The following is a 72,089-nucleotide window of genomic DNA, read 5'->3' as shown; positions in this document are numbered from 1 at the left end:
TCATTTTTCAGAGTTGAAACCATGAGTCAATTGAAGCTAGACCACCATGGAAAACCTGGAGGCACTGGATGGCCGTTTCGTCCTATTATGGGACTCCTCAGCAGTGCGCATCCACGATCTCGAACCCAGGGCCTACCAGTCTCGAGCCCGAGCCCTTAACTGCACTGCTGAGGTGTCCCACAATTGGGCGGAACGGCTGCCCAGTGCTTCCAGGTTTTCCATGGTGGTCTAGCTACAATTGACTCATGATCTCAACTATATAAAATTACTAAAATCTCCGCAAAACGCCTTTCTTTTTTATTTGTTAACCTTCTTTTTTCTTTATGATTGCCCAGTATCATGTTTGCCTAAGCCTTAGTAATATTTTAATCTTATCGACCAGATTGCAATATAATAACTAGTCTAAGTGAATTGACATCTCATAGATTGTACTTTCATAAGGTTCACGATTGGATACAATCTCTATTGTGTCATTAACCTAGTTACTACTTGTCTACAAGATATATTTGTAATTTATAGAAAACTAACACTTCTATTTCTGTCCATTTATCAAAATAATAACACATCATTTTATAGTTTTCATCTTTATAAGAATGATAATAGACAAAATTGTTCAACTAATAAGAAACAAACTAAGCAATAATTGAAGTTTTTTTCTCATTCAATTATTCAATAATTGAGATCATGAATCAATTGAAGCTACAACGCCATGGGAAACCCGGAATCATTGAACTGGCTTCAAAAGGTATTTCCTGCGGTTCTGGTGAGAAGCAGTGACCAGTGGAGTTCAACCACGTCTGTTGTGAGATAGTAACTCATTGATGAAATTGGTGAATGGTTGCTCAATTTCGTGGATTGGTTGATCTAGAGATTGAGCGTTCACGCACGAAACTGATAGGTTCTGGGTTCGAATCTTGCCAGGCGGGATTATGGATGTGCACTACTGATGGGCCACACAATAGGACGAAACGGCCATCCAGTGCTTTCATGTTTTCCTTGGTGGTCTAGCTTCAATTAACTCATGATATCAACTCTATAAAATTACTAAAATCTCCACAAAATCCCCCTTCTGATATTCATCAATAATTAATCAATAAAAAAAAACTTTCACAAATTAGTCACTAACATATTTTGCTTAATCTGTTCAATAGAAAAATAAATAGTATAACTTTATATTTAATGCCTCTTTAATGATGAATAAAAGTCAATATAAATTTATTTAGTTAAACTTGTAATTAGGGTACCATCTTTTCTAAATTACCTTCCCCCCTTTTTTTTTCTTTTTCATTAAGTATAATTAGACGGTTTTTTTTAGAATCAATATTGATGATGATGATGATGACAAATAATAGTTACCTTCTCGGAAGTGTTTCTCCCTTTTTTTTATCCCCTAAATTTCTTTTGAATTCATTTTATCAAATAAAGAGAAATAAAAAAACATATTACATCAACCTTATCTAATTAACCTTCAGGAATAAATGATGGGTGGGTGGGTGAGTTAGATAGAGAGGGAGGGAATAGAGGGTGATAGATAGGGAGAACTATAATACTAATGATAACAGAAATCATCAGTGGAATGTTGCTATTCACTTTTTTTTTTCTTTTTTTTTTTAAGAAAGATGATTTAATTTTTGTACAAATAATTGATTTATTAATTTACCATTTCTGTTTTAATCAATATGTAATAAGTAATTATCATAGGTTACTTAAATTGAAGATTCGTTTTATTCAATGTTCTATAATGTTGTTAGTTACGTAATAATGAGTAATGGTTAAAAATGGTTATAAAATAGTCATATTGTTTAAATTTAAATGGTTTGAATAATTTTTTTTCCGTTTAGCATGGATCTGATACAGATGTGAAGACGTGAATTAGCAAAGCAAGAGTAGCATATTTACAACTCAAGAACATCTGGAACTTAAAACAAATGTCTGTTAAACAACACTAAGATCAGAAGTTTCAATAAAATGGGACGGAAACCTTGAGAACTATGAAAGCCATCATCAAGAAGATACAAGTGTTTATTAACAGTTATCTACGCAAAATACTTTGGATCCGTTGACCAGACAATATCAGCAACATTCTACTGTGGGAGAGAATAAACCAGATTCCAGAGGAGGAAGTGCTGGAAGTGAATAGGATACATATTGAGGAAATCATCAAACTGCGTCACAAGTCAAGTCAAAAGCCCCCTTCTGAACGCCAAAGAAGAAGAGAAAAACTTAAGAACAGATTACGCTGAGAAATGGAGACAGATATGAGAAGAATGAACAGCAACTGGATAGAATTAGAAAGGAAGACCCAGGACAGAGTGGGCTGTAGAATGCTGTTCGGAGGCCTATGCTCCATTGAGAGTATATCCTTCCATAGTCCCTGATTATAATTGTTCATGCACTTTCGTACCAATTGCGTGCCGTTCCTGTACTCTCCTTATCGATCTTCTACTGAAATACATTCAATGCCCGACCATCGTTATACACTACTTATGTCAATACCAGTAACCCACACCACACTAGTATAATAATAATTCATGTTTTAATCCATACAATCATAAATGTACACAGCTAAGAGCAACCTTAATCCAAAGAGGGAATAGCCGCACAGTACTTCTTAAAGTTCATAGTGTCAAATCCTTAAGTTATTACATTTTAAGCTTAAGTTCGATCGTTTCTTTTTTCAAAATATTACCAATCAAACCAATAAAGTATTATAAGTATCATTAACAACGTTTGATTTGATAATTTCGAATAAATTCAGCATTGAGTAGATTGTTATAAGTAAATTGATATATTTGTAATGTCCCAATGAGTAAAAAAATTAGATTGTCTGACGTCTCGTAACTCATTGTAAGCCACTTCTGTCTTACGCGCGAGCGCTTAACCTCTAGACCACTGAGCTGGCCGGGATCCAACGGTGTTAATGTCTAACTTCAACTGATCCACGAAATTGAGCAACCGTCCACGCGAGACTGATAGGTCCTGGGTTGAAATCTCATGAGGCGGGATCGTGGATGCGTACTGCTAAGGAGTCCCACAATAGGACGAAACTGCCATCCAATGCTTCCATGTTTTCCATGGTGGTCTAACTTCAATTGACTCATTATTTCAACTATAAAATTACTACAATCTCCACAAAATCTCTTTCTGAAAATATATAAATGATTTTTTTCAATTTTTGCATAACTACTATCAGTCTATGGTTAAAACTGAGATCATATTTACTAGACATTGTCAATTTATAAATTTTTCAAAGAAATCATACTTTTTCACTCAATCACTAAGTGATTAACATGTATGGAAGATCATAACGTTATTTATTGTGTAACAAGGTTCATTTATCTGAAGGTAATACTCATCATTGAACAACAGTAAAAACTAGGGTGTAGCTTAACGATTGTTTTATGTCGTTTTGAAGCTCATTGTCAATGTGCCCATAACTGTATAAATAAGAAAATATCGAAAATATAACCTTCCGTTCTCATGGTGAAACATGACTTCTTCAAATCATTCAATCGGAGTACACTGTCACATGTTTTCAAATTTAATCAATTTGTGGTATAACGGAATGATCATTCGGTATAATCGACGATCTCCATTTCACTTTCATTACAATTGAATTATGCCACTCACAACTCCTGACTAGAGTATCGGAAGCTTACTTTAAATTTAATCATATTGTTACTATTTATCTAAGTAATTTGAGGAGATCATTTAAATATTCAGATAATACTTCTTTGTGATTGAATACTGACTAAAGAACTAGTGAAAATTACTGGAGAAGTACTGGACAGTTGTTTCGTTCTAACTTGAAACCACTCAGTTTGTTATTACTGACTCATTAGCACACCCCTAGAATTTCCTAAGACATTATCGAAACACATAGATTCATGAAACATTCTTCATTTCCTGTGGCTGATGTTAGTTCGTGATAAAATCCCAACACCAAGTTATTTAAAACTATCAAGTTCAACCTTTGCATTGATACCTTAACCTTTTTATATTATAACTGATGTCAATTGGTGATAAAAACTCCATCAGGTGATAACCTGAACTCACAATACTAGCCCGACTTTTGATAAGTAAACTTGACGTTTTTCCTTTATTAAGAGAAAAAAATTTGACGTGAAAGGTAGTGAGGCGATCCTGAAAATTTCACGTAATAGACAAGAAAGGTTCAGGAAACGTTGAGAAGCATTTTATCCAATCAGCGTTTGACTAGAAAGTATCCTAGACACATCACGAAAGTGAAAAGTCACATGTAGGGTTTCTGATTGGTTGATTACTATACTGCTACCATGTTTAGTAACATTTCAGAATTTTCGGGTAAACCAAAGGACTTTTAAAATACTATAAAAACCCTATATTTTCTGTAATATAAATGAACCTTTGGAGTAAAGTGCTTCTCGCACATATTGCGCCTTTTCTTTCGTGTTCAAGTCGCTGTGTAGATTTAGCCTGGGGGTTATGAGACTAGCTTAGGATCCAAGTATAGCGTTCAATTAGCTAGACTTATCAAAAGGTTTAGTTATTCAGATCAAAGCTATTAATTCATTGTTATTTTATTGCATTTTACCATTAATTATTTGATAACAAGGTAGCGTTTCATGACCAACTGATTAGTCGCCCGGTTATCAGTATTTTATAGTTTGACTATTTACAGTAGTTTCCATTTGTTGTTTAAATGTTCTATACTAATACTAGAATAATAATTAATCAGTAGTTTATCAGTTGTACAACTATATAGTTTAGAACCTCTTACTTACTTACGCCTGTTACCCCCAATGGAGCATAGGACGCCGACCAGCATTCTCAAATCCACTCTGTCTTCAGCCTTCCTTTCTAGTTCTATCCAACTTTTGTTCATTCTTCTCATATCTGTCTCCATTTCTCAGCGTAATGTGTCCTTTGTCTTCCTCTTCTCCTTTGACTTTCAGGACTCCATGTGAGGGCTTGTCTTGTGACGCAGTTTGATGATTTCCATAAAGTGTGCCCAATCCACTTCCAGCGCTTCTTCTTGATTTCTTCCTCCACTCGAATCTGGTTTGTTCTCTCTCACAGTCGAATGTTGCTGATAGTGTCAGGTCAACGGATCCGAAGTATTTTGCGTAGACAACTGTTAATAAACACTTGTATCTTCTGGATAATGGCCTTTGTAGTTCACCAGGTCCTGGATTCCACTGCTAACCACTATCTATCTTTGCTTATAATATCTTTATGTTCCTATTTTGTCATGTCAAAATGAAATAAAATTAAGCTCCGACTTATTTTTATTGATATTACTAATTACCGATATTGTTTTATGATTAATCTATCATTATGTATAAGGTTTATCTCCAGTATAATAAGTTGACCTCATCTAATCAATGACAAGGTTAATCTCATCATTACTCTACTCTTGCATGAACATCACATATATATATACAGGGAGAGAGAGAGAGAGAAAAAGGGAACGAGAGACAGAGGATGAGAATTACAATAATAATAAAGCATACAATACAAATTACTGAAATCATTGATGATAAACTACACCCTTTATACACTTGATTCAATTCAGTATAAGTTGAAACACAAAGAAACATTCAATGTTGTGTCAGAATGAAATTCCATTTCTTTCTTTTCCAGTTTAATGACTAAAAATAATATAGAAATCATTTCTAATTTATGTTTTAGAATTCTCTTTCTACTTAACGGAACCCAACTATAGAAGTTGGTTAGTTGTCCATTCCATGTTTGCTTCTATAGTTGAGTTCCGTTAAGTAGAACGAGAAACTTGGTTTATTCTTTATGTTATCGTATATATTGGATATGTAGTACGAAATGCCTTAACGAAGAACTTATGTTAGAATTGTTATTAAGTGTGTATCATTTGAAGTTGAAGAGAATGAATAGTTTCAAGATATGTGATATGCTAAGGGTTACAACTATCGAACTCGATATCTATTGGTAGTTGGTAAAGAAGATATGTTAGAAAAAAGAATGAAGGCAGTAATAACATTTCAAAGTATGGAAACTGATCAGAGATCCTTGAAAAGTTATTCAAATTGAATTACATTCAACGTCTGATTCAATAATAACAAAATATTTATTCTATGGACAGTTAAATAATAATTGTTTGCTCCTAGAGCTGAACATTTGATGCTTGTTTATCAATGTGACTGCCTGCCAAATGCCCTGGTACGATCGAGGGTGAGGAGAGTCTGTAGTATCGGTTGTTATGTTAAGCCCATATACTTTATTCTAGTTGCTGGCCAAGCCAATTCACCTGTACATTGAGTCATCTTTTGATCTTGTTAATCATTTGCTTATTAACCTTGAGTACTTTTTATATGAGCGTATATGTGTGCACACTTCGTATCTTATTCATCATATGTCTGTCACTCATTTTTGCCTGACTATAAATGTTGACTAACGCTTGCTTAAATCGAGTTGGCTTCCCAGCCATCTCCAATGCGCATTATCTTTCGCTTCGCTCTCGAGTTGGCTTCCCAGCCATCTCCAATACGCATCATCTTTCGCCTCGCTCTCGAGTTGGCTTCCCAGCCATCTCCACTGCATGTCATTTCCGCCTCGCTCACTTCCTTCGCTTATTCGCCTGTTCACTCGCTCGTTATTATTCGCTCAGGTGTTGCTAACTTTCTGACCTGAGTTATTCGACAATAGACTGTAGTTGCTGCTATCCTTTGTCTTCTGATTTTACGCGCCGTTAAGATTAGAATTATATCGATTATCGAAACGAACGATTAACGAATCGCGGCACTACAAGTCCACTCTCTCTCTCTCTCAAAATGCTTTCACATGGCCACGCGTATGCAGACACTACCATGGAAGTCCTACTCGCAGCGAGGGTGTTGTTAACGAAATTGAGAGAACAAAAAACGAATGTCCGATGCTTTACCCGCGTTGATGGATACGGAGAATTCACCTAGGGGAGTCGGAAAATCCTGATTCCAAACTAATGGTGCACATAGGTTCTAGGATGTTGAAGGAACAAATGGCGTATGAACCTATTCTTGGCCACCGACTTCTATGGGACTACATCTCCTTACGTTGCTTCACTGCCTTGTGGATCAGACCTTTAATTCGAAGGATCTGGATGTGCCACCCCCCCAAAAAAAAATACCACCTGTTCCGATCTCGGCACCCGTGCAGTATCATAGCCCACACACAAATCAAGTGACTTATGTGGCGCATATGTATTCAGTGCCCCTTTGTACCAATATTTATGTGTTCAAATAAACAGATAAATAATATCAATGTGAAGGGTTTTTTTTGTGGAGATTTCAGTATTTTTCAGATTTGAAACCGTGAGTCAATTAAAGCTACACCACCATGGAAAACCTGGAAGCACTGGACGGTCGTTTCTTCCTATTATGGGACTCCTCAGCAGTGCGCATCCACGATTCCGCACTCGCAAGGTTCGAACCCAGGACCTACCAGTCTCGAGCCAGAGCCCTTAACCGACAGACCACTGAGCCAATGTGTCTGTTGATTTGTTGCATCAACCTTTCAAATAATAAGATATATTAATGAGGATTTTCTTAATCATCAATATAGATAAATATCACCAGGATATTCATGAGCATAATTTAAAAATTTATAGCGACCATCCTACAATCAATTTCGATCATAGCCAATTTCGGTCAAGCCCTTTTTATTAACTTACTTAACAGATATTGTCATTTGGATAGTAACAATTTGCATATTCTTTGCACTGTTATACCACTAGAGCACATGACGCTCTATCCAAAATGTTGACTACTTAAATATCACTCGATGACTCATACTCCTCCCCATATATGTACGCACGCAAATATTATTATCAGCCTTTGTTTTGGTTTGCTGTGCCCTTATTAAATTTGACTATAAACTGCCTATGTAATTGCTTGCTATTTGTTCGCTTGCTCCTCGTTCGTTTCCTTCGCTTGTTCGCCTGTTCACTCACTCTCTCGCTTGCCGCTCACTCGCTCGTTTATATTCACTCGGGTGTTGTTAGCTTCCTAACCTGAGTTATTCGACAATAAACTGTAATTGCTGCTATCCTTTGTCTTCTGATTTTACGCACCGTTAAGATTAGAATTATAACGGTTATCGAAGTAAACGATTAACGAATCGCGGCACTACAAATTCACCTAAATAGGTATTTTACTACTAACGATTATGTAATCATTTACTCTAGTCAGACACCTACTCGTTAATTTAATTTTACTGTAAGCATTACGACTACAAATATTGTGAAATGTCATGGAGTACATGTTGATGAAATGTCCTTCGGGCTATAAAATAAATGTCATGTAACAATAGTATAATCTGGCAAAGCTAAATACTGAGTAAATTAGTAAGAGTTGGAAATCAAATATACCTATTCAGATGGAGGTCAGGATTGTCCCAACAGAAAGTTCATTGAAGTGTTTTTATAGTTAAAGTAAACTTACTTACAGAATATTCTCGAAGTTTTTTTTACCAACTTGAAGTCTATATCTGATATCCTCAAGATACATGATTATTGTTTGATCTTAGAAAGCTTCTATATTTTCTCACTTTTTACATTAATATCTATTAGCAGTAGCTTAGTAAAAAGCGCACTGGAGTTCGAAGTAATAGACACTAGGCACGAGCCTCACAATTAGCATGAACACTGTTCTCTAGGTACATTTAGATGTCAATTTCAGATAAAATGGAACTTTTATCTCAGATTGTACTGCTGATGGGCGGCCTATGCTCCACCACGATGGTTAACAGGCGTAAGTAGGTACTGCTAACCAATCTTAAAGTGAACTCTAACCGTTTATATTTCTTCAAAACTTGTGTTAGCTGAATATAATACCTCAAATAAAGAGTTACTCATAATTCTTTGGTTAATTAGTCATTTTGTTTCACAAACAGCGTAAGACCATAAACACTTGAGTACTAGTGATAAAAGGAATGACTTTATTTATTTTAAGATAGTCAACATAAAGCTTCCAAGTTTATGTTTTATGATTGTTTACATTCATTGACATATGTGTCTGTTATCTGAAATGATCTGTAGTTACGTTTATTACGTTATCCATGCCATATAACATCACAGTTAGTGATATTTCTACCGTATCAGGCAAACAATATCGACGCGAAGTACATGGATTTTAAGTTACTTAGTGTTATATCTAGAGCTTTGATTCTTACTATGCCGCGTACTACTAGACTATTTGAACGATCTAACCTGCAACTTCACATGAGAAAAGACTAGTAAGTAGGAATTTTATTACCCAAAACAATGTCAAAATATAGTACAGAAATCTCATATATTTATAGTTTTTTTTGGCTGAAAGTAAATCATCATTTCGGACAGCCAATAGGCGTATAGGGGGTCATTCTTATCCATTCAATAGGGAAGCTACACGTCGACATTCTAGAATATTCCCCTAGCAGTGATTGGGTGGAATGTCTTCGTCTCTTTCTGGACTTCCTGAGGTTTCCTAGAGTTTGCCAACGAGCCATCCTTACACTTGGAATAGTGATCATATTGATATATAGCTAATCATATTCGGCCACTACTGAAAGGTAGATTGTATTACATTGATTACTAGTTAGTTATCGACTAGCATAAAGGATTAGTGTTTGCGGTTCATCGTTAAAGTATTTATTATAAATAATACTACTACTTTTAAGGCTTTAGTTATGACTTTATGATCCACTTATAATCGACCCTTCTTCCTATTGGTTAATTCAACCTCATATAAGTACTACTTATGTGCTGGTTTTTAGTTATTTCATTAATTACACCTCAGATATAAGAACCTACCATGAAACTTTAGTCACCTATCTTTCTACTAACAAAAGGTTTTCATCATTCTAACGCAATCATGTACCAATCATTTAATCTACTCCGTTGAGGTAGATCTTACCTAGTGTTAGTATCACCTTCATAGAGATATTAGTAAGCTTTAAACAGGAATTATAACGTATAGTAACTTAATTATGCTTCATCAAACATTCTATAAATTTTACATCATGAAAAAAGTAACTTCTGATAATACAATAAAACAAAGTGATTATTATGGATCATTGAATTCAATCCCACAATGATTTATATCATTATCTACTTCATTGTAAGCAAAGATGGATAGTGGCTAGCAGTGGAATCAAGGACGCGCGTTTCGTCCTATTTGAGACTCGTCAGCTGAATGTACCTGTATCTCAGAGTTGATGTTCACTCTGGGACTCAAAAATCAGCACATTTCGCTTGAAATGCCATCGCGTTATCCATCTTTGTTTACAATGCTTATGAAATAAGGCTATATCGAGGCAATACGCACAGTAGGCACATATGCCAATAAGAGGCTGGTCAATTGCAGTCCTAAACATCAATGGGAAGATTCAAACAAACAATACTAAGTGAATTATCTACTTCATCATACAAGAATCTTGAAGAAATCAAAACTGATGTATTCAATTATTCGTTTAAGAAAAAGCGAAAAATGAAGAAAACGTTTAATATACCCATTTCAATAACTGTAGGGATGGCTCGTTGACAAACTCAAGAAGCCCAGAAAGTGCCGAAGACATTCCATCCAATCACCACTAGGGTAACATTCTACAATGTCCACGTGTAGATTCCCTATTGGACGAATAAGAATGACCCCCTATGTGCTCATTGGCTGCCCAAAATGATGGTATACTTTCAGCCAAAAAAAACTTTAATACATGAGATTTTTGTACTATATTTTGACACTGTTTGGGTAATAAAATTCCTACTTACTAGTCTTCTGTCGTCTCTCTTGCGAAGTTACAGGTTCTATCGTTCAAGTAGTCTGGTAGAACGCGGCATAGTAAGAATCAAAGCTCTAGATATAACAATACCAAAAAAAAATAATCAGAGTTCCTTTCAGAAACAAAAACAATTTTAACAAATTAACTCCGTTTTTTTCCTTACTCTACTACTTATTTATTATTATTAGTAGTGGTTTCATGTTCATGAGAAACTTATAATTTTCATTAGAAAAAAATAAAAAAAATTTTTTCTCATTTCAAGAACACTTGAAAAATAATTATTTTATTTTCTGAAAAAAGAAAAAAATATTTTTTTCTTTTTTTGCTCTTGAATGTTGTACAACTTCTTTTTTTTCTTGTATTTTATTTTAATCAATGTGGCGACCTTGAGTGAAGAGGGAATTGAAATTCAAAAAAAAGACAAAATGAATTATTTCATTTTTTTATTACTTATATTAGTTAATCATTATTAATCACCATTATATCTACTTATATAACTCATGGAAATAAGTAGTATAGTATAAAAATGGTCAAATTTTTTTCAAGACAAGATAGGAATTAAAGTAATTTTTATTATTTGCTTGCGTAATTTCCATAAATTATTATTATGTTTATTATTATTTATTCATTCATCCATTAAAGTATTCAATCATTGGGGATATCATCATTCAATTATACACACTCACAATTTTGACACACACACACACTTATATATCCATGTTACTGACAAATTGGTAAGTAGTATTGACAAAACAGACACAGAGAGAGAGGGGGGGAAAAGGGGGAATGATGGAGTTAATTATTTATCTTATCAAAACACGTTTTTAGGCCAAAAGGTGATTTTGTTATTCAACAGTTAGTTAATTAATTATATAACTAAATTATCCGAATGTTTATTATTATTATCATCATCATCATTTTGTTTTTGTTTTATCGTTGAGTGGTATATACTACTATTAAACTACTTATCAAGTTTATGTATATATACAGATGTACATACATCATCAATTAATCAGTAATTTCCTTTGAAATAGATTAATTCTAAGAGTAAATGGTCTGTAAAATAATCTGAGGACAGATAGTAAATGTATATAATAAGACATTTAAGCTTTTTATATCCTTATACACACCAAAATGTATATACATAACTAGGTAACCACAAGAGTACTTATGAGATAACAGCATGAACAACGCATACTTTCTTGATAAACCGTAAAACAACAACCAAAAAGAAGAAACAATTTTTTGTTTTAATCACTATAAACCTTGTTTATAATTAATCTTTTTTTTTGGGGGGGGTAGGGTTGGGGGTGTTAAATTGCTTATCGTCACTTTCAAGATGATGAATTCAAATAATCATGATGGTATTTGTAATTATTCATAAAAAAAAATATCTCAGTCATTTAGAAAACTGACATTAATAACCAGAATGATGATAATAATAAATCGTTTTACTTGTTTTTATCTATCTTGGTTTTTTGGGGGTGGGTTGGAAGAAGGGGGTTTCGTTCTTTCATTTATCTCAATTCACTTGAAGAGAAGCCATTTCAGTTTGTTTACTTACTTTCTATGGAGGAAAATCGAGATAAAGATGTTTATCTCATTGTATCATTTAGATCGTTTATGTTTTGATGAACATGTTTAAAATTTATCGAAAATTAAACTATTTTGTGTAAGCTAATAGAATACGAGCTAAATGTTATTATTAGAACTGTTAATACATATATATGAACAAATATTGAATTCATATCAGAAGGGGGTTTTGTGGAGAATTTAGTAATTTCAATAGTTGAGATTATGAGTCAATTGAAGTTAGATCACCATGGAAAACCTGGGAGTACTGAACGGCGGTTTTGGGATCTTGGATGCGCACTGCTGATGAGTCCCACAATGGAATGAAACGGCCGTCTAGTTCTTCCAGGATTTTCATGGTGGTTCAGCTTCAATTGACTTAAGATCTCAACTATTAAAAGTATGATAATTGTTCAGTAGTAACATTCGATAGCATTTTGACAATTTCTATCAAGTACTCATACAGTATGATATTAATTAAGTACGATCTTTGTATAGTTAATGATTATTGAAATGTAACTACTAACTACTACAAACAAAATCTGTATCTTATAGTATTTTGTCCAGAAATGTATTGTTTGCAATCACATGCCAAGCTTTACCTTCTAACTCAGTGGAGTATAAGATTCTACAGAGATTACGAAATATTTTTGTCGTCGATTCGACTACTGTCACATCAAATTTACTTCTGGTTATCATGCAAAGTACGCTTGGTCATATCAAGATCGGAATTATCACCATCACCATTACGGTAAAACTAATAATCACTTTTATTTCATTAAAGTGTATGGATGTCAGTTCAGTGGTCTATAGGTTACGCCTTTTCGCGCGAGACCGAAGGTCTTGGATTTACCTCTCCGTTGAGTAGTCATGAGTACGCAATTCCGAGGAGTTTCATGTTAGGAGGTAACGGCCATCCAGTGCTTCCAAGTTTTCAGTGATGATCTAGCTCGGATCGGTTCACGATTTCAATGGAGATAAATACAGCCCATAAAGAGACCGAACTCATCACTAAAAAAGTACTTTTAAAGATTAACTACAGCAGGGTATTCATTAGTTGTATAATTTTGACTGATTTTGAGAACAATTCTTCAAGTTCTGGTGTGAATCGATGATCGTTGAAGTTCAGCTAAGCTATAAGTGTAACAGTCAATACCTGTAACAATGAATGGTGGTCACATTATTTCATGAGATGAATTACGTTGGAAATGTGAATTTTTACTTTACAACTCAGTGGTCTAAAAGCAATTCTTCGTGATCTTAATTCCCTGAGTTCAATCTCTGACACGATCGTGGGTGAACACTGACGATGACTCCCATAATAATGTGAAACAGTTATCAAGTTCTTGATGTTTGTTTAGCTTAAATCAGAACTTATACAAATTATCTTCAAAATGAACGACTTCCATGAAATTTTTTATCTTAATATAATGAACTGATAATAAGCTTAGGTATTCGGAAATATTGTTGACGATTTCAGAATATCGGCTATTACAGTCGGATATGATCTATGCTGTTTATAAGACAATATTGTCTACATTTTGTTGAATGTTATTTAAAAGATTAGCGGCTGTATCTTTCGACCACTGATCTAGGTCACAGACTTGTTGATTAGCTTTTTAACCATAATAGATAATTACAGTGTATTTTAGTTTTAAATTTTGTCATTTCATTTCAATATTCAGTATCCTGTATCTCAGGGTTAATGTTCACTGTGGGACTCGAACCCAGTACAGTTCGCTTCAAACGCCGTCGCGTTATCCACTCAGGTACTGAATCCTCATAGCCAATTGCTTGTGCAATGGGGTGAAGTTTGAATTCACTTGATATTGTTTGTTTGAATCTTCCCATTGACGTTTAGGACTGCAATTGATCAGTCTCTTATTGACCATATGTGCATACTGTGTATATTGCCTCGATATAGCCTAAATTCATAAGCGTTATAAGCAAAGCTGGATATTGGCTAGCCGTTGGAAGATTTAACCAAACAATACCAACTGAATTTATTTACTGTATGATTCTCAGATTTGACCAAGCTATTCTGTATTGTCTTATCACACATACATTTGGTTGTCCCCGCCTGTATTCTCGTTTACTACAATATATAGTTGCTATGTATTGTGTTTATACAAGTAAAAACTGTTCAAAATGGCTGGTATATATGATGAAACAAATACACCGTTTGTCATTTCATTTTTACTACACACATATAGTTTATAAGTAAGTTCATAAAAAAGGAGTGTATTAGAGACATACTTTCCCCCCCTTTGTCACTTTTTCTCTCCTATTCACAATTCCATTCCCTTACTTATAATTCAATACGGCTACTCATATTGATACCTTAAGTTTAGAAATAAGCTTAAAGCGTGTTGATGTATGATGTAAGCAGATGGACAGACATATAGAATGAGAATTCAAGTAACAACCAGAAAAACCGGAGAACAGGTAATCAGATGAAGAAATCATCCTTTCCCTAACTCTTCTCTCTCTCTCTCTCTCTCTCTGGTTTCATTTTAACCAATAAGATAAATTTTTAAAGAAGTTAAAGAACCATATCTGTAGAAAACTGTTAAACCGTCTGCTTATATTACTTAACAGCTTGCATACAACTTGCATAAATCTGATGACAATAAGAGTACAGTAATAATGTTCAGTATACCACCCCTTACATTAACATTAATAAAAGGTCATATGTTACAACTATTTGTTAGAGAAGAAGGATAAATACATGGGTTGTTTTGGATTTACTATAATAGTAGTAACTTGATTTATCCCATTTTTGCACTTCATACACTAAGGATATTCATACATTTGATTAACATACATTCGGACCCAAATTACAATCGAACTCATATTAGTAAGTTAACCTAAATATTTCGTCATGAATGCTTGTTTTTTATAGTCTATAGTTTTTGAAAAAGGGTGTTGATTTGAAGACACCTTCTACATGGTGTTTTATTTCATTTTATTTATACACATAAATATTGGTATAAGGAAGCACCAGATAAATATGCGCCGCACAAATCAAATGAGATTTGTGTGAGGGCTGTGATACTGCTGACGTGCCCAAACTGAAGCAGGTGATTTTCTTAGGGGGCCACACCCGGAGCCTTCAACCTAAAGGTCTGATCCACAAGGCAGTGGAGCATCATGAGGCGATGCATTCCTACGGTAGCCGGTGACCAACAACTGGTTCATACGCCATTCGTTCCTTCAGGATACTGGAGCTAGGCCATGTGCACGATTGGTTTGGAATCAGGGTTTTCCAACTCCCCTAGGTGGACTCTCCCTGTCCACCAACCCGGTAAAAGCGCTGGACATTCGCTTTCCGTCCTCTCAATTTCGTAAACAACACCCGTGGTGTGAGAAAGTAGTGAGTAGGACTTCCCTGGCAGAGGCTATATTACGCATGGCCATGTGAGAGTATTTCGAGAGGGAGAGCGGACTCTCCCCACTCTCGGCCATACCAGGGCATTTGGGGGCTCTACATGGTGCAGTAACTAATATACTTTGTTTGTTTAGAAGGAGGTTTTTTTGTGGAGATTTCAGTATTTTCATAGTTGAAAGCATAAGTCAATTGAAGATAGACCACCAAGGAAAACCTTGAAGCACTGGACGGTTGTTTCGTCCTATTGTGGAACTCCTCAGTGGCAGTGCGCATCCACGATCCCGCCTCGCGAGATTCGAACCCAGAACCTACCAGTCTCGCGCCAGAGCATTTAACCTATAGACCACTGAGCCGGCATCCGATGGTGTTAGTTTTTAATAATGATTGATTTCTGTCGATAAAATTGCATTGTAGCCATTCATCTAAAATAACTTAACTTGATCAATAAAATGTGATCTGTAACAAGGTCTAGACATATATATGATGCAAGTTAATATTCAATAATCAATAATCTGTAAATATCGTAATGTTACAAATCATTCATATCTACAAGTACTCAGTGATAACCTTTCAAATTATGACGCTGAGAAGCTAAAGTCTAAATCTTACAAGAAGTATTATTCCCTAAGTTTGTGCTGATGATGTTGTTCAGAAGGACGATGAAAGCTCCACGACTAAACCAACCAGCTCAGAGAACAAACTCACATCAAAATCACCCACCTGAGCTACAAATCTCCACCATCTCGAAGTATTAGTTTACTATTTAGTTAATAAATGGAATTTTTAAATTCTTTAAAATTGTTGAGCTACAATTAGTCAGTCCCAGGATAGAGTGGGTCGGAGAATGCTGGTCGGCGGCCTATGCTTCATCGGGAGTAACAGGCGTAAGTAAGTAATTAAGTAACAATTAAACAGTACAGTAAAAACACAAATTAAACAAAACAAACATGAAACAAGTAGAGAGTTAATTTGTAAGTGGATGTGTGTGAATGTAGGACCAGAATACTGAGGCATTTCTAAATGATGAATAGACAAAGAATGAAATCTGTTTGAAGATAAGTCACTTTTACTGTTTTATCAAAAATCTGTTACTTCAAAGATTCTCGTCAGCTTAGAATAATTGATTGCGTTATGATTTAACATTCAAATAGAGAATTGACCGTTCAGAAGTTTTTCCACTCGAATATTGGATGATCATCAATTCAATGTTAACAGTTCAGAAATCAACATCTGAATCATGTTCATACTGTTGGCCATCACGATGTCTCTGATGATTTTACTGTTTTGTAACTTGTACCAAGAAATGTCGTGAAGTTTTCACAAACGCACCTGAATAGGTTATGCAATCAGTAGACATAATGATCTATTAAAACAAACAAGAAAACAGATAACTTATTGAAATATCTAGATGGCAGAAACAAGGTAGCCTTGATATTCAAGCAGGCCACTCGAGCATATTTGTCCAAATTAAGAAGTGTATAGTGAAAGTGTTAAGCGAGAAATATTATTATCCAATTAGTTTGTTTGACATTGACTGTAAAACGTTGAAAAAAAATTAATGTGGATATTTTAGGAAGTGTAGTGAACTAGAACACGACTGGGAACAATCGAATGTATTTAGGCACTATCTAACTAAAATCTGAGAACCATACAGTAAACATGGTAAGCAGAGATGGATAGTGGCTAGCAGTTGCAGTCCTAACACATCGATGGGAAGATTCAAACAAACAATACTAGATGAATTCATACAGTAAACAGTTAATTTGCAAAATCTTGATTGTACCTTCTGTAAATATCAAGCCATCTCTGATCTCATTGTTCATGCATTTTCATACCGATTGCGCTTCATTCTTATTCTTTCTTTATTGATCTTCTACCAAAATACATTCTATGCCTAACCCTCACCATATACTACTTGTGTGGATATAAGTAACCCACACCACATTAGGATACTTATTTGTTTTCAATGGAGCATGTATTTGACTGTGTTAGTCAGCATGGAGATTACAATTTTTATTTTCCATCTTATAAACTTTTCTTTATGATGAGTATCATGATCATAGAAATTAGACAAAGCAAGAATTTATATTATTTTGTTGAAAGCAAATTATACTTTTGTATTCAGATGAAATTTACACTGGATCTTTAAAAGTATGAATAAATCAAGTTAAATGACAATTGAATTCCTGAGTCAATTGAAGCTAGACCACCATGGAAAACCTGGAAGTACTGGACATTAACACCTTTGGATGCCGGCTCAGTGGTCTACAGTTTAAGCGTTCGCGAACGAGACCGATAGATCCTGGGTTCGAATCTCGTGAGGTGGAATCGTCGATGCGCACTGTTGAGGAGTTCCACAATAGGACGAAACGGCCGTCCAGTGCTTCCATGTTTTCCATGGTGTTCTACCTTCGATTTACTCATGATTTCACTCTTCTCTCAATACCAGGAAAAGTCTTCAACAGAGTGTTGTTAAACAGAATGAAGGACTCCGTAGACACCCAACTTAGAGATCAACAGACTGGATTCCGTAAGGATCGACCGTATAAAGACCAGATGGCAACTCTGCGTATCATTGTGGAACAATCAATTGAATGGAATTCACCACTCTACATCAACTTCATTGACTACGAGAAAGCATTTGTTAGCGTGGACAGGATAACACTATGGAAGCTTCTTCAACGCTACGGCATGCCTGAGAAGATAGTCAATATTATACGGAATTCCCATGATGGATTAAACTGCCAAATAATGCATCGAGGACAACTCATTGACTCATTCGAGGTAAAGACAGGTGTTGCGCAAGGTTCCTCACTCTCACCCTTTCTCTTTCTCCCGGTGATTGACTGGATTATGAAGACGTCAACATTTGGAGGGAAGCACGGGATACAGTGGACAGCTAGAATGCAGCTGGGCAATTTATATTGCGCAGATGATCTAGTTATTTTATCACACACGCAACAATAAATGCAGGAAAAGACGACCAGTGTAGCACTAGCCTTAGCAGCAGTAGGTCCCAACATACACAAAGAGAAAAGAAAGACTTTCCGACACAACACAACATGCACCAATCAAATCAAACTTGACGGAGAAGCTTTGAAGGATGTAAAAACTCATATATCTGGGCAGAATCATTGATGAACACGGTCGATCTGATGCAGATGTGAGGGCGCGGATCGGCAAAGCAAGAGTAGCATATTTACAACTGAAGAACATTTGGAACTCAAAACAATTGTCAACCAACACCAAGATCAAAATTTTCAATACAATACTATCAGCCACAACCTACTATGGAACAGAACAAACCAGATTCGAGTGGAGGAAGAAATCAGGAAGAAGCCTTGGAAGTGAATAGTACACATATTGAGGAAATCACCCAACTGCGTCACAAGGCAATCCCTCACGTGAAGTCCTGAGAAAAGGAAGATCAATGGATACATTACACCGAGAAATAGAGACAGACATGAGAAGAATGAACAACAATTGGATAGAACTAGAAAGGAAGGCCCATTGTACAATGTGTTGGAGAATGCTGGTCGGCGTCCTATGCTCCATTGGGGGTAATAGGAGTAAGTAAGTAGTAAGTAATATATATTCCCCTTTAATTTTAATAATCAAAATTATTTCCCACCACTCTTATATTCTCTCATCATAAAAATCAATATTTAAAAAAAGTATTCATGTTTTAAATTTCATTTTTACCCTTAAGCAAAAAAAATTTTTTTTTCTTTTTTTCAATCTTTTACCCCTTTTTGTAAAAAGAAAAGAAAAAAATTTTTTCTCTTTTTTTGACCAAATATTTATTTTTCATAATAATAGACGATCATAATAGAGGACCGATTTTCTTTTTTTTTTCATCTGTTTGTTCAATAATTTTTTTTCTTTTTATTGAACATTGATATGTGAAAATTTTTTTTGCTTTTTCTTTTGTTTTTTCTCCGATTTTTTTTATTTTTGTTTTATCCCATCTGTTACAAATTTTAATGAATAAAAAAAAGAAGAAAAGAAAACCCGTCGGAAATATGAGTAAAAAATGTGATTTAGATCAAAGAGAATGATGATTATTACTCAATAAAGTTTGATCAGTTATGTAATATATTTTAATAGTTGAGGTCATAAGTTAGTTGAAGCTAGACCACCATGGAAAACCTGGAAGCACTGGATGGCCGTTTCGCCCTAGTATGGGACTACTCCCCTATCCCGTTCGTGGGAAGTCAACCCATTTCACGAACACCTAACCTTTATACCACTGAGCCGGCATCCAATGGTGTTAATTGTCTTACTTCAACTAATCCATGAAATTGAGTAACCGTCCACCATTGTCTTTGGTGAGTTATTATCTCACAACAGACTTGAACTCAAATGGTCACTGCTTCTCACTAGAAGTCCAGGAAATACAACTTGAAACTAGTCACTAGTGAGCATATGTTGATTAATATCTTTTAGATAAACTTATTTCTAGATTATATACAAACTATATTGTTATATACAACATAATAGAAAGTTAAATTCACTTAGTGTTGTTTATTTGAATCTTTTCATTGATGTTAAGGGCTGCAATCGAAAGGTACTGGATTCAAATCACAGAGTGAACATCAACTCTGAGATGCAGTTACATCCAGCTGACGAGTCCAAAAAATAGGACGAAACAAGCATCCTGGATTCCATTATTAGCCACTATCCATCTTTGCTTATAATAGAAAGTTTTTAGTTCATCAAATTCAATCAAGTGAAATAATGAAGAAGGAATAAAAAAAGAAAAGAAAAGAAAAAAATTAAAGAGACTAGATGACATATGTGAAGGGGACAATGAATTAACAACTCCCGTTTTTAGTTTCTTATGATTAAGACAATTCTATGAAAAAGAATAGAATGAAAAGAGCAAATTAATCATGAGTAGTAGATGTATATGAATTTTTTTAATTTTGATCGAGATCATGAATCGAGCAATGTTAGATTACTATTGAAAACCTAGAAGCACTGGATGACTATCTGATCCTAGTGTGGAACTCTTTGACAGTGTGTACAAATGATCTCACACACAGGAATCGAACTTTTGACTTTCGGTCCCTCACGAACTATGAAACTTCTAGACCTCTGAGCGGACATCTAAAGATATTATTGTCTAACTTCAATCAATCCATTCTTTTTTATTTAAATCTTGTTAAGTGGAATGAGATCATTTAACTTTGAAGAGAAACAGTTTTAAAAGTAATTTTTTATGAGTAATCAATGTAACGTCGGAGGTCGATGAAGATAGAAAAGTTTCGAACAAGTATTTCACTGTAAATTACAGCTGTTGATCTAGATTTGATGTATTTGAATCGATTGATTGGTTAATTACCTTAATTGTTCCACGCCAGATCGAGAAGGTAATCAAGAGTACTCACAAGTGAGAATTTTTAAGCATATAGTGAAACATCAGAAAGTTTTAAAGATGCTATAAACTAACAATAACCTACACTGAGAGTCTGTAATTTCCAGTTGTTGATTTTCAAGACCAAAAGTTGATTAGTTTCTGTTCTTGTATATGCATCCTGAGTAAATTAGTTCTGAGTACCCTTTTAGCCGAATATATCAGAAGCTTGCGATTAAAAGTTGTTTCTAGATAAGCCTCCAAGGATGAACAAACAAAAATCGACAATAATCAAATGTAGTCCTGGAGTTCAAAAGCATGAAATTACCAACCCTAACAAATACCTTCACACTCGTTAAAAACGTTAATGACTATCTGAAATCAGTAAGTCAGTGGATAATTCTCTGACTTTTAGGATAAAGGGTATTGAGTTCCAATCTCATTGTGAACATAAACACTGGGGTCCACATGTACATATAGTTTATGAGTTCCATATAGATGGGATACTAGAGTTACATATTTTAAATTCATTCATTCGAATATATCATCTCTCAATTACTAAGCTGGTTGACTGTCATATTCAGAAACGTTATCTGGTCAAATTAAATTAACAATAATATCTCTGACTAGAGGACTTGAGTTTACACTCTAAAGGGAGTTTAAGTTCTCGAAATATTATAGATATACCTTGTTAGCAAGTGTTAACTGGCACGAAACAATGGTTCATGGCTTTCAGTTGATTGTCTCCAACTGTCTAGTCATTTCATCTAGTTTCCAACATGTATCTTAATGTATAGAGTTTGATTAGAACTATGGATGATACAAACATGATCTTAGTTACTTTTTGACAGTCAACCAGTGTTTAGACTTTTTTATTTTTAATAATTTTATATTTTTATATTTAACTATAGACTACTTAATTACTTACTTACGTCTGTTACCCCTCGTCGAGGAGCATAGGCCGCTCGCCAGCATATAGACTACTTAATAGAGTGTATATAAATTGTGGTCAATTCTGATCCATATTAACTATGGGCATGATAACAACTAATGTATTGGAAGAATCTTTAAGTTTTGGACCATTACCAACAAGTTTAATGATAGCTGAACCAGCATATTTAATTGCACAAACAACAACAGATCGATTATCTGAATTACCAACAATCTATGTAAGTTAATTTGTATAAATTTATTTCACTGAACTTATCCCATTAATTTTTTATTTATATTCAGAGAGGGGTTTTGTGGATATCATAGTTGAATTCATTAGTCAATTGAAGCTGGACTACCATGGAAAACTTGGAACCATTGGAAGGCCGTTTTGTCGTAGTATGGGACTCCTCGTCAGTGCGCACTCACGATCTCGAATGTGGAACTCAAACCCAGGACTTTCTGTGTCGCTCATGAATGTTCGACCTCCAGACTACTGAACCGGCATCCAACAGACCCAAACTAAAACGAAACGGTCTTCCAGTGCTTCCAGGTTTTCCATGGAAGTCTAGCGTTAACTGACTCATAAATTCAACTTTTGCTTGTATCGTTAACTGGATTACAGGAATTATAATGACACTTTGTAATTAATAGAGTTATGAGGTGATTATTTGATATATTCAAAAGATCAATATTTTAGTGAAGTACTTCACAACTAAGCAATGTTAGTTTGAACATGAAGTTGTTGATATGTGTATGATGTAACCAAGTAGAATAGCGGAATGTATAATGTACATGTAGGTATGTGTTGTAAGTAGAGTTATTGGTCATCAACGTGGAGTAGTCATTTCTAAACATGTGAAATTTAAACCTTCTTACTGCTAGGACAAAGTGAAGCCGGTTACTATGGAAGAAATCAATTACAATAGATTGAACAGATTATCGGTATTTAATTTATAGATAATAATGTTGAGGAGATCCAGAAAATTCCTTGGAAAAAAAGCCAAAAGGAGGCTTTTGAAACGCTGAAAAGCATCTTATCCAATTAGCATTCAATAGAAGTGTTGCCAGAAACATCTAGAAAGTGAAAAGTCACATATTGTGTCTTTGATTGGATGATAACTTCTATTGCTACTATGTTTAGTAGCGTTCGAGAATTTCCCAGAAGCCCAAGTTCATACAAAATGTTATAAATACCCTAGGATTTCGGTACACAAACGAATCTTGGAGTAAAGCGTTGACGAGATACATCACTTAATTTTCAACAGACTAATTATTTTGAATTATACTTAGTTAAGACAGTTGTCAATATTTATACTACTTCAACAGAGGGTTATGAATTCATATCAAGATTAGTGTATGTGTTCATCAGATTGGTAAATGTGCCGAGAACCTCATTTATTTCACTCTTCTTTCATATATGAAACGGATTATGAACATTAAGTCTATCCCGGATGAATCCTATTTAAGAGAGCTATCAATGAAAATACAAGGATCTGAATTTATGTAAGCTGATTTACCTTAGTAAAGGATTAATCATTAGTACACTACATTGTAAAATTTACCTTAAGAATATAATACAATTCATATCGCATGAAAAGCAAGTGATTCTGATAATGACAGGTTACAATGACATTGTCTCATTTTTCGAACTCTGCATTTTAAACTATGACTTATGCATGAAATAGATCTTTGGTAATTTGGTGTATGCTACTTATGCTGAGAGACATAAGTAGTATGCAGTAGCAAGTTAGTCAGTCAGCTACAACGTAGGACCAGTATGCAGTAGCAATTGATAGTGGAATGCTTGTCAATAGAAGTTTGAATTTAAGAGAACGGGAAGGGGAACAGAAAGCAATTAGAGCGAAAACAGAATTGAAGGAATCATGAAGTGTGTAAAGGACAACTGATGGAAGGTGTTCAAATGATGAATTTAATATATGATTTTCATATTTTATTAAGGCATAGTGTTAATGGTTTTACTTCGACCTGAGTTCTCGATCACTTTATGTTTCAAACATATCGCTTGTTTTTACAGTTAGCAATTCCAATCAATGTCCATTCGGATCCAAATCATCTTTTGATCTGAGTAGATGTGGAAAATATGATATACGTTTACTTTACTCTCATCAACATGCTCAAAAAATTTAACAGTCGATTTGGTCTATAGAAGCAAACTGTGAAAGATGAATGAATGCAAACTGAAAGTCTACGTTTTTTTTAAAATGTTTACTGGGGTATACATTTCCTCTCTCACACACACACTCTCTCTTTCTCTCTCCTCACAATAGGCTGATCCCAAACGATTATCTGATCCAATACGTCTTATTGAATGGGTATGTAATCTACGTTGTGCTAGATGTCCAGGTGAACAAAATATGGAATTAGTCTATTGTCATCAATTAGGTCAATCATTCTATCGAACAATACGTAGAATTGAAGTTGGTGAAGAATTATTAGTTTGGTTTCGAAGACAAGATTTACAACCATTAGTGACGGAATACTTAAGTAATTTACATATTTCAGAAGCATGGATAGGACAAACAGTGAAATCAACTAATGTATTGCAAAAAGATTATGAAGAATTTGTAAATGTACATAAATCTTTAAATACAGATTATTGTAAGTTGTATTGTGATGGTAAAAAGTGTTTTTCTTTTTTGATAAAAGGCTGATAAGCTTTTATGGTACGATTATGTAACTTAAATTTAATCAGAAGTAAAGATAGGTAGTGGCTAGCAGTGGAATTCAGGGCGAGCGTCGAGTCCTACTTGGGACTTGTCAGATGGATGTACCTGCATCTCAGAGTTGATTCTCACTCTGGGATTCGAATCCAGTACTGTTCGCTTCAAACGCCATCGCGTTATTGACTCAGCTACTGAGTCCTGATAGCCATTAACTTATGAATTAATACAATATTGAAGCAATACGCACAGGATTCATATGTACCAATGAGAGACTAATCACTGTTGCAACCTTAAATACTACGAAAGTTCACTTGATTAAACAATGTACTGTATTAAGACTTTTCAAGTGAATTACTGTATCATTTTTGACTTAAAGCGTAATTTACATATTTGAATTCACTTAGTATTGTTTGTTTGAATCTTCCCATTGATGCTTAGGACTACAACTGATCAGTCTTTTATTGGTATATGTGCATCCTGTGCGGATTGAATACATATTGCCTGAAATCACAAACGTTATAAACAAAGTTAGATAGTGGCTAGCATTGGAATCCAAGGCGCGCGTTTCATCCTATTCGGAACTCGTCAACATCAACTCTGAGATGCAGGTACATCCAACTGATGAGTCCCAAACGGGACGAAACGCACGTTCTGAATTCCATTGCTAGCCACTATCCATCCTTGCTCATAATAACATAATTTTTGGCTAAAATTAGGCATACCGCTTTCCTTATCTTATGCAACATGTGTCACTCTTCACCTTATTCATCATATGTAGCTATTTCTATTTGAATTTTCAACAGAACTCTTAGTCCTATTAATAGTCATTATGTAATCTGTTGAATTGACGATACATTACTTAAACACTTGACAGAATTACATTACCATAAATGTTTCTCTAAGACAGATCTCAATTGTTCAGAGGACAAGGAAAACTCAAAAGTTTATTATAGATATGACCGATGATGAGATGCTGTCAAAATGTATGAATGTTCATAGAATTTGAGATATTCTTATGATTTAGTTACTGGGAATGTGAGTCTCAGAAAGCCAGATTCAACTGTTAAAACGTATTTTTATTCTGGGACTTCTTTATGGTTTACACCCATAGACCCACTCAGCGTTGAACCGATTAACTTCAGTGCAATATAAGTTTAGACCAATATGGTTGAATCCAGTTGACGTAAGCTTATAGATAAGACAATTTTCTAATTGAACTAGTCTACACAAACTATCCGACTGAACAAAAAGAAACGGCCGTCCAGTACATCCAGGTATTCCATGGTGGTCTAGTTTCAATTGACCCATGATCTCAACTATTAAAATTACTTATTTGTTGCTCTAATATATTCAAATACTGTAACATAAATCACTAAAAATGAATGAACAATGAAATTACAGACGAAAATTTCGACTCCTTTGACAACCATTTAAATAAATTTTCCAGTTACTTGATAATGTTCCTTGTCGACTGTATCAGCTATATCGACCCTAAAACTTTCGGTGGTCGAAAGTAGTCGATCTATCATATAGCACATATCAATGGATGGGTATTGTCATACAATTATCATTTTTAACTAGATTTTGAGATAACAAGCTTTTGGTGAATAGTAGACAGTCATTATCTTAGTTTTAGATTCATGTCTCATAATTGAACTGAAAATTATTCCTCTTCTGGATCATATTCATTGCTTGTCCTTTGATTGACTTTGAAAAGTTGATAGGAAATTACAATTGAAACAGTAACAACAACTCTCAGTTTCGCAAAACGACTTTTTAAAACCAAGATAATTGTCGGAATAATGACTTCGTGGAGATTGTATTAATTTAATGGTTGAATTCATGATTGGATTAAAGCTAGACCACCGTTGAGAATCTGGAAGTACTGGAAAGACGTTTCGTCCTAGTATGGGACTACTCAGAAGTGCGCATCTACGTACTCACACAAGGAATTTAAACCCAGGACCCTTGATCTCTTGTGTGAACATTTAACGTTTTAACCACTGAGGCGGTATGCAATGGTGTTAATGTCTGATTTCAACCAATCCACGATATTGTACGACCACCTCCCATTGTCTTCAGTAGTCTAGAGATTAAGCATTCGCTCACGAAACTGAAGGTCACTCATGTGGGATCTTGGATGTGCACTTCAGAGGTGTCGCATACTAGAACAAAACGTCCGTCTAGTACTTCCAGATTTTCAATGGTTGTCTAACATTGATCCATTCATGATCTCAATCAAAACTAAACAATCTCTACAACTCTATACTACTACTAATAATAATACTACTATTACTACTTTTATCAACCTTTAGACAAATTTCAATGCTCCAAATGTCATGAAGAATTCACTTATATCTATCCATATATATCACATTGTTTATTCAAATGTCATAAACAAACTATCATTCAAAATATTCAATGGATTAATCATCATCAATTGATGGAATGTAATGAATTCCCTATTGAATTAACTAATAAATGTACGTATCAACAAAATATAGACTTATTATTACGTAATGATATGAATACACCATTAAATCCAAACAAATTAGATCATATCAAGGATAACACAATTGAAGATCATGATGATGTTGACGATGTTGATGATAGCGACGGTGATGATGATTCTCAACTGACTATTGAAACTAGATCCAATAAAATAGGGGATCCATTCCAGAAAATAGGAAACACAAATGAATTAACATCTATGAAAAATTTCAATTCATTACATCGAAAATATTTGCATAAAATTCAATCTAATAATAAAATGTCGAAAAATTTTAAAATATTGAAACAAACTACTTATATAGATAATATCAGTAGTTTATATAACAAAAAGTCGAAATTGAAAACTACATTATTACCATTAAAATCACGTAATCCATTAGTTGAACAATTATTACAAACAATTATGTTCAAGAAAATAGATACAAATATTGAAAATAATTCAAAATTATTATTAAAGAAGTCAATATCATCGTCGACGACGACCACGACGACGACGATGACAACAACCATAACAACCTCATCATCATCATCTCCGTTAATAAGTAGTTTATCATTAGCACAAAATTGGTGTGCACGTTGTTTTATTACATTTCGTTTAACTAGTGATTTAGTACATCATATGCGTACATGTCATAATCAAGCTAATAAACATTCTAATTATAAAGATCGTTTATTATCACATCATAAAACAATTGATTTAATCAATAAGAAAAAACAACTAAACAATGAAATGGATTCAATACATTCGAATGGACAATCATCTTTGTCATCTTTATCATCATTGACAACCAATGGAACATTAACGACATCACTACAGACATCAACGATGTCGACGACGACAACAACAACAACAACAGCAACAGCCCTATCTTGTTATTCAACAATAAATAAACCAATTTGTTCACTTTGTGGTGAACAATTTAAAGAAAAACATCATTTAACAAGACATATGCTTTCACATAAATAAAGTTATATTACAAATTTGATAATTATATTTTGTTACTATGTTAAACAAGATCAATCATTATGATAGTTGCTTGGATTCGAACTGTAATACCGCAATTCTTAATATTGATTTATTCATAGCAACAAGTTATTATTATACTGATGTATAGACAATGGATATAATGAGTTACTTCCAATCTTATTCAGTTATTGCCTTCATCATAACATGATATTCAATACTGAAGAAACAAAGACTTCAATGACATCCTATTCATTGTTTAATTAGTATTACTTGTGATATATTGTCTTTCTTGTATTTAGTATTATTTAAATTTGGTTTATTAAATGAATTGATTTAGTTGTAAACTATTTACTTGACATAATGGATAGTGATTGACTTGGATTTCTGGTTAGTTGATATATAATTAGTAACAAGTACATGGAATTTTGATGAGATTGATAGTCTTCAGAAGATTTGAATCTGGGTCATCAAGTATCAGAGTAAAAGATATTTGTCATTAGGTTAGTAAACTTTTTTATGAAAAGTTGTGAAGAGGAGGGAATGGTGATTTCATAGTTATACTTTATTACTTACGCCTGTTACCTCTCATGAAGGAGTATAGGACGACCACCACCACTCTCCATCCAACTCTGTCCTCTGTAATCCTTTCTAATTCTTTTCAGTTGCTATTCATCCTTTACATGTCTGCTTTCAATTCTCGACGCAGTGTATTCTTCGGCTCTCCTCCTCTCCATTTCCATTCAGGATTCTAAGTTACCGCTTGCTGTATGTATATCCTATCTCAACCTCCAATTTCTTCTTCAAATTTCCTCTTCAACTAGGGGTTGGTTTGTTCTCTCCCACAGTAGGTTATTGTTGATGGTATCAGGCCAACGGACATTGAGTATCTTGTGTAGACTAATATTTATAAATACTTGTACTTCTTTGATGATTGTAGTAGTTCTCGAAGTATCAGCTCCATACAGCAGAACTAACTGTCTTGACGTTTTTATCGAAGATTGTGACTTTGAAATTGGTTGACAAATGTTTTGAGTTCCATATGTTCTTCAACTATGTGAATGCTATATTTTCTTTGTCAATCCTTGCCTTTAAGTCTGCATCACATCCACCTTGTTTATAGTTATATCTTGTGGCCGGGTGGATTGCCCTGTTCTGTAGAACGCGATAAGACTGCCAATCAGAGAGCAGCGAATTATCGATTGGACCAATGATACACGAAAACCATACGAGCAGTCTAGAGCATTTATCGGTCCTGCTTTCTGCCTAGCCCAGCCAGTTAAGTCCAAAACGCCAATCTTAGCCTCAAACATATTGAGTTTATATACCAATCAAAATGACCACATCGTACCATAAAATAGAAAATAACATTTGTACAAGATTTAGCTAAATGTGGATGTGAATAGGGGAGATAGTAAGTGATAGAAAGGGCATAATTCAAGAACGGTAAATCGTATGACAATAGTTTATAAGTCAAAATAAAGCTCATGATAAGGGGAACATGAATATGAATACTTTAGTTATTTAGCAATAATACGATAAAAAAAATATACATAGGATTGGTTCATAAATAGGTCCCAAAGCTACCATTCATTATCCTAATCGGAACATAACAGTCTGGTCCACAAGGCAGTCAAGAAAAGTTACGAGATGCAGTCTCATGGTAGGCAGTGGCCAACAATCAGTTCTTACGCCATTTTTTCCTTCAGGATACTGGAACCTATGTGCACCATTGGTTCGGAATCACCGTTTTCCGACTCCCCTAGGTGGACCCTCTGTGTCCACCAAACCGGTTACAGAACCAGACGTTCGCATTTTGTCATCTCAATTTCGTGGACAACAGTAATGCCGCGCGAATGTAGTGAGTAGGACTTCCCTATCAGTGACTGTATGAGCGTGGCCATGTGAGAACATTCCGAAATGAAGATTGGGCTCTTCCTACTCTAGGCCGTACCAGGGCGTTCGGGGGTCATCACTGAATTCATAAAGTGGTCGTATACAGACAGTCCTACAGTCGCTACATTTTTCTGTTTCAATGTTAGTTGAATGTGTATAGTACTGTTTATCTAAATGCTTTTTAAAGCATGAAATTACATTACTGTCAAACTAATCAGAATTGCGATGTCTGTTTCCATTGCGCCACAATTCAAAATAGTATATCACTTATCTACTTCATTGTAAAACATTGTAGAGTTAACGTTTGTTTGGTGCTTAACTATCTCATGTATTGTACCATTATACATTAGAAATGACGAAGGGTTGAAAGTAAACCTGATCAAAATACGTACTCCCTTCTGTTATCAATTCTCTTTAAACCATAATTTAGTGAGAATTCAGTCATTTATATAAAGTAAACTATCAGCTAACCAATATCATTACTGTCTTATTGAATAGTCAGTGGTAATTGTGTATCTTTCAATCTTTTAAATATGTCAAATATTTCATTTACATGATTCACAAATGGTCACCTCATTAAGTCATATTGAACTTTCAGTAAGTTTAAGAAAGTATTGCAAGAACTATGACACTGTTTATGAAAGTTTTTGTAATCGGGTAAAGGACCCAAATGTATACTTATTGAGAGTAGGTCAATCGGATATCAGGCAAATGATAAGTCTAATTGTTGGAGGTGGTCAACAGGAAACCCTGCACCCGTGCATCGTGCTACTTGGCACTCGTCAGCCAGTTTTACCTGTAATCTTGAGGGAACTGGTGCTCCCTGACGGATTCGATCCCGTGTCACCCAGTTTCACAGTCAGAAACGTCACCACTGAGCTATTGGGGCCACGACCGACCTTCTGTAGGACTGAAATTTAATCACAATTGATTGATCACTGGGTGGTGATCAATGTCATGCGTGTAGACCAAGATATGTTTTCGTTTTCAAAGGAATAAGGCACTTCATTGATGCAAGAATATAATTTAGATTTCCGGGGGATATGTACGGATGAATCTACAGTTATTTGTCGATTCAGCTGGACTATAAAAAGTTTCCTTGTTACTCAAGTAATCGGTTGTCCTCGTGAATATTAAGCCTATCATAATCAGGCACTAAACGACATAACCCCCGCTATCGTCGAATCAATGTTGTTTCATAATGAGAATGGTTTCCCTTAAGATAATAGAAACCTTGGAAAACCCATCTACATTAAAATACTATGTACATGTGAGTTTCTTCCCTTTCCAGCGATAAATTCTTAGTTTTCTTATCTACATAGAAAAAGATGGTCTGATTGAACACTACAGAAATTCATGGTACTATGTGAATGATACATTCATCGTTTACACTTTTCAAGGGTTCTGTTGTTTAAATCGCATAAAATGAGACTAGTTTACATTGTGTTGTGTGCTACTGATGTCGATAGATATAAATAATATGTATCATCAATCGAAAGTGAAGTACCTGGAGGGAGAAGGTTGAGAAGATCGAAGTAAAGATAACAAGAACAAAGAATGTTTGGTGTGGAAACGAAAGAACAATGAAGGCTGAGACGAATGAGAGTTTGCAAATGAAGTATTTACTATATAGTTCTCAAATTTTACTGAGAGATTCTGTAGTTTTGTATTCAAATATATTCGATTGTTCCCACTTGTGTTCTCGTTCACTACAACATAACATCAAATACTTATTATCATAGCCATCCAGAGTTTAACAAAATGTTCAAGTTATTCAAAATCAGACTACGACAGCTGTTGTATTAGACAAAAGTGTTATCTCGTAGAAACAATTTGTTTCGGAATACGAACTCAAAGAACGATTGAAGGCTTGAATATATATTAAAGTAGTAAAAAAATTGATATTTTCTTGACCAAACATAATTTTCATAGTTGAAATCATGAGTCAATTGAAGCTAGACCACCATGGAAAACAACGGTGAACGGTTGCTCAAAATCGTGCCGGCCGGATCAGTGGTCTAGAGGTAAAGTGCTCTGGCGCGAGACTGGTAGGTCGTGGGTTCGAATCTCGTGAGGCGAGATCCTGGATGTGCACTGCTGAGGAGTCCCACAATGGGACGAAACAGCCGTGCAGTGCTTCCAGGTTTTCCATGTTGGTCTAGCTTCAATTGACTCATGATTTCAACTATGAAAATACTAAATTCTCCACAAAACCCCTTCTGATCTACAAACATAATTTTACAATTAATAAATGTATGTGTTTCGACCTCAATTAAAAACATCATTGTTACATAAGGGTTCAGTCTAAGGGGTATATATTTAGTGATACAAAACATCGTTTCTTTCCAACAGAGCGAGTTACTTGGAATACAGTTTTGGAGATTTACTTTGCCTCACTCAGATGATCAGTTGGTCAAGTGAAAATATATTTACGACTTTCAACTCTTCATTATTAGCTGGACTGTATACATCTTTTAGTAGGCTTGAACTGAAAACCGAGTACTTGTTTTCATACTCATGACGAGACTATAATTTATGGAGGAACCAATCAGAAGAGTTTGAGGGATTTCAAGGTCATGGCGCCAATATCAGTAGCCGATGCTCATGTACAATCGATTTACAGAGGATTTTAGAGAGGGCTTGATAATGAAGCATCTACAATAAATAGGACTACGAAAAAGTTCCATTATTTGAAGTTGCATTGATCAAATGACTTGTAGACCTTGTACAGACTACCGTGATGTCCTTCGACTTAACACATTTTGAAGGAATACGTTTGCTAGAATAGAAACCTTTTTCGCTCGATCCAGATTGAGACTAAGGCATATTATAATAATTGCCGCGAACTGTATAATAAAAGCACTAGTTAAATTGGCTGCAATAATCGCAGATGTCACTGAAACTTCGACTGTTCAGTGGTATGAGTATTGTAGGGACACATCAACAATAAAAATGATAAATTTACACAACCGTAGTACACACAAACACAATTGAAGCTATGTGTTGGAGGCCAAGAGGGTTTTTGTGACCTTATCATGACTCCAGAGACTGAGTATTATGGAGCCATACGGATGAGTTCCTCTACCTTATGCATTACAATTTTATAACCTTTGAACCTCATTCTAACCTTGACAAGTTTTTGGATCATAGAAAAGAAGTGTATCCACTTTAATTCTTTGGTTTTGTATAATGTATTTTTACTCTACACTGACTGTTTACTGATTGGCTGATATTTCTCAAGGCACTTAAGATTCGTTCAAAGGTCATACATAAATTATAGTCTCGCCCCAGTGCCTAAAACAAATTTTCATTTTAAAAGTTATACTACTCACAAAGTATATTTAGTAGTATAAGAATTATAGCTAAAGTTTGTTCGACAAAAAAGAATTATAAAAAAAGACAAGTATCCATCGTTATATTATAATGGGAAAATTGTATTTTTTTCAGTCAATTATAGGAATTCTATTTGTTTCAATGGATTAATAATTGCTTGTTATTGTTTTATCCAACCATTCTTGAACATTTAATTGTCCTAAATATTTTCGATTATGATGTTTCAATTTATGATCCTGTTTTAAATTGATTAAATGTTCATATGGATCAAGAAAAGGATCAACAATGAATTTATCACTATTATTCACAACAGGTTGGCAATCTATTTCTTTTTGAGATCTATATGATTCTAATTTATAATGATTAAATTGAATTGATGTATCATTTACTTGATTGTTTGTATCATTTGAAATGAAACGTTGAATAGGAAGGTGAGATTTAGCACGTCGTTTAGTACGTCTATGTCGATGTTTTGATTGTCTTTTATATGATTGTTGGTTTATTGGTATCCGATGTTGTACAGTTGAACATTGAATAGTATCACTATTATTATAGTTATATCGATTATTTTTAGATAAATGATTTTGAATTATTCTTTCATGTTTAGTTAGTGGTTGACTTGATGATCGATGATAACAATGGTGGTTGTAGGATCTGTGTCTGAAAAGGAGTGGAGAAATCAAGAATTATAGTTGGTTGGATCATGGAGATTAGTTAATTAATTTATATTATTAACAGTTATATACTTAATAATGACTAATTTAGAGAAGTAATTCCTAGTTGTTTTGAGAACTCGTGACCAGTCCTGGGTTCGAATCTCGCGAGTGCGGGGTCGCGGATGCGCACTGGTGAAGAGTCCTATGATAGGACAAAACGGCCGTCCAGTGCTTCCAGGTTTTCCATGGTAGCCTAGCTTCAATTGACTCATGATCTCAACTATATAAAATTACTAAAATCTCCACCAAACCCCTTCTGATAAGCTTAACTATGACGAATGTGAGGTATAAAACCTGCTTATAATAGTGGATGGTGATTGCTCAATACGGGAAATTGATTAAAGTTATAAGTCAGAACTAGCAAATGCTGACTAAATGGTCTTAAGGTTAGACTCCCACTTCGAGATATGAAGATGCTCTCTTTAATCCCCGATAAGATCATGAATCTTCAATACTGAGAGGTTTTATGCTAGGATGGATCATTTGTGCAGTTCTACGCAGTTTTCAATGGTTAGCGATTGATGTTAACCGTATGTAAGTCAGTCGGAAAATAGTTTATGTTGCTGACCGGGATTATGTGAGGAATAAATGAGTGATACGCTTGTATTTCTAAACTAGAACACTATTTGATATTGGCTCATAATGTAAGTTATCGCCAAAATTAAAAGTTAATTAGAATTTCACATCAAAAGGTTTGTTAGTTGCTCTAGAGATACTAGACTTTCTACTAATACTGCCATGGTTTTCTAAATTCATTACACCCTTCGCGATTTGCCAAACATATGGAACACTGAAACTTAAAATCTAGTGAACTATAAAGAGTGTATGAATTTGTGCCACTGAAACTTATTCTGAGCAATATCACCTATTGTTTTTTAATCACTAATCGTACTGACCCCTAAGAAGTAGTTATTGTAGTTTGGGAATTTGATCTATATAGGTTGAATTTTCCTGTATTGATTTAGGTGAACAATATATTCAAGAATGATAATTTGTTTTATAGTTGAAATCACGAGTCAATTGAAGCTAGACTATCATGGGAAACCTGGAAGCACTGGACGACCGTTTCGTCCCCGGTTCGAATCTCGCAAGACGGAATGGTGGATGTGCACTGCTGTAAAGTCCTGAGAAGTGCTGAGAAGTGCTTTCAGGTTTTCCATGGTGGTCTAGCTTCGATTGACTCGTGATTGCAGCTATAAAATTACTAAAATCTATCTAAACCCCCTTCTGATGATAATTTGTTGTTTAACTGATTTTCCAAATGTGAATTATATATTATTAACATAGACAATATCAATCAAATTGTAAGTGCATATTCCGGTTCATGTTTTCTAATAATTATCAAAATATCATCCACATAATGGATCTATATCAACTAAATATTATGTAATACAATATATGTAACTTATTATATGTCCACCAATTAACTCCTCCTGTAGCTCTTCTACATTTACTGTCAGTCTAAAGCTCAAGTAACGAAGGAAGCTTGAGCATGAGGTTAGCAACCCCCATCCCATAGAAAACTAACTCCAATCACCATCATATCTCAACATAGTGCACGCAGTGTCAAACCACCTAGACTAGTGGCCACATTGCAACTTGATCGATAGCATTCGATAAGCGCTAAAGACGGACTTGACACGCATGACATTGATCACCACCCAGTGATCAATCAATTGTAATAACTCACTAAAACAAAAAAAACGCTAACCAGAAAAAAAATATCCACAAATTAAACTTACATTAAATTATCATCTTTTGAAATATGACGTTTATTTCTTGAATAATATAATTGATTCCATAATGGTATAAACCATTGTTTACATTGATTACAACAATACATCACTGAATTCGAGTTGCCATGGATACAGTTGGATTTTATATGTACCTTTGATAGTTCATTACTATTATTATTATTATTACAAGATCCATTCAAATATCCTTGTTTATTACACCCTTTATTCAATTTATTATATAAACATTGTTGACAATGTAACATACTAGTTGAAATGGTTTGATCCAATGAATTGATCCATAATTTTGATCCATAATTAAACTGATCATGATCAATATTATCTGGAATTTTTCTTGGATAATAATAATAATCCCTGTATTGTATAGGATTATTATAAGTAGTATTATTAGTAGTAGTAGTATTATAATCATGTTTAAATTTTTCCCAATTGATATTATGATTTGTTAAAATATGACAACTATTACGTTTATATTGAATATTGTTACATTTAGTTAAACAATATGATGGATAATCATGAATTTCATGAGATTGACTATTAGAGTTTTGATTAAGTTTACATTTACCTTTATATCTTTTATCAAAGGATATTTGATCAGTTCTGATCTGTTCACTGATCAGGTCATTATTCATATTCATTTGCCCCATATTATTCATCTTTCTGTTATCATACAAGACTGAAAGGGCTTGTTCATTAGAATTGACATTGATTAAACGTTGACAAACAGAACAAATGATTGATTTTTGTTTAGTATCATTGATGTATTGTTGTATTAAACGTTTTTGAGAGTACTTATGATGTTGAAAACTTTGACGTTTCTTTTCAAGTCGGTCTATTCCATGAATATCAAGAGATATTAAAGAAACAGTTGAATGATCACTGTATACTGAAGTCTTATCAATTTCTGTACCTAATGTAGCAAAGATATGTGTTTTTTTCAGTTTAAATTGGTGGGTATTTTCATTAGAAATGTTATTGTTGTTGTCATATGTATTAGTAGGATTAAGTGTTGACTTATTAGATAAATCTTTTGGATTCCATTTAATACATAACCGCCATAATTGTTGTTCATCTTTATTGTTGATCTCTTTACTTTTAGATTGCTTAGGTATATCATTTGAGATATAACTAGCCAGTCGAATATGTTGATGTATTTGTTTATTGGTTTGATTTGATTTCGACTTATTTTCATGGTTATTTTTATGATTGTCATCATGATCTTGACTTAATTTTTCATATTCTGATACTTTTTTAATAATACTTTTTGAACCATTATGTTTTTGTCGTAGTCGAGCTGCTACAACAGCAAAAACTGAATGGACTAATGCAGTATCATCCTAAATTGATGGATAAAAGTGAAAAACAAAATATGAAACTTTGACATATTTCGTATAATCAATTTGGTTACTGAATAATTAAATAAGTAGTTAAACTATAAAAACAGATATTGTGTAACTGTGATATTAAGAATGCTTTTGACAATCCTTTTGAAATATCACTTAAGTTTGACAATTCTGTTGAAAGCTGTTGAAAGTTCATCCCATAGCTTGACAATTCACTTACAACAAATGTCCACTTGTAAATTTAGAAGTTGTAATCACTCTAAGTGATTGACAGATAGAAACCTAGAAACTTTCTGTACTCGAATTTATTGAGTCAGTATCAGAATATGAATTGTTGATTAATTAATTATAAGCATGGAATCTAGGCAAAGCGTGATTTTCAACAAACTTCTAAATAGTCAACACCAAATACTAATTAAAAAAACGTAGCGTCATTTAATTTAATATACATTGGAGGATCAGATGCAGACGTAAAGGCAAGGATTAACAATGGAAAGACAGTATTCATATAGTTGAAGATAATATAGAACTCAAAACATTTGTCAACCAACATCAAAGTCACAATCTTCGATACAAACCTCAAGACAGTTGGTTCTACTATATGGAGCTGAAACTTCGAGAGCTACCACAACCATCATCAAAGAAGTACAAGTATTTATGAACAATAGTCTACACAAGATACTCAATGTCTGTTGGCCTGATACCATCAACAATAACCTGCTGTGGGAGAGGACAAACCAACCCCTAGTTGAAGAGGAAATTAAGAAAAGACGTTGGATGTGGGGATAGGATATACATTACTGAAACCACCAAAGTGCATCATGAAGCAAGCGGCAACTTGGAATCCTGAATGGAAATGGAAAGTAGGACGGTCGAAGAACACACTGCATCGAGAATTGAAAGCAGACATGTAGAAGATGAATAACAACTGGAAGGAACTGGAAAGGATTGCAGAAGACAGATTTAGATGGAGAGTGTTGGTGGTTGGCCTATACTACTCCATGAGGGGTAACAGGCGTAAGTACATAAGTAAGATTGACTGAATTATATTCTTTACGCTGCAAACTTCAATAGATTCTAATGTATAAGGAACTTATAAGACAGTTCAACTGACAACGTTGGCAACAGAGAATATCAAATTCACATAAATTTAGTTGACTAACGAACCTCAATTAAGATGAAATTAGGATTTAGGATTTCATATTTATTTGTTGTCCAATTCAATGAAATCATTTAATAATTGAATATATTAGTCGATTAAAACTAGAGTACCGTAGAAAACCTGGAAACATAGGACGGCTGTTTCGTTCTAGTATGGGACTTCTCAACAGTGCTCACCTATGACCCCGCACGTAAGACATGAACCCATGATCTTCGGTCTTGTACGCGAACGTCTAACCTTCAGACCACTAAGCCGACATTCAACGGTGTTAATGTTTAACTTCAATCGATTCACAAAATTGCGTCACCGTGAGTCAACGTGTCCACAATAAATGTAGTTTCTATCAGAATGGGGTTTTGTGGATATCTTAGTAATTTTTAATACTTAAGTTGACGAGTCAATTATAGCTAGACTACTGGCTTTCAAGAGACATTTCCTGGATTTCCAGTGAAAAGCCGTGACCAGTAGAGTTCAGCCAACTCTATTGTGAGATAGTAAATCACTGAAGACAATGGTGAATAGTGGCACGATCTCATAGATCAATTGAGGTTAAACGTCAAAACTGTCGGATGCTAGATCAGTGATCTACAGGTTAAGCATTTCAAGCGCGAGCCCAAAAGTCCTGAGTTCAAATCCCACAAACTACTGTAGCGAAATTCCCATATTAAGGCAAAACAGTCATCCACTACTCCCTAGTTCCTCATTATGGTCATATACATTATAACCTATTACTAACCTCTTTTGTATTATGTTCATCATCAAAATTATAAAATGTAAATAACCAATGTTTTTGATATTTTGACCAATTATTCAACGATGATGATGATGCTGATGCTGATGATGCTCTATGAAAACATGAATTACATGATGGAAATGATTGAATTAAATGTTGATCTATTAATGAATTAGATCTTCTTTTTCTCGGTAATTTCCTTACTCTATATGATTTAGATGGATTGTGATTTTGTTTTAAATTATTATGATCAATTAATGTTTGACCACTATTTGAACGACTTGTATTCAAATGAATATTTGATGATAAATGATTATGGATTAATGAATGAATAGTTATATCATTGGTAAATGTAGTTGCTATGGGGGTTGTTGTGGTTGTGGTTGTTGTTATGGGAGTTGTTGTCGTTGTTGTTGTTGTTGTTGCTATGGGATTGTTGATTAACAATGGGTCAGTATTATCCGAAATGACTGGAGTTCGATATGATCCTTGTTGTGACTATAAAATGTAAATAGTACAGAGTATATAGTATATAAATAAGAGATATGATTAAATAAATCTTATGTTACTATGAATAAAACTATAGACTTACATTTTAAAAAGATATCAGTTAATTATAACATAAGAGAGAGAGGGGTAACTAAATTAGACTAGTAAATGATAAGTTTGTAAATGATTTCTGTAATCACAGGTCAATTGCTGACTTACTTACTTACGCCTGTTACCCCTCGTAGAGGAGCATAGGCTGCTCATCAGCATTCGCCATCCAACTCTGTCCTGAGCAATCCTTTCCAGTTCTTTCCAGTTAACATTCATCCTTTTCATATCTGCTTCTATTTCCCGGCGTAGTGTGTTCTTTGGCCTTCCTCTTTTCCGCTTCCCTTCTGGATTCCAAGTTAGGGCTTGCTTTGTGATGCACATTCGTGATTACCTTAATGTATGTCCTATCCACTTCCAACGTCTTTTCCTAATTTCCTCTTCAGGTCAATTACGGTTAATTAATAATATAAGTTGAAGATAATAACGAATTCTTTCTTAAACATATGGCAAAGATTTAAACTGTCAGCTGATGATCAATTCCACGAGTATACAAGTATCAGATTAACAATAGCCGTGTGAAAATTTAACTCCGCCTGTTGCTCTTCTAGAGTTACTGTCGGTCCCAAACTCGGGTAAAGGAGGAGGGTTAGGCATGGGGTTAGCGACCGCATACAGTAGAAAATCTAACTCGCTAAAAAAACGCTAACCAGAAAATGTGAATATATAAAATTGTTGTTATTTCATTTGATCAATTATTTGGTTACAGAACGATATGGTTATCTATCCTCCTGTATTCAATCCAGATAATGACGCTAGGTGAGTCAGCAATCATTACAGGATATGTCATACATATATATGACAAACAACCATATGGTCGTAAGCAAAGATGGATAGTGGCTAGCAGTAGAATCCAGGACTCGTATTTCGTCCTATTTAGTACTCGTCAGCCGGATGTACCTATATCTCAAAGCTGATGTTCACTCTGAGACTCGAACCCAGTACCGTTCACTTTAAAAGCCATAGCGTTATTTACTTATAGCTACTGAGACAAAACTTTAATCCTAGATTTCAATGCTAACCGTTATCCATCTTTGCTTATAAAGCTTGTAACTTCAGTCAATATCTAAGCATTCCTCACAGGATCTACATATACCAACAAGAAACTGATCAATTACAGTCCTCCTAAATAACAATTAGAAGATACAAGTAAACAACATCATGTGAGTAATACAGTATAAGATACACATCACAAAAACTATATAGAACTGTTGATCTTAGAGAATATTCAACTACTAACGATTCAACTTCATTTAACTCAATCATTCAAACATTAACTTACATGATTCAATTTTAAGCAATCAGTCATACATTCTTTAAATATATTATTATTGTGATTATTATTATTGTTTTGTGTTGCCAAGGTGACTTCTTGTTGACCTTGAAAGGGGTAATTTTGTGTTACTTGTTGGTTTCGATTATTTATATTATGATCATTAATCAATAAATGAAAGTTATCCATTTGATTTTGTTTATTTTTATTTACGTTTTTAAATATTAAATTAGAATGATTGTTTATTATTAAATCTGGATTGTTTATTTGTTTTGTTGAACCTGATGATGACGATGATGATGGTGATGTGGATGAACACGATGATGATGAAGGCGCTTCTAGATTTCGCTGTACTATTTGAGATGGTGGATGCAACACTATTGGTAATGATGGAGAATTAAAGTTATCTTTTTTAATTCCTTCATCTACGGTCAACTTACTAGTCTGTGTATTACTATTATGATTATAAGTAGTAGTAGTGGTAGTATTAAAAGTATTAGTAGTAGTAGTATAGACGGTTGTCTTCTTTGAAACCTTCAATGGATCCAATGAATGATTCAATTCACTTAATGGTAAATATGTTACATCAGTACTAAATTCACCATCTTCATGATAATAATTTTGAATATTTTCATCATAACTATGTAAACGTATATGATTGAATTGATTCCTTCGTTTAGTCCTCTTTTCATTACATTTATGGTTGTGGTTATTATTATTCCTTTTGGATCGTTTATTATAATTAACATTTGAATAATGAATCATTGAATTACGATTGGATATTGATTTGGCACGGGTTATTTTATTATTATTATTTTTACTACTATTATTATTATAAGTAGTATTATTATTGTTATAATCATTTTTTCTATATAGGAATTCTTTAGAATCTGTTAATAATGGTGTTGTAAGGTGGTCTATATTATTGAATGTTGTTATTAGGTTATCACAATTCATATTACTATTTGTACTACTTATATTGTTGGTAGTAGTAGTATTAGTAGTGGTAGTAGTAGTAGTATTGATAGGAAAAGAACTGTCTACAAATGTAGAATTCCATAACCAATTTTGTGGTATTGAATTATAATAATCTTTTCTTTCATCAAAACGTAATAAAATTAACATTGAATCGATAGCTTTTCTTAACATTAGTAGTATATGATGAATATCCACATGTTTAATATAAGATTGTCAGGGATTTTTGAATATCTACAAAGGAGTAAAATAGGAAATCATCAGTATAGAGCTGTGGAGATAGTTGAGCTTTGAGATCATGAATGGATCAATGTTAGACCATCATTGAAGAGCTAGAAGCACTGAACGGCTGGTTCGTCCTAGTATGGGACATTAACACTATTGAATGCCAGGTCAGCGTCCACGCGTGAGAATGAAGGTCATGGGTTCGAGTCCTATGTATGGGATCGTAAATGCACACTATTGAGGAGTTCCATATTTGGAATATTAGGAATACATTAGACAAGTTACTTTCCACTAACTAGAAAATAAATTAAGATCCGGGTATATTAAACTGATAAGTATGGCATTAAGTTAATCACACGTTTAGACTTATTCCATTATAGTTAAAACTTATTATTGTTGCACAGGTGAATAATTACATTTTTTGAAAAAAAAGTATGTAATGTTAATAGCTGAGATCATGAGTCAATTAAGAATAGACCATCATGGAGGTGACGGTGCTCGCGCGTGAGACTGATAGATCCTGGGTTCGAATCTCGTGAGGTGGGATCGTGGAAGCGCGCTGCCGAGGAGTCCGAGTGTAGGACGAAACAGCCATCCAGTGCTCTCAGATTTTCTATGGTGGTGTAGCTTGAATTGACGCATGAACTCAACTATTAAAATTACTATAATATCCACAAAAACCCCTCCTGATATTTATTGTTAATTTTAAGAGGTACAGTTACTATGTAGCTAAAATGACGAACAATAAAACATATTGTTTTATAAGGGTTAAATATGGAGTAAACAGATTATTCCTAAGCTACAAGTTAGGTTTAAATCTATATATGGGGATTGTTGAATTCGATAATTCAAATCGTTGTTTTATATGAATTAGAAAACACCTGAAAATCAGATAGCACTGGACAGTTTTATCGTTCTCAGACAAAACTTTTCGGTAGTGCTCATCTCTCCGAGAGCTCTTAATATTCAATACTCTGAGCTTATATCTGATGGTCTACATCTCTGGATTCAATCGTTTCGTAATAATGAATGGAAATCACTCATCGTTATTGGTGATATTTGCCTAGCATCCTGCATATTTTGTGTACAGGAATAACGTCTACAAGTCAACCACAAATAATCATAAAATGTTACTGAGATTGTCGGGTTTCATAGTTAATATTACCGACCCAACTCAGTTAGACAATTACAGAGATCCAAGAGACACTGGATAGTTGCTTCTTCCTAGTATCACGGTGAGGTCATGGATTCCTAGTCCAGAAAAGTCTTATACTAAACGAATTCTTAGTCATTTCATCAAATCATTGTTGAGAATAATGAGTAATTCATTAAGATTGAAATACAGACTTCCTTTTCATATAGAAACAGTCTTAGCTGAACATTTTGCCCCGCCGTTTTGACATTAAAAATAATATCGCAAGTAACACAAAACCTACACTAAGAAAATTCTAGATTTAAGTAATATACCTGGTAAATAAAATAAGGCTTTAAAGTGCATTCATTTTCCTCTTATAGATTGATATCATGAATGCATCAATGTTAGATCAACATGGAAAACCTGAAATCACTGGATAGTCGTTTTGTCCCAGTATGGGATTCCTCAACGGTACATATCCACGATCGCGAACGCGACACTCGAACCTAGGACTTCCAGTCTCGCCTACAAACGCTTCACCTCTAGACCAGTGAGCCGTCATCTAACGGTTTTAATGCTGTCCAGAGCTTCCTGATTTACGATGGTGGTCTAGCTTTCATCGACTCATGAATTCAACTATTAAATTATGTATTATCTGAATTTACAACACAGTAGGCGAATAATGGATAGGAAATACATTAAGAAAATGACCAATGTGCATTACACAGGCCATCCCCAACTTGGAATCCGGAAGGGAAGCGGAAAAGAGGAAGGCCAAAGAACACACTACGCCGGGAAATAGAAGCAGATATGAAAAGGATGAATGTTAACTGGAAAGAACTGGAAAGGATTGCTCAGGACAGGGTTGGCTGGAGAATGCTAGTCAGCGGCCTATGCTCCTCGACGAGGCGTAACAGGTATAAGTAAGTAAGTAAGTAAGTAAGTGAGTGAGTAAGTAAGTAAGTAAGTAAGTAAGTAAGTAAGTAAGTAGGTAAGTGAGTAAGTAAGTAAGTAAGTAAGTGAGTAAGTAAGTAAGTAAGTAAGTAAGTAAGGCGAATAATGAAAATATCATGACATCTATAAAGCGTTCAATACATTTCAGTTAAATTTTTTCACCTCTAGATAAGCTGAACTAAACATAAGCTCTAACTAGTAAGAACAAGATTTAATATTTTTTTAAAAAATTTGGCTAAAAGTTTCAAGATTAATGATGTAATCAATGCTTTTTTCTAGAATGACGTCATGTTGATTGGCTCAGTTACCTAAAATTTTATAAAAATAAATATACTACTAGATTTAATCAGTAGTTAACAAAATATACAATGATGTAAACATTTGTGATATTTAATACTTTGTTATTTACGTAAGCTCAGCAAAGATGCAATTAATAAAGAGATTAAATCAAACTTTCCCAAGTTTTGTTTTTCGGGGGTGATGTTTTTAAGATGTGATTGATCTTTTTTTTTGATGAAGTTTTGTTCTCTGAGCTGGATGGTTTGTTCGTGGAGGTTGCATCGCCCTTCTGAACGACATAATCAGCCCAAACTTCAGGTAGAAGTGAAGTGTTCGAACTGATCTATTTATGCACAAATTATGAATTAAATACTTGTCGCTAGGTGTTTTATTGTTGTCTACTCATAGTAAACACAAGGTTTATATAAAAATAGTTTCATAACTACCACAGGACAATGTCTTTCCAACACCTCATTGTTATAGTAAACTGATGGATTGCACACACACACACACACCGAAAAACGATATGTCAGTGGAAAAACCAAACCGAATGATTAGTCGATACCCCAAGTTATATTAGAATTATTTCACCGATTTTCAGAGAGAAATAAAACAATCGTTCCGGATCGCCCAATTATTAATCCTTCCATTATCTGTAAAACTACTTATATAACGTGTTAGATCTAGAAATAGAGAGGTGGTTATGCTTTGTTTTTTCTTCTTTTGAGTGGGATAATTTGGCTAGTTGCGCATACTTCTATTTACAATTCATCATCACAAGTGATTGATCACTAGATGATGATCAATCAATTGTGATTACATCTCAGTCCTACAGGAGGTTGATCATGGCCCGGATAGATCAGTGGTAACGTTTCTGACTGTGAATTTGGGTAACATGGGATCGAATCCGTCAGGGAGCACCAGTTCCCGCAAGATTACAGGTACACCTTGCTGACGTGTGCCTAGTAACACGAAACCTGGGTGCAGGGTTTCCTGTTGACCACCTCCAACCGCCATCATCATATTTTATCATTTTAATCATTCATCAATGTGTTAATATAATTTAAACATATTGACTATAACCCCTTACTTACCATAATTTATCAATTTCATTCGATATTCCTATTATGTGTGTTAAAAATGAAATTCATTCATAAATCGCTTAGTTATAGTAAACAATCATAAAATTATTATCAGAAGGAGTTTTTGTGGAGATTTAGTATTTTCATAGTTGAAAGCATGAATCAATTAAAGCTAGACCACTAAGGAAAACCTGGAAGCACTGGACATCATGAGATGCCGGCTTAGTGGTCTATCAATTAAGTGCTCTGGTGGAAAACTGGTATGTCTTGGGTTCGAATCTCGCAAGGTGAGGTCGTGGATGTACACTGCCACTGATGAGTCCCACAATAGGACGAAACGGCCGTCTAGCGCTTTCAGGTTTTCTCTGGTAGTCTAGCTTCAATTGATTCACGCTTTCAACTATGAAAATCATAAAACTCCCTTCTTCTTGTCTTCTTTTGATTAATATTCATTATGTCTAATAGTCAGTTTAATAATAATTAATATGGAAATACTTTTTATAAGCATAATTCCTTAGAAGAAGAAGAAGAAGAAGAAGAAGAGGATGAAGAAGAAGGAGAAGGAGAAGAAGAGGAAGAAGAAGAAGAAGAAGGAGAAGAAGAAGAATAAATAAAATGGATAGATACTACTGAATAATTTGTAGTTTATTATATTTTTATATTGACATTCCATTTATCTATCCTACTGTGTTCCATTTTATCTAACCCGCTTTTTTTGATTGATCTTACTTAGTTTAATAGAATATTGGAACGTGTTTATATGCTTATAGGTTTTCTTTTTCACTAATATCATAGTGTATACAACATTTACACCTACACCACCCATATGGGGGTAAATGTGCATTTTTTTTAAAGTTAGCGGCATTTTTCAAAAGAAAAAAATGTTTTTTTTTAATTATTTAAACAACACCGATTTACGATTAATGTAATAAAACTACCACTATCGAATATATAATTATTACACTCTACCCTATTTACTTGAATTATAAGGGTTTGTGTTTATGCGAATATGTGCTGTTTATACAATTGTGTATCCATGTAGTAACACCCCAACCCCCCATCATTGATAATCAATCAGAGTATTGGTAAATAGTCCGACTATAGGTAAATAGAACATACATTAATGTATTTTCTTAAATAGTGTCGAGTATATTACTTGAAAGCATTTCGAAACCAACATGATTCTTGAATCCAAAAAGTCGATGTCTATGCAAAGAAGATACTGACAATGAAATAAGAAACACAATTACAGGTGTACTACATATATACATATATACCCCCCTATTGATGTAATTAAATAATGCTTTATATACATATGTATATACATGTTGTTTAAGACAAGGAGTAGCTTGTTCAACTTTCAAGGTTAGACTAGACCATAAGTGATGACAGGTTAGAGAAGACAGTTAGCGATTATTAATTAAAGGGTGAGTGCGTATGGATACTACATATATATACATATACATATATGGTATGTGTTTATGCATTTGCAAAACATTAAAAACTGATTATCTACACTTTTTTTTATCCAATGTTCAATAATTTGTCCATTAATAAGAACTCTATACACTGATAATCAATGTGTAGAACAAGAAATAGATTAAATAATGTAGAGAAGAAACATAGTTTTTGGTTCTTCTTTTTCAACCTAAATGTATATTCATGAGTCAATTGAAGCTAGACCTACATGGAAAACCTGGAAGCACTTGACGGCCGTTTCGTCCTATCGTGGGACTCCTCAGCAGTGCGCATCCAGGATCTCGCTTCGGGAGATTCGAACCCAGGACTTACAAGTCTAGTACCAGAGCGCTTAACTGATAGACCATTGATCCGACATCCGATGGTGTTAATGTCTAACTTCAATCAACGTATATGTTAATTACTACTAGTTATGTGAAAATTAAAGATCCCTTCTGATCATAATTGATTTATAGGTGATAGATTTTAAAGAAATGGTGATACCATCGCGTATATTTATATATATGTACTTCAGTAAAAGAAAATTGCAACGGTTAACAATTTCCGAAAATATATGGTTTTACGTTAGTTCGATATTACTGTTGATCTTGTTAGTTTAGTGTACACTATTAGTGGAAGACTTTTAGTTAAGTGTCATTATCAGATCATTATATGGAGTTGGAAAACCCTGATTCCAAACCAATGGTGCACATGGGCTCCAGTATCCTGAGGGAACAAATAGCGTATGAATCGATCGTTCATCACCGGCTACCATGGGACTGAATCTCTTTACGATTCTCCACTGCCTTGTGGATCGGATCTTTAGGTCAAAGGCTCAGGGTGTGGCCCCCTAAGAAAACCATCTCCTTAGGTTTGGGCACTCGGGCAGTATCATAGCCCACACACAAATCAAGTGACTTGTGTGGCGCATGTGTATTCGATGCCTCTTTGTATCAATATTTTTGCATTCAAATAAATATAAAATAATTATAATTCCATGTGGGTTCAGTATGGAAATGACTTCGGAATACCTAATTACAATGATTTCTAGAATGGAACGAAACTGTTGATTCAATGATTATTTTACTGACATGATCTTCTTATGAGAAGGATTTTCTAATATTATTAATATCTTATTCAGTAATTACAATCTAAACATTAATCATTAGTACTTGTTACTTATTACAGTAGTTATGTAAAACTACTTCACTGTCACCATTGATTTAAAAATTGCCATGACTAGTTTCATAGTTTCATTTGTATATATTACGGCAAATGTGGAGTTATGAATTGGAAAAATAAGAGCAGCATTTCTACGACTGTAAGATATATGGAAACCATAACAATTATTAGACAACATCAAAGTCAGAATTTTCAATACAAACGTCAAGATAGTTCTATTGTTGGGAGCTGAAATGTAGAGAATTCCTACATCCATCATCAAGGAAGTACAAGTATTTATAAACATTTGTCCACATTGAGATACTCTAGATCCATTGACCAGATATCATCAGTGATAACCTACTATGGTAGGGAATAAACCAGCTCCAAATTGAACAATAAATCAAAAAGGACGTTGTAGTTTAGTGAACAGAACACTAGTTGGGGACAATCGAATGTATTTAAGCACAATTTATAAACTATCTCACTAAATTCTGATAATCATACAGTAAATGGTTAATTTGCAAATTAACAATCAATTGTCTCAATCCTAACTGTTCTTTCTGCAAATATCAGTTCATCATCTCTAGTTCCATTTTTCATGCATTTTCTTACCAATTGCGCTTTATTTCAGTTCTTTCCTTATTGGTCTTCTGGCAAAATACATTCTATGTCTGACCATCGCCATATACTACTTAGATGAATATAAGTAGACCACACTACAGTAGATGGTTAGGAAATACATTGAGGAATCGTTGAAAAGCGTCAAGAGGCAAGCTTCAACTTGTAATGCAGATGGGAATATGAAAAATGGTAAACCATACAACACATTTGTTTAAGCATTGGATGCAGATATGAAGAGAATATTTGATTACGATATACTTGCTCATGGCATTAAAATAAAAGTGAAATCAAATTGTAATGTTAAACATAACACTCTTATAGTTGAAAGCGTGAGTTAATTGAAGCTAGACCACCAGGGAAAACCTGAAAGCACTGGACGGCTGTTTCGTCCTATTGTGGGACTACTCAGAATTGTGCACCCACGACCCAGGACCTACCAGTCTCGCGCCAGAGCACTTGACTGATAGACCACTAAGCCGACATCCGATAGTGTTTATGTCTAACTCCAACCAACAAAAAATTGTTAAACATCCACTTGGTACCGCTTCCTTGTATCTTCCCATTGTTGTTCAGGACTATAACTGATCAGTCTCTTGTTGGTATATATACATCCTATGCGGGCTACCTCGATATTGCCTTAACTTATAAGCTTTATAAACAAAGATAGATGGTGGCTAACAGTGGAATGCAGGACATGCGCCTCTTCGTCCTATTTACAACTCGTCAGCTTGATATACCTACATCTCAAAGATGATATTCACTTCAGGACTTCAAATGAATATCCTACAACACACTAATCTCTTTACCAATCTTTCTTTAAATCTTTTCTCTATAAAATTTAATCGAGTTATTTGTATCCCTAAGAATTTTTGGAAATACCAACAGTTATACAAAAAAATGGAAGATTAATTATCCCAGAATAAAAAAATAAAAAAACACAACGAAATTCATATAGAAAAGGATCCAAGTTTTGGGAAATTTAGAAAAAATAACAAAAAAAAATATTCCAGTTTAAAACTTTCATGGTGTTAGTTTGTTTGTTTTTTTCTGGAAAAAAAAGAAAAAAAACTAATCGGATCCATAAATTTTCATCGACTGTTTCGGTTTTTTTTTCTGTTTTTTTTGGTTTATAAATTTTGATCCATTTTCATTTTGTCATTCATTTAAACAAATGAGATGAAAAGAAGGCCCAGGATAGAGTGAGTTGAAGAATGTTGGCCGGCGGCCGATGCCCCATAGAGGGTAACAGGCGTAAGTAAATAAGTTAGTAAGTAAGTAAGTAGGTAGGTAAGTAAGTAAGTAGGTAGGTAAGTAAGTATGTAGGTACGTAAGTAAGTAAGCAAGTAAGTAAGTAGGTAAGTAGGTAAGTAAGCAAGTAAGTAAGTAGGTAAGTAAGTAAGCAAGCAAGTAAGTAAGTAAGCAAGTAAGTAAGTAAGTAAAATATAGGTGACTTTTCTAAATAAATAACTGAACATCTTTTATTGACTGGTAAAATATTAAAATGATGATAGTTAAGTTCGAAACACCAGTTTTTTTTAAAGTAGAACTGACTTAACGATAGTGATGGATTGTAGGCTTGTAGCGTGCGCTTATATAGTGTTAGACGCTATGTTAAGACTACATAGCTTATTCTAGCATTTGGACAAGCCAATTCATTCATTCTCCTCAAGCTACATTTTGACCTTGTTAATTAATAACTTATCAACCTTGACTTATTTGTGCACTTCTTATCTCATTCATCACATGTCTGGATGTAGATGTCTCACATACCTTCTCCACCGCCGATCATCTCGTTTCGTTCCGCTCCGTTCCGTTTCTAGATTGTCTGCTTGGATCAATGATTGTACAAAATACACATATTCAAAATCCATTCTCGTATTTGACTTATTTAATTCCGTTATTCACTAATGTGATTCAAGTCGATGATTATATATAAGGATTGACGATGTATATATCTCGATAACAATCACAAACCATCTAACTGGAGTCAGATATTGGGCCAATAAAAGTCGATGTCTAACTTCAACTAATCCACGAAATTCCGTGACCAACTTTCATTGTCTGAGATAGATACTTATTTCTACCTGATACGGATTAACCCCACTGGTCACGACTTCTCACTAGAACTGCTAGAACTCCCTCACTAATCTAGTCACTAGTGAACACATGGTAATTATGAGTATATGGTTGTGAAGATTAATAAGTTTTGATTGTCATCAACTTTCTACTCAACGCTTAATTTATTTCAAATAATGAAGTCTACTGACTGGTTTCAAGATGCATTTCCTAGACTTCGAGTGAAAAGCCGTGATCAGTGGAGTTCAACCGGGTCTGTTGTGAGATAGTAATTTACTCAACACAATGGTGGACGGTGGCGTAATTTCATGGATTAGTTGTAGTCAGACATTACCAACGTTGAATGTCGGCTCAGTGGTCTGGAGGTTAAGCGTCTACTCGCCAGACCGGAGGAACTGGGTTTGACTCCTGCGTGTGGAATTGTGGGTACTGCTAAGGAGTCTCATATTAGGACGAGACCGCCGTTTAGTACTTCCAGGTTTTAAATGGTGGCTTAACATTGATCGATTCATGATCTCAATCAAAAAATTACAAGCAAATATGGATGATGTTTAGTAGTGGAATTCAGGATACGTGTTTTGTCCAGCTGATGAGTCCCAAATAGGACGAAACATGCATCCTGGATTCCATTGTCAATCACCATCCATCTTCGCTTACATCATAACTATGTTTTAAAATGAAAAGAGAATTATTAAAACCAGTTATCATATATCAACACGAAATTCCAGTAATCGATTAACAGTTAAGTTCAATGTAAAGTTGATGCAAGCACTTTTTAATAAATATTTCTTTTCTCCCATTTATTTGCAAATGTATCTATGCGAGATAAAAAAAAATTATAGATTGTCAGTTAAAGGTCAACTGTAGGCAATTTATTATGTACGTATATACCTATAGGTGTGTGTGTATAGATGTATCAGTATGTGATTACGTCACAATTGTTTGTACACTTGTCTAAATAGGTCCAATGTAGATAGTGAATAACCTAGAAAATGAATAGATGTACCTATTACATGTACCCTATTACACCTTTGTTTCTAATCAACACTTATATTAAAGAAATTCTGATCAAATCCAAATAGAAATATGAAATCATGTTCAATACCGATTGATCAGTAAATATGTTGATTGGATAAATCTCTTATTGTATCAAATGGAATATGTATAGGGAGATTAGAACAGATGAATTCTCAAAGATTTTGTGTAGATTATGTATCATACATGTATATTCAAATCAATAGGATAGCTGTTCTAGATCAACTCACCATGAACCTCATCCCTAGTACTATAGTGTAAATAATAACAATGATGATCACTAATATATTTACCTTTCTCATTTTATTAGGAGGGATTTTTCGTGGAGATTTTAGTAATTTTATATAGTTGAGATCATGAATCAATTGAAGCTAGACCACTATGGGAAACCTGAAAGCACTCGACGCCAGTTTCGTCCTAGTATGGGACTCCTCCTTGGTAGTGCACATCTGCGATCTCGCCACGCGAGATTCAAACACAGGACCTATCAGTCACAAGCATGAGCACTTAACCTCTAGACCACTGAGCCAGTGGAGTTCAACCAGATCTGTTGTGAGATATTAACTCACTGAACACAATGGTGGACGGTCGCTCAATTCCGTGGATCAGTTGAAGTTAGGCATTAACACCATTGTATGTCGGCTTATTGGTCTGACGGTTAAGCGTTCGCTCTCTAGACAGGAGGTCTTGGGTTTGAATCCTGAGTGCGGAATCGTTGATACTTACAGGTTTTCCATGGTGGTCTAGCTTCAATCGACTCATGATCTCAACTATATAAAATTACTAATATCTCCACCAAACTCCTTCTGATAATAATCATATACTAACTAGTGACTGGCTTCAAGAGATATTTCCTGGAGTTCTAGTGAGAAGCAGTGACCAGTGGAGTTTCGACGAGGTCTGTTGTGATATATCACCTTCTCATTTGGCCTACTAAATAAGCGAATGATTACCAGATGCCACAATAAATTGTTGTTGTAACCATCAGTGTGAATGTCATAACCTTTCAATGTATCCCTTGGCTTTAATTAGATATGTATTTGATAGATATATATATGATATGTAACTACTTACTATCTCTCTCCCTCTTTATACATAAATATAAGCTTATAAAGGTATATATTCTACAGAATTGAGATAAGTTATTTGTTTACCGAAATTCTTCTCAAACACATTAACTACGTTTGTAAAATGATATAATGACGAGTATAAGGGACAGTTGAAAATCATTATACCATACTATCAGTTAACTGAGGTTGTAAATGTAACGTTAGATGTCCTCCTCCAGTAGTTCTGATAGTTAGGCTTTCACTTCAAAATCAAAAAGTCTTGTGTTTGTTGTCTAATTATATTCTGGGTGCATGCTACTGAGAAATTCCACGGTCGGACTTTTCGATTCTCCATGGTTTTCAATAAGATCTCAACAAAGATCAATCTGTTCTGAATTAAACCTACATATCATAGTTTTATTTAAATGTGCTGGTCGTTTGTAAAATCCACAAAGGTGGTACTTTTCTCTTCTGAGTTAATCGGTCATATTAACTTTTATTTCAGTAAGAGTTACAGTTTTGGCTAGACATTTTATCTTTGATAAGAACAACTGAACTGTATCACCTTAATATATAGAAAATCAATAGATGCTCTACGAATTATACCCTTCTAATCTATAGTACTACTATTTGGCCACAATACTTTAACTGTATTTATCTCAATACATGTAATGATAATAAAATAAGGTGGATCTTATGTAATTGATCATTTAAGCTGTCTAAAAGTTAAAAAAAATAATAGTACTAATGTGGTGATATCATATCTCTGACCTTGGGAAACAGTAGATAACGGACACAATAAATGGTTAGTCACTCATTGAGCGGACAGCAAAGATTCATTATTAGCACATAGATCTTCAAGTCATGGTAGATCTATGAGGAGCAAAATTAAAAACCTTGTAAAATATGTAGCTTATATTTTTCTTATCAGTCACGGATTGCATCAGCTTAGTAGGATGAAACGTATACTATAACTACCCTTATTATTACATAGTACAAGGGATTATTCTGATTCAAAAGAGATCATTAAAAAATTGTTGTTTAAACTGTTGTTGTTGAATTTTCTCGCATAAAACTAATAAAACGATGAGAGAAGCCATGACTAGTGGAGTTCAATCTGTGTCGGATGGAAACACTTAACCACCTCAGATAATGGATTATAGGTTACGCAAGATCATGGATCTATCGAATCTGAACATTAACACCACCGGATACCGGCTCAGTGGTCTAGAGGTTAAGTGCTCACGCTCGAGACCGAAGGTCCTGGGTCCGAGTCTTGTATGTGGAATCGTGGATGCGCACTTCTGAGAAATCCCACGCTAGAACGAGACAGCTATCCAATCATTCCAGGTTTTTAATGGTGGTTTAGCTTAGATTGACTCGTGAATTCGTTTGTAACGTTATACTGATATGGGAATTTTATATTCACATCTTCTATGTACAGATATCCAATCTTTCCTTAAATAATTGAAACTTATGGTAAGTTACCAAATTCTACCTTTAATAATTATTTCACTTAATGATGGGTACTTGTTACTTACTTACGCCTGTTACTCCCAATGGAGCATAGGCTGCCGACCAGCATTCTCTAACCCACTCTGTCTCGAGTACTTGTTAAAGTAACTAAATGTATGACCAACTAAAAATCATTGATTATTTATTGAATTTCAATTTTCTAACGTATATATGTAATTCATTTGATGTAATCTAACTTCTTGTCCACTTCTTTACCAGTTTTTTTCCTAATCAGCTGTATAATAATTAGACTAAATTATTAATTAACAGCACTTAATGGTACCATCTTTGGCAATGATATTCAGTGCTGCATCGATTTCTTCAAGGTGAAAGGACTACGTTGCTGATAGCTTTCAACTAGCATCTAACTAGAACTGTAATCTTTCTGCGAGCAACTAGTTGATATAATATTCTGAAATGAATTATCTTTTATATTTGGATTCATTAGTCGAGTTCAGTACTTCCAGGTTTTACATTGGTGACCTAACTGAGATCAACTCGTGAATCCAACCGGGTCTGTTGTGAGATAGTAAATCGCTGAATACAATGGTGGACGGTTGCTCAATTTCGTGGATGGTTGAAGTTAAACATTAACACCGTTGATTGCCACATCAGTGGTTCTAGAGGTTAAGCGCTCGCGCACGAGACCGATAGGTCCTGGGTTCGAATCTCGCGAGGCGGGACCGTGGATGTGCATTGCTGAGGAGTCCCACGATAGAACAAAACGGTCATCCACTGCTTCTAGGTTTTCTATGGTGATCTAGCTTCAATTGATTCATGATTTCATCCATAAAATATTAAATTACTACAATATCCACAAAACCTCATTATTGTACCTGATGATTGTAAAACAAAAAATGTTATAACATTATTGAATACCTTTCAATTTCCACATGATTGAATCACCATCTTTATTTCCATTATACTTCAGGAAGTTACGACTAATTATTCAGTTATACTCCAATAGGTATCATATGTATCACTTTTGTTTTGTTCTTTATTCTATAACCTTATCTAGGTCATTATTAGCAACAAAAGGAATATTCATACAAAATGTAGAGTCACTCTGTTTAACGTTTGTTTGTTTCTTTCCCTAAATCATGTGAAACACCTATTTCTTGTTATTCACCTCATCACCATCTTTATCATATGATTTGAAATAATAATGATTCATTCAGATAGAAATAACTTGGTTTTGTAATAATAATAATATAAGGAAAGATGGATAGTGGCTAGCAGGGGAAACTAGGACGCGCGTCACTTCGTCCTATTTGGGACTCATCAGCTGGACGTACCTGCATCTCAGTATTGATGTTCACTCTGGGACTCGAACCCAGTATCATTCGCTCCAAACGTCATCCCGTCATCCATTTAGCTACTGAGTCCTGATACCCACTTGCTTGTACAATGGGGTGAAGTTTAAATTCACTTAGTATTATTTGTTTGAATCTTCCGATTGATGTTTAGGACTGCAACTGGTCAGTCTCTAATTTGCATATGTGCATACTGTGTTTATTGCCTCGATATACCCTTAATTCACAAGCATTGAAAAGCAAAGATGGATAGTAGCTAACAGTGGAATCCAGGACGTATGCACATATACCAATAGAAGAGACTGACCCGTTGAAGTCCAAAGCGTCAATGAGAAGATTCAAACAAACAATACTAAGTGAATTCAAACTAGTAAAATGGTTTGCTTAATAATTGAACAAAGTAACAGATATGTCATGTTTAAGTACCGTATTAAAGTACCTTAACCGTCAAATACTTTACGACGGGTCACATATCCTAAAACAATATTGAAATAATTCATCTTTTATTCCATATATCTATACCGTAATACAATGTAACCGAAACAAAAGTTTACACTTAGTTTCATTTAGTATTGTTTGTTTGAATCTTTGTTTGAACCGAAAGGTACTGGGTTCGAGTTCCAGAGTGAACATCAACTGTGAGATGCAGGTACATCCAGCTGACGAGTCCCAAATAGGACTCGACGCGCGTCCTGGATTCCACTGCTAGCCACTATCCATCTTTGCTTAAAAGTTTACACTGTTACACAGTTTTTTTTTAAAAAAAGTACCCCAAATACACTAATAGTCAATGCATACATTCCATATACAGTCTACTTTACTTATTATGTTTAGTAATAAATTATGTTTAGTCTAGTGATTTAAGTAAGTTACTTTTTATCTATGGCAATTCAAAAGTAACAAATGAAAAATGGATTGTTACTATCATCATTCAATTAATTGTGTTTGTTTATGTGCATGTGTGTGTGTGTTGTCAAAAATGTAAAATGAAGGCCAAATATATATTGAATAATCTATGATCATAGATACTATGAATTGTACGATACACAATTGCTTCCGACTTTTTTTCTTAAATTCTATTCAGACGGTTTATTCGAATGTTTGTTTTTTCTCTCTCTATTTATTGTTGGCAATGATTAGTGTACGAGAGGATAGATTGTTATAGAATAGCTAAAATTTACACAAGATATATAGTGGTGTGGGCTACTTATATCGATATAAGTAGTATATATATCGTGAGTAAGGAATAGAATATTTGACAGCAGAAGATTGAGAAGAGGAGAACAGAAATCGAAAGCAATTAGTGTGGAAATCCAGGAACAATGAAACCTGAGACAATGAATGGACATTTCGTAAATAGAGTATCAGAGTATGCTTTTTGTATTTTATCAAGGAACTTTGTAATTTGCGTTGAATATATAGTTGGTTGTCAGAACTTGTCTTCTCATTCACTACAATACTACTGATTAGTGAATAGAGAAGATATGGAGAAAGTAAAATTTCAACAATCACTTGGTTGGATACGGAATAATTAAAACTACGGACAAATCATAATGAAGAACTCAGAAAAAGATACCTACAATCTTAAGGGAAATAACGCTCTCTATGTGGATACATAAGAACTCGATCTATAGAATTTGATGAACACTAAAAATATTACACAAATCTGATACTTAATAGTTGAGTTCATGAGCCAAATAAAGCTAGACCACCACGGAAAACCTGGGACCACTGAATGGTCGTTTCATCCTACTATGGGACCCCTCAGCAACGTACATCCATGACCCCGCTCACTGGATTCGAACTCAGGACCTTCAGTCTCGTGTGCACTAACGCTTAAATTGTAGACCACTGAGTTAATATCCGATGGTGTTAGTGTTTAACTTCAACCAATCCATGAAATTGCGCCAACGTCCACCATTGTGTTCAGTGAGTTGATATCTCACAACAGACCTGGTTGAATTCCACTAGTCAGTGCTTCTCACTAGAAGTCAAGGAAATACATTTTGAAGCCAGGATACAGCTACTTAGAAGAACTTGGATATTTGTTCATACAATTTGTAAACAGGAGACTGATAAATGATTGAGTCGAACAATTAACATTTATAATATTCTGATTACAATAGTTAGGTATTTCCTAAAATTGAATACGGTAATAGGGAATAAAGAACTAGTACACCAGCTATGAGTAGTTTACGATTAAAACTTTCTCCGAACTCTATTTATTTTAATACACACTAGTGAGTATTTTAAAGATGGATTCCAACTGACCTAATGAGAAGCTGTGATCCATGTAGTTAACTGTGTTAAGAGTAAGGCAATTATAAATAATGGTACTGAATAATGATCGATATTCATTGAAGACACAAATGTGAACCACCACATTATGAATTATTATCTGAATGGATACTGTGCTCAAACTGAGACTTGTAGATCATGAGTTAACTCCCATGTGTAGTTGTGTAGAAAAGATGCACTACTGATGAATCCCTACCATGATTCAAACACCTTTATTCAGTAACTCATGATTTTCAATGGTTCACTGGTCATTCTGAGATATTTACAGGACAGTTTGAAAATTCTAGATTACTCGCCTAGTATGTACTGCTAAAGATCGTCCAATCAAAGTCACATAATGCTTTAAGATATTTTCTCCTCTAAAGTAATCATTACAAACTTCTAATTAAAAAGGAAATATTCTTCTCAGAATGAGGATTCGTAGAGATAATAGTAATTTTAACAGTTTAATTTATTAGTTGGTCTAAGCTTCACCACCAGTTGAAATCTAGAATCATTGAACAGTCGTTTTGTTTGAGTGCAGGACTCCTCAGCAGTGAGCATCCACCATTCCGCACTCAGGGCTCGGATCCAGGGCCTTCATTCTAACTTAAACCGACCCATGATCTTACGCAACCCTTTATCCATTGTCTGAGGTGGATAAATGTCTCCAACCGACACGGATTGGGATCTACTAACCACAGCTTTTCACTAGAATTAAAAAAACTCCGTCTTGAAGCTAGTGACTAGCTTGGATCGAATGAAGTTAGACACCGACCCGGTTTGATCCAAGCTCAATGGTTTAGAGATTAAGCGTTCGAGCGCAAGACTGAAGTTCATGTGTTCGAGTCTCCTGTGAGGAATCGTGGATGCTTACTGCTGTAGAATCCCATACTAGGACGAGACGACCGTCTAATCTTTCCATGCTTTCAATAGTAGTCTAGCTTAGATCGATTCGAGAATTCAACTATTAAAAAAATTCCTTCTCAATATTCTTCTTATCAGTTTTTACTGAACTAATATAACTAAACAACTAAATAACAAAAAAAGAGAGCGAGAGAGAGAATGAAATAACTTTCAACTAAGCTGTCACATATGTCCCGATGTTCTCCGATATACATTAAAAATAAAAGTAAATTTGATTTCGTCCAGAAGCAAGTCAGGCAAAAAAAGAAAGCCGTTTCTTCAATTTATTGACATATCAATATCAGACTTACTTTCCTAAACTTAGAATATTCCATCTAACCAATTGGATTATTAGAAAAAGTTGTTGTAAGAGTTTTATGTATCATCTGTTCATATTTATGTTGCTTAAAAAAATGATTACGATCAGTTTTTACTCGATGATATCTAATTGACTTACTATTGTGATGTGGGTTACTTATATCCATATAAGTAGTATATGGTGATGGTGAGACATAAAATGTATTTTGGTAGAAGATCGATAAGGAACGAAAAGAAATGGAGCGCAATCGGTATGAAAATGCATGAATAATGAAATCAGGGAAGATGAACTGATATTTACAGAAGGAACAGTGAAGATTGAGACTATTGATTGTTATTTTGCAAATTAACTGTTCACTGTATGGTTGTCAGATTTTAGTGAGATAGTCTGTAATTTTGTGCTTAAATACATTTGATTGTCCCCACTCGTTTTCTGTTCTTACTTACTCAATTACGCCTGTTATCCCTCGTGCAGGAACATAGGCTGCACACCAGCATTCTCCATACAAGTCTGTCCTGAGGAATCCTTTCCAGTTCTTTCCAGTTAACATTCATCCTTTTCATATATGCTTCTATTTCCCGGTGTAATGTATTCTTTGGCATTCCTCTTTTCCACTTCCCTTCAGGATTCCAAGTTAGGGAGTGCCTCGTGATGCAGTTTGATGATTTCCTTAATGTATGTCCTATCCACTTTCAACGTCTTTCCCTAATTTCCTCTTCAGTTGGAAACTGGTTTGTCCGCTCCCATAAAACGCTATTGCTGATAGTATCCGGCCAATGGATGTTGAGTATTTTGCGTAGACAATTGTTCATAAATACTTGTACCTTCTTGACGATGGATGTAGTAGTTCTCCATGTTTCAGCTCCATACAGTAGGACTGTCTTGACGTTCGTTTTCTGTTCATTACACTATTATTGTTATTATTATTATTACTGACGGCCTTACTCAATATTATATTTTTCGTATAATAGAGGATCATCAGAACAAAGTATTTCAACAAGTCTCCTTTCCTTATTTCTTCATCCATCCTCACGACGAATATTCAGTGATCATCAATTAGATATTAACAGTTCAGGAATCGATTTCTCAATCATGTTCATTCTTCTCAATGCATATTACTTGTCAACCATTATGATGTCAAAGACTGTACTGTTTTGTAAGTTGTACAGAGAAAGGTTGTAAACTTTTCATCAAAGCACCTGAATGATTTATATGATTGATAGATATAATGATGTGTTGAAATAAACGAAATCAGATAACATGTTGGAATTTCCAGATGACTGGATCAGGTAATCCAGATATTCAAGCAGGCCTCAGTGTAACAGGTAAATCTCAAATTGATTTTCATTCAGAACACTGGAAAAACGTTTGGTTCCAGTGTGTGACTGAGATCATTCAGTGATAAACACGACTTATAAGTTAAAATAATCTGCATGAAATCCCTTCAACAATGAGTCGTTTTGCGTTACCATAAAATTAGTGTTTGTGTTTTTAATGATTATTATGTATTTTTTGGTTGAGATCACGAATCGATCAATGTTAGACCACCACTGAAATTCTGGAAGCAATGGACAACCGTTTTGTCCCATTGTGGGACATAACATTTCTGAATTTCTAGATGATAGGAATAGGTCGCCCAAACATTCATGCAGGCCACCTTCGATGTGCTCAAAAATGATCCTTACTAGACAAAATAATTATCTGAGAATTTGATAAGCTGAAATATTGTGTTGAATATTCACAAACCTTAAATTGATGTATTAAAACATCCATTTTCGTCCAAAATGACACTACTCAAGAAATTAAATCAACAAACCTTTGACGAATTTATATTTTAATTAGTTTGCTTCAGTAATTATACAACATTTCATGAATGATAGTCGTCATCGGTCAGAAATGAAACATCATATTCATGGTCGTTCAATGATTATTTCATGAAAATTTCTTGTTCGTTTAGCACAACATCATTTATCTCAGAAAAGTAGAGATTTAAAGAATTCAAAACTCGAATTCATCCGTGTGACGATAATTTATGGATGATCTATGAGCGATGTTGAATTGACCTTGAGAAGATCTATCTACTCATTATGTTTTGAAGAGGTTTATAAATTAGTGTGTGAAATTGGAATCAATATTGGGTGTTAGAATTTAGGGTTAGGAATTAGAATTACAGTTTTGATCACAAACTGACATCAGCTATAATGCCAACATGTTATTTAGCTATATGAATAACTGAATTTCATAGCAGCATCTAACGTCTCGGGGATCGAATCCATCAGAGAGCATCAGTTCCCTTAAGATCACTGGTACACCTTGCTGATGAATACCAAGTAGCACGAAACCTAGGTCCAGGGTCTCTTGTTGACTATCTTTAACCATAAATTATTGTCTCACCAGTTCATCGAACAAATGGTGATTAATTAAAATTTTGTATACTTAAAGTATTAATGCATCTTATTAAGAAAATCAGTATTGCGAATACTCATATGAATTCAAAAAATTCTGACCTTTACTTTTGATGGGTTCTGTTATGATGTAATCTTTTAACAGAGCATCAGATTTCTAAAGCTTTAAAATATTAAAATTCAGTCTGTTACGAGAAAGCAAATAAATTTGTAGTTGAGATCATGAGTCAATTGAAGCTAGACCACCATGGAAAATCTGGAAGCACTCAACGGCCATCTCGTCCTATTGTGGGACTCCTCTGCAGTGCACATCCACGATCTCGCCTCGCGAGATTCGAACCCAGGACCTATGAGTCTCGCGCGTGAGCGCTTAATCTCTAGACCACTGAGCCTTTAGGCATCCAACGATGTTAATGTCTAACTTCAACCAATCCACGAAATTAAGCAACCATTCACCGATCTCTTCAGTGAGTTGATATCTCCTAACAGATCTAGTTGAACTCCACTGGTTACTGCTTCTCACTAGAACTCCAAGAAATACCTTATGGAACCAGTCACTAGTGAGCATATGATCATTATCAGAAGGGGGTTTTGTGGAGATTTCAGCCATATAAAATTACTAAAATCTCCATACAACCCACCTTCTGACATTTATTTATTTGTTTTAGAGAGAATATAACAACCACGTCTGTTGTAGAGATATCAACTCACTGAAGACAATTGCAGAACGGTTGATCAAACTTCGTGGATTGGTTTAAGTTATACATGAACACCGTTGGATGCCGGCTCAGTGGTCTATCGATTAAGTCGATTATGTGATAGATCAAAAAGGGTTTTGTGGAGATTTCAGTATTTTCATAGTTGAAATCATGAGTCGATCGGTTAAGTGCACTGGCACGAGACTAATAGATCCTGGATTTGAATCCCTCGAGGCGAGGTCGTGGATGCGCACTGATAAGGAGTCACGCAATAGGACGAAATGGTCGTCCAGTGCTTCCAGGTTTTCCATAGTGGTCTAACTTCAATGGATTCATGATTTCAACTATGAAACATATAACAATTTTACCTACCTCATTTTCTTCATTAAAATGAAATGAAAGTTCCTTGAATTTCTTAAATAATCCACAAATAATTGTAACATATTCAATGTTCAATATTCATCTGTTATAATGTGACATGGATACTATATTATTACTACTATTATTATTATTAATTATGATGCCTCATATCAACAAATTAATAAAATAATGAAGTTGTTTTAATTTTTAGCCTCTTTCATATTGAAAAAATTTTTTTTCTTTTTTATTTAAAAATTGACCAATCAAATTCATGGATTATTAAAAAGAAAAAAATTTTTTCTTTTTTTCCTCTCAATAAAAAAAGGAGAGAAAAATTCTTTCCTCTTTAATATTTTTCTTTAATCTAAAGTGTAATTCAATAAACAAGTTGATATTTGGTTGATGGTGTTGTTGTTTTCTTATTCTAAATCTATATTATGTGTACATGTACATATGTGTGTATATGCATGTATGTGTCTGTGTGAGTGTGTGTGTGTTGGTAACATGTACATCAATCATTATTCATTGTATGAGAAAATGTAATCTCAATAAATCATTGGGAAAAAACAAACAAAAATATACATGTACATTAATGAAAACAAGTGAATTGATACAATCAAATATACATGATCTCATTGTCTATAATATTTACAAGGATGTCTTGAATATATTGTAATACTGTGTGTAAACTGATTCATAATCATATTGTTTCCTATCATGAATTACATAATAATCATCCGTACGTGAATGTTTCCACCTCTTCAAGAGTATTACACTTGATGGGGAAACTCTGGAAGAGGTGGAAACATTCACGTACCTGGGAAGTATAGTTGATAAACAAGGAGGATTGGATGCAGATGTAAAGGCGAGGATTGTCAAAGTAAGGGCAGCATTCCCACAATTGAAGAATATGTGGAACTCAAAACAACTGTCAACTAACTTCAAAGTGAGAATCTTCAATACGAACGTCAAGACAGTCCTACTGTATGGAGCTGAAATATGGAGAACTACTACATCCATCGTCAAGAAGGTACAAGTATTTATGAACAGTTGTTTACGCAAAATACTCAACATTCACTGTCTGGATACTATCAGCAATAGCGTTTTATAGGAGAGGACAAACCAGCTTCCAGCTGAAGAGGAAATTAGGGAAAGACGTTGAAAGTGGATAGGACATACATTAAGGAAATCATCAAACTGCATCACGAGGCACTCCCTAACTTGGAATCTGGAAGGGAAACAGAAAACAGGAAGGCCCAAGAACACATTATGCCGGGAAATAGAAGCATATATGAAAAGGATGAATGTTAACTGGAAAGAACTGGAAAGGATTTCTCAGGACAGACTTGTATGGAGAATGCTGGTGTGCGGCCTACGCTCCTCTACGAGGGGTGACAGGCGTGAGTAAGTAAGTAAGTAAGCAAGTATAGTTAGACAATAACTCCGTTGGATACCGGCTCAGTGGTCTAGAGGTTAAATGTTCGCACCCGGGACCGGAGGTCTTGAGTTGGAACCCCGAGTATGGAACAATGGATACGCACTGCCAAAGAGTCTCACACTGGGACGAGACGGTTGTCCATTAATTCCAGGTTTTTAGTGCTGGTCTAACATTGATCGATTCGTGATCTCAACCAAAAAATACATAATAATCATTAAAAACACAAACACTAATTTTATGGTAACGCAAAACGACTCATTGTTGAAGGGATTTCATGCAGATTATTTTAACTTATAAGTCGTGTTTATCACTGAATGATCTCAGTCACACACTGGAACCAAACGTTTTTCCAGTGTTCTGAATGAAAATCAATTTGAGATTTACCTGTTACACTGAGGCCTGCTTGAATATCTGGATTACCTGATCCAGTCATCTGGAAATTCCAACATGTTATCTGATTTCGTTTGTTTCAACACATCATTATATCTATCAATCATATAAATCATTCAGGTGCTTTGATGAAAAGTTTACAACCTTTCTCTGTACAACTTACAAAACAGTACAGTCTTTGACATCATGATGGTTGACAAGTAATATGCATTGAGAAGAATGAACATGATTGAGAAATCGATTCCTGAACTGTTAACATCTAATTGGTGATTGAGGTTGGAATTGTAAAACTGAACCAAACCCAGTGATTTTAATGGTTAAGTATTCTAAACAAGACCTTTAGTTCTTAGGTTTGATCACTGGCGCAATCGGAGTCGGGCACTGCCGAGAATTTTATACTTGAATGAAATTGTTGTTCAGTACTATCCAGTTTTTAATGACAACCAATATGAGATCACTCTGTATAGAAAGTACCCAACAAAAATTAGTCTTATTAAAAAAACGATGTTATATTCTAATAACTAAAATGATTTTGTAAATTATACAGATCATATATAGGTTAAACTATACACAATATTAGAATATAAATATATATCCCCACTAATAGCAAGCTTTAAGGTGAGATTCGTGGAGTTCTAGTGAGAAACTGTGGACAGTGAAGTTCAACTATGTAGGGTGCATCACAGTTATCCACCTCTGGCAAGGTAAGGTGGTCGCATGCTATTTCAAAAACTGAGTGAAGTTAGACATATCCAATATTGAATGCCAGATCACATTGCAAGACAGATGATCATCGGTTCAATCATCAATAAAGTTATAGATTCACACTTCTAAGGAGTTCCATGCTAGGATATTATTGTTATTCACCAATTCCTAAATGCAAATGGTCATCTAGCTAAGATCAGTTTGTGATTAAAAACTACAACCAAACAGAAAGAAATCTTGCGACAATTAAAAAAAAAACAATAAATTAAAAGAAGGGGGATTTTTGTGGAGATTTAGTATTTTCATAGTTGAAATCATGAGTCAATTGAAGCGAGACCATCATGGAAAACCTAGAAGCACTAGACGGCCGTTTCGTCCTATTATGGGACTCTTCAGCAGTGCACATTCACGATCTCGCCTCGAGAGACTCGAACCCAGGACCTAGCAACAATAATATGGGGAGCAGGGGGTGGAAAAAGTAATAGAATTGGACAATATTGAATGAATATTAAAGATAAAGATCTTAAATTATATATTCAACATTAATGTATAGTTATGATGTTGTTGAAGAAATGACAAGAAAACTGAAATAATGTTGTTATTAGTTTCTATTTTGAATCATTTTGAAAGTCATCGAGTTGTGCAATCATAAAAGATATAGAATTCATAAAGATCTTAATACAACGGATCATTATTGAACAAATAATTGAATGAAATACGTCACTATACATCAAATTCCTTGAATACGAAAAAAGATATTCGACAGCGTGGATAGGAGAATATTATGGAACCTTCTTTGACACTATAGTGTATCTGAGAAAATCGTCAGTATCATCCGGAATTCATGCATTCCAAGTGAAGACTGGAGTTTAACAAGGCTGCCTACTCTCCCTCTTCCTTTTTTTCTGATGGTTGAATGGATTAGGAAGACCTCTATATCCGAGGAGAAGCACAGAATAAAATGGATAACTTGAATGTAACTATAAGATTTAGACTTCACGAATGACCTAGCCCTTCTATCCCGTTTACAAAAACAAATGCAGGTCAAGATAGCCAATGTAGCAGCAGCCTCTAAATCAGTAGGCCTCAGCATACACAAGGTAAATAAGGAAGATCCCAAAAAAGACATTACTCCGAGAAATGGAGACAGATATGAGCATAATTAACAAAAATTGGGTAGAACTAGAAAGGAAAACTGAGGACAGAGTGGGTTGGAGAATACTGGTCGGCGCCCCATGCTCCATTGGGAGTAACAGGCGTAAGTAAGAAAGTATCTGTTGAATACAAAGTGATCAGAATATTATACTTCTAAAAATTCTCTGTGATTCTGAAAGTTCCTAAAACTCCAGAATTCCGAGTTTTCCTTTATGAAATTTCTGTTTGTGGCCATCTATATGGATTAATATGAGTGAGTAACAATTGGTTTCTTCTCAATACTAGTCTGTATAGTGTATACTCAGGTAAAAGTAGTTTATTGAACCATAAGAAACAATTGGGGAATATATTTTTTAATGTTTATGAACACTGTTTCGTACTGTAACCCAATATTTTATTATGATTATAAATAGATTATAACTCCTCCTGTAGCTCCTCCGGGGGCTACTGCCGGTCCCAAACTCGGATAAAGGACGACGGTTAGGCATGGGGTAAGCGACCCCACCCCGTAGAAAACTAATTCGCCAAAAAAACGCTAACCAGAAATAAATAGATTATACATGTGTATCAATGAAATCAGCTCCCAGTTATATAAACAAAGTCTCCAATCATAGATAAGTAACGTATCGAAACATTTTTCTAGTTGGAAATATACTCAACATTGTCATATCAACTTAGTTTATTACAGACCGGGATAATGGTCATGTTTACATTCATGTAGTCAATTAATTGCTGTGAATTTTCCTATGGCTGTAATTTTTATTCACTACGTCCGACTGTTTTACTCCGGACACACATTGCACGATGGATTGATATCCTGAATCATAGTAAGCTTAATCAAGTCTTTTTTTCTTTTTAATTAAACGGTCAATGAATAACGGTACTGGAGGAAGATTTATTGTGCTGTAAACTATGTTTCGATGTGAAAATGACTGTTGTCTTCAGTCTGGAAACAATATAGTTTGTCTTCTGTTATGCAAGTCTTACTGGCCTATAGTTTTTTTTGGGGGGGAAGGGGTTATTAGCTTAATTATCTATATTTAACTGCTTTGAGTAACATGGGTTTAGTATACTTGGTTTTTGTATAATTCAGTTTAGTCGATAAAATTATAGTGCTTGAAGCAAGTAATGAAACAAATCAGTTTAGCAAGTAAAACTGCTCAATCTTTTATTTCCGTAAGTGTACTTAAGCGTCAAACTACTACTGGACACTCAGTATTAGTTTGACTCGGTGATGAGATAGGGTTGTCCATAATAATGAAGAAAGTAACAAACCGGAGATTTTTACTCATTGTCGTCGATGACATTATGAATGACAGTTAAGAACTAACATGAAGACAGTTAGAAAATCCCAGAAGGCAGTAAGATTTATTTTATCTAAAAAAAAATATTAACTCTGGTTTCCGATATCTACAAAATAGTACACAAAGCAAAACGGAATAGCATTTTATCAAAGGAAACAAGCAAGCTTGCCTGAAGAAATACACTGACTTGAGTAGCAGCAGCAAAAACCAAGAACAAAACGGGTTTCAAAGATTCGCTCCAACACTTAAAGTATTATATAAATAGAGGAATTTTAGCACACTATGATATCAAATAATGCAATGACACCAAAACGCCAGCGGAAAAAACACAAGACGAGGCAAGCCTACCGCTATTGCTTAGAAAGATGATGGAAATGATCATTTCCGCTTCATTCTGATTGGTTGCTAAGTAGACTGCCATGATTACGGACCGGAGTTGAGATCATTTTCATTCTTATTTTATTACTATAATTACCATCTTAATCTGTTCAAGTTCACAAAGACGGTAGAATAATTAACTGGTAAAAAGTCGGTGACCTATAAATGTTGTAACCTGGAATTTTCTAATTTGTTGCTCAATACAATCACTAAATATAATCTACTATTATGAATACCCTTCACGCCTATTGGACCAACAATGGTCACTGCAACAAGTAACTTTGAGTAACGACTGTGAATATCCCTCCTTCTATTGACCCAGAATACAGCTTCTCTCTCGTTCAGTAGACGGTCAGAATTTGAAATCCAACAAATAGATAAAGCCTTCTATTTATTATAGCTCAAACACTCAGGGCTGTATACATTCATTACTTGGCCAAAGATAACACAATACTAAGCAGTTATAAATGAATGCTTATAAATAGAATAATATAGATATATCATAAACCAATTAACTAATAACGATAGAAATCGCTAATTTTAATAGAACCAACTTGACACGCATGACATTGATCACCACCTAGTGATCAATCAATTGTGATTACATTTCAGTTCTACAGGAGGTCAGTCACGGCCCGAATAGCTTAGTGGTAACGTCTGTGACTGTGAAGTTGGGTGACACGGCATCGAATCCGTCAGGGAGCACCAGTTCCCTTAAGATTACAGGTACACCTTGCTGACGAGTGCCAAGTAGCATGAAACCCGGGTCCAGGGTTTTACTGTTGACCACCTCTAACCACCATCTTATCTTAACATAGTGCACTCAGTGTCGAGCCACCTAGACTAGTGGCCACATTGCAACTTGATCGATAGCATTCGATCAACACTAAGAAGCACTTGAAACGTATGACATTGATCACCACCCAGTGATCAATCAATTGTGGTATCCATTTTGTTCTATTAATAAATCAATAGATCAATTTTCAATGATGATTATATATTTCTTTATAATAATAAGGAAAATAAGTTTTTACAATAAACTGACATGGTTAATCATTAAGAAAACTATAAAATTTGTTATGATGCTGTGGTGTGGTCTACTTATATCCATATAAGTAGTATATAGTGTTGGTCAGACATAGAATGTATTTTCGCAGAAGACCGATGAAGAAAGAACTGAAACAAAGAGCAATCGGTAGGAAAATGCACGAACAATGGAATTAGAGAAGAAACAGTGAAGATTGAGACTATCGGTTGTTAATTTGCAAATTGACTGTCCATTTTATGGTTTTCAGAATTTACTGAGATAGTCTGTAATGTTTGCTTAAATACATTCGATTGTCCCCAGTCATGTTCTGTTCACTACAATACTACTTTTATTATCAATATTATTATTGTCACTAGTACTGCTAATCGTTATGTTCGTTGCCTGATTAACTCAGGATACAGTCTACAACTATGTCACTAAAACATATAGTGCTTAACAGTCGTAAAATCAGAAGATAGAATAAAGCTGGAAAAGTGTTTGTTGGGTTAGAATCAAAATGTACGGAAAATCATGGGTATTTATATATATTAACGTTTGTTGTAACATCATTATAATTTAGTCAATCCACAAAAAGGCAAATTATACTATTGTCCAATCGCAGCATACCATGTTGATATTCTAGAAAGCCCTACCACGTTCTGATTAGATGGAAACTTTTAGGCTTCTTTAGGACTACTGGAGGCTCTGTCGTAATTCTCGGAAGCTGTTCCAACATTAGTAATAATAATAATGACTATAAATTCACTTAGTATCGTTTGTTTGTATCTTCCGATTGATGTTTAGGACTGCAACTGATCAGTCTCTAATTGGCATATGTGCATACTGAGCACATTGCCTCGATATAACCTTAATTCACAAGCATTTTTAGCAAAGATGGATAGTGGCTAGCAATGGAATCCAAAACTCGCGTTTCGTCCTATTTTGGACTCGTCAGATGGATGTACCTGCATCTCAGAGTTGATGTTCACTCCACGACTCGAACCCATTACCTTTCGCTTCAAACACCATCGCGTTATCTACTCAGCTACTGAGTCCTGTATATCGAGGCTATATCGAGGGAATACGCACAGTATGCACATATGCTAATTAGAGACTGACCAGTTGCAGTCCTAAACATCAATGAGAACATTAAAACAAACAATACTGAATGAATTTAAACTTCACCCGATTGCACAAGCAAGTGGCTATCAGGACTCAGTAGCTAAATGGATAACGGGATGACGTTTGAAGCGAAAGATACTGGGTTCGAGTCCTAGAGTGAACATCAACTCTGAGATGTAGGTACACCCAGATGACGAGTCTTAAATAGGACGAAACTCGCGTTCTGGATTCCACTGCTAGTCACTATCCATCTTTGCTTACAATGACTATAAATGTTTTAAAAAGGAATATCTAATGATGTTCTAAATTGTCTCTTTAATTTTTCTTCATTTCACTCACTGGAAATTTATACGGACATCGTTTTTATAATCAGTCAAAGTACTTTTTTTCGATTTCGGTAGAATTGTTACACGTTTCAGCATTTTATTTATGCATTCGCTGAACATAGAATCAATTTGATAGAATTTATGTTTACATACACACACAGACACCTACATATGCATATATCAGAAGTGATTTTGGCGGTAAACAAGCTCTACTTTAAACTGATTCTGAATACGTACACTCATATAATAGTTTGTAAGAAGATAATATATACTTGATTGCGAAACGAAAATATAGTAGTAACAGGATTATATATATACCTTAGAAACATATTGTCATTTATCAGAATCCATTTTTGATATGATTTATAAAGTTTCTTACATTTCGTTCTCAATAAAAGATTATTAAGAATGTTTCCAAGTAACGACCGAACAATTTAAGGTGACAATCTAATTGTTTAATAAACCATATTAAATAAGTAACGATTTTAATGTATGAAGTTCAAATGTCACTAAAGAAACTCAGTAGCTGAGTGGATAACGCGATGGCGTTTGAAGCGAGTCTATCCACAACATTATGAACAATGATCTTAAACGATTTACCTGCAAAAGTTATATATATATATATATATATATTACTTACTTACATATATATATATATATATATTACTTACTTACTTACTTACTTACCTACTTACCTACTTACTTACTTACTTACTTACCTACTTACTTACTTGCTTACTTACTTACTTACCTACTTACTTACTTACTTACTTACCTACTTACTTACTTACTTACTTACTTACTTACCTACTTACTTACTTGCTTACTTACTTACTTACTTACTTACTTACTTACGCCAGTTACTCCCAATGGAGTATAGGCCGCCGACCAGCTTTCTCCAACCCATTCTGTCCTAGGCCTTCTTTTCTAGTTCTATCCAGTTCTTGTTCATTCTTCTCATGTCTGTCTCCATTTCTCGGTGTAATGTGTCCTTTGGTCTTCCTCTTTTCTTTTGGCCTTCAGGATTTCATGTGAGGGCTTGCCTTGTGACACATTTGGGTGATTTCCTCAATGTGTGTCCTATCCACTTCCAGCACTTCTTCCTTATTTCTTTCTCCACTGGAATCTCGTTTTTTCTCTCCCACAGTAGGTTGTTGCTGATATTGTCTGGCCAACGGATCCAAAGTATCTTGCGTAGACAACTGTTAATAAATACTTGTATCTTCTGGATAATGGCTTTCGTAGTTCTGCAGGTTTCTGCGCCATAATACAGTAGAACTATCTTGACATTTGTATTGAAAATTGTGATCTTGGTGTTGATTGACAATTGTTTCGAGTTCCAGATGTTCTTCAGTTGTAAATATGCTGCTCTTGTTTTGTCGATCCGCGTCCTCACATCTGCACCAGGTCCACCGTGTTCATCAATGATGCTAC

At 34.6% G+C, this 72,089-nt stretch overlaps 3 protein-coding genes across 3 annotated transcripts; 2 read left to right on the top strand and 1 right to left on the bottom strand.

The window, feature by feature from the left end:
• Positions 1-22,096: 22,096 nt before the first annotated feature.
• Smp_131300 (hypothetical protein) lies at positions 22,097-25,834 on the top strand (the record flags this gene model as incomplete). Its single annotated transcript, XM_018798433.1, has 3 exons — positions 22,097-22,234; positions 24,287-24,617; positions 25,794-25,834. 3 exons carry the CDS (start codon positions 22,097-22,099, stop codon positions 25,832-25,834), a joined length of 510 nt encoding a protein of 169 aa, XP_018653375.1.
• Positions 25,835-27,206: 1,372 nt separating this feature from the next.
• On the top strand, positions 27,207-28,160 carry Smp_016750 (hypothetical protein; the record flags this gene model as incomplete). Its single annotated transcript, XM_018798432.1, has 1 exon — positions 27,207-28,160. The coding sequence occupies one exon, from the start codon at positions 27,207-27,209 to the stop codon at positions 28,158-28,160; it is 954 nt and encodes a 317-aa protein (XP_018653374.1).
• A 5,372-nt stretch (positions 28,161-33,532) lies between these two features.
• Smp_131290 (hypothetical protein) lies at positions 33,533-41,729 on the bottom strand (the record flags this gene model as incomplete). The annotated part of the gene is made up of 3 exons (XM_018798430.1): positions 33,533-34,046; positions 35,845-37,193; positions 41,499-41,729. 3 exons carry the CDS (start codon positions 41,727-41,729, stop codon positions 33,533-33,535), a joined length of 2,094 nt encoding a protein of 697 aa, XP_018653373.1.
• Positions 41,730-72,089: the final 30,360 nt, after the last annotated feature.

Source organism: Schistosoma mansoni, chromosome 6 (assembly GCF_000237925.1).
Source record: "Schistosoma mansoni strain Puerto Rico chromosome 6, complete genome".
In the NCBI taxonomy this organism is placed as follows: domain Eukaryota; kingdom Metazoa; phylum Platyhelminthes; class Trematoda; order Strigeidida; family Schistosomatidae; genus Schistosoma; species Schistosoma mansoni.
The sequence above is the reverse complement of the archived record's forward strand: the minus strand, read 5'-3'. Positions and strand labels throughout refer to the sequence as shown.